The sequence below is a fragment of the Malaya genurostris genome, chromosome 2 (genome assembly GCF_030247185.1).
Source record: "Malaya genurostris strain Urasoe2022 chromosome 2, Malgen_1.1, whole genome shotgun sequence".
Taxonomy (NCBI): domain Eukaryota; kingdom Metazoa; phylum Arthropoda; class Insecta; order Diptera; family Culicidae; genus Malaya; species Malaya genurostris.
This window is the reverse complement of record NC_080571.1, coordinates 103,995,215-104,067,303: the sequence shown is the minus strand read 5'-3', so window position 1 is coordinate 104,067,303 and position 72,089 is coordinate 103,995,215. Positions and strand designations below refer to the sequence as shown.

Genomic DNA, 72,089 nt, shown 5'->3' with positions numbered 1-72,089 from the left:
AGCCACAAATAAGTGTGCTCAATATCTTGACACACAAATATAAATTCACATTCGAATCACTTGAAAAATCACGTTAAATGGTTCCAAATGTCAAATTGAAAATTATACGTGACGAAAATGAATGTTACGCGAACATCCCCTAAAATGAATAGAGTATCATCGATTCGTTTACGTGAATTGACCAAACATCAAATAATGTACGCGTATTCCCGGTGTGAAAAATTCAATTTTGAAAATGGTAAACAGTAAGTCCTTCAAGTGTAAGTAGTTTGAACATTCGTGAGAATGTGTTTTTGGTTACAATTTTTTACTACAAAGCAAAATGAATGATGATTTTGATTCAAATTAATCTGTCAAATATGCCCGTTTTGTAAGCCTCACAAACCCACACTCACGATGTTAACGGTAGCTGGTGCTTTTTTACAGTCATTGAACTTCTGTGCCACCTCCGGTGGAACCCTCAACGAGTGAATACGGTGAAAATTTGAGTATTTCGCGAGAAAAGATTCTCACTCGTACTTTTGCGACTCCACGTTGTCACGCATCGAGATTTTCACTTGTAGTCCAGTGAAAGGAAACGAAAATTAACTGGCAATATAACCCAACTTGCTGTGCCATCAATCGGTGTCACTTCAAGTGAGGTGACACCATCCAGAAATGAAGAATAAGAAGAATTTCTATGCAGATTTTCTGAAATTTTCATGTTTTTATGGTTAGAGTCCTAATGATTTATATGAAAATTTTGAAAATCTTCAATCAATATTTGAAATAACAGTTTTCTGGTATCTGAATGTGATATGAGTACTACACAACATTTTATATATGAATCAAAAAATTTTTACTGGATTGCGCATTAAACAGCTTTAAAATGGCAGTCCATTAAAAACTACGTGAAAAGTAGGGTCTGACCGCAATATCTTAGAGCTAAGGCAGTGTGTCTTATTAAATATGTTATAAAAAGTAGGGTGGAAAATATTCATATAACTTTTCACGTAAGTATGATTGATCAGTTTTTTTAAAAAAGAAAAGAAATGTTTTTTCTGGAAAAAGATGCCAGTTGTCATGTCTGGTCCTAGGCGCGAATGTCAAAACCCCTTGAATCAATTTGTTTATTTTTCGGAAGAACTGTTTTGCAATAAAAAATTCTCGTCAACGTGTAAACATATTTATGTGAAGTACAGATGGTCGGGTAATCGATCAGAAAAAAAATTTACCCGTACCCGACCCGTACCCGAGTGAGTAGTGAATTTTTTTACCCGATCCGACCCGTACCTGAGTGAGCAGTAATTTTTTTTTTACCGTCCGTACCCGTCGGGTACGGGTACGGTTCGGGTTTCGGGTAAAATACCCGAGACCCGACCATCTCTAATTTGATAGTCATTATCAGTAGACAACCAAACAAACTGATTTCGGTTATCCTGGTTCCCAGTTTCCGATTCCGGAGGACAGGAAATAGTGGTAATATTTTCAAAAACGGATCTCACTAACTTTTATCAGTGATGGTTTAACCAATTTTCACAAACTTAGGTTTTAATGGAAGGTCCTGTGGTCTTGTACGAAATTCCAGAATTTCATCCGGATCCGAAACCTGGTTCCGGAATTATAGGGTAAAGTGTTTTAAATTTTTATACCTTCACGCGGGCGAAACAGAAAACGTGAAAAAATTATAAATCGACCAAAAAACTACTCCAATTGGTAATTATTATCAGTAAACGGTAAACAGTAAACGGAATCGAAGAATTCTATTTTGAAAAATACCACAGTATTATATATGATAGTATGTTTGATATGAGGAAGGCATCATTACACCACTAGGTGGATTAAAACAGGTTCTATCTAGAAAAATCTATTTAGTGAGGACTGGTTTTGCGAGTAAAAAAATGGTCGCTTAACCTGGTTTAACCCGATAGAACCAAACACAAAAACTGAAAATCGGTTTTTATCTCTATGAGAATTGAAGTATGGGTGTTAGAGAGCATATCTGTACTCCTGTATCGAATACAAAAATCGGTATAAATACCTATAAATCGGTATAGTAGGTATATGTTCATCCGATTAAGATTAGCAGTGACGGTAAAAATCCTAATTCGGCTCATTTTGCGAGGTTATGTCATTTTTGTGCAAAATCTTATAGTAGGCTATGGGATCTCAAGGTGAATCTAATGTCGTTTTCGCTCAATGCCAAACTGTTTGTTCGAAGCTAGTTTCGAACCTAGTTTTAACGTTTTTGAACTGAAAATCGAAACTGCCTAGTTTTTATTTCAGGTTTGCTCAAACCCCCGTTGCTAAGTGCGAACCCAAAACAGTTTCGTGAAAAGTGTTTGTTTGACGAAACTCATGTACACATATTTCTCCCCGAACTGAGTCACATGGTACATAATATTCGGCCCTTAACATCTCGATTCGAACGTCGGTGTTTGCGGAGAGCAACACAGACGTTCTTTATGAGAAAGGCAAAGTTTGAGTCAAATGAGACAATACAATGAAACGATGAAAATTTACTCTTACTACAGTTTTGGGAAAATCATGATCAGAAAGAAATCATTTCACGATCACTCGTAAAAAAATCAGTTTAGATTTTCTAAAAAAAAACTGAAAAAATCACTTCCGATATTTTCATTTATGAAACAAGCATCCACAAAACTCTAAACATCCAATTTCCATCAATAAAAAAAATCTCCACTGAATAAATTCGCAACTGAGAAATAATGACTGTGGTATTTTCTATGCACGTAGGGTGATTAATATGAACAAACATGTTTTTACCATATTCCAAATAGTGATTATAGCAACGAAAAACTGTTTTAATTCCATTCGGCTGATTACATAGGATTAAACCCTATTTAGCATGAATTAAATTCACAAAAGTAACAAAAGCGCTGCATTGTCAGCAAGTCTCAAACACACAGTAGGCGCAGTGTTTGAATCAGCAGTCTGCGGTAATCTGCGCTCCTGTTACTTCTGCGTACATTATTCAAGATAAATTGGCTATTTTTTATTCAGCTGCATCACATGATTTGAGATTGTTTTTATTGATGTTTTTATTACTATTCTAACTATTAACAATCACAGCACTTGCTACTTTTATTAATGATATTACTCCCACTACCACGGTAGCGTCGAATAAACTTCAAATATATCACCACTATTGACCCACTTATCAACTACCCTACGCATACTGAACATTTTCAGAAAGGTTCAGTTTTTGTTCATCGATGAATTTATTTATCATGTATTTAGCTATAAACATTTATTTCCCAAAAACCTTTCGTTTGAGAATCATATCAAATATATTCAATGTGCGAACTTTTTCTTGAGTATCATCGAGCAGAATGTTTGCTAGCGAACTTTTCACAATTGATTTTTTTCCATGCAAAATGCAAATAAAACTTTTCCCAAACTATACCTAATTGTTACCTAATTGTTATTGAATTATTCAGACTTAGACCTGCTGCGTCATACTATTTGCAATATTGTTACTATACATAAATAAAGAAAATGTAATCTCGCTCAATTTACTGACATATCTCTTCACATGCGCATCAGACTTTACAGCATATTCGATAATGTTGTAATGAGATTGGTTGCTCGAAGGACATGCAGGGGATATTAGATAAATCGAACAAATCACCATGAGATTTGTTAGATGAAAACACACCAAAAGAAACAATAATTATCATGGCCCCTACTTCAGTCGTCCTCCTTGCCACATATTTTTTGACTGGGCAGGTGCTGCTTCCCACTACACAAATGTCAGTCTGAACCTTTTCTTTAGCATGCGGTAAATTTTCTTCGAGAAGTACTCCTTTTCGCTGATCAATCTCACCGTCTGCAAACCAACATAAATTGTTCCATGCTTACCGATCTTTCACGGATGATTTCCGACCGGAAACAGTTAGCCGCTACTGACGAAGAAATATTTCTTGTGCCATCTAATTTCGGGGAGCGCCCCTGCAGATGACGTTTTGTGCTTTCCAATGCAGTAATAACACGATCCGTAACCAACACAACGTCTAGGAACTTGGACACCTCTAGGAAGTATTTATCCCGTTCGAATGGTGCTATGCAGATGTAACCTTCGGTGGATCTAGCTTGTGGGCAGGGTTGGCCACGGTCAAGACAGAAACTTTCTTCCCCTACGTTCGTTCGTTCACTTGTTCGTCGGAACACAAAATGGCGATTGCACACAAAAAAATATATAAAATACACACAACTTCACACCGTTTTGAAGGCAAAAAGGAGTGAACATGGGTCAACTCACACTCACAATAGACCAAAGACGTGATTGCGGAACACCAGATGAGTCCTGATAATTTCTTTGTCGATTAAGCAATTTTCAATAAACGAATCGCACTGCTTGTCAACCTTTTTCTCTTGTGATGAAATTTATTATCTCATGTATCCATTCCAGACGGTCAAGCAGCAGACATAAAAATAAGAGCACTATTCTACGTATTTCGCATACCACACATACGAGCAGAGATTCGTACCATTGCAGCAGCAGGTTTGCCTCCTCCGGTGGGGCGATCAATCGCCAGACATTTTCACATTCGGTTCTTTCTTCTCGAGCCTGTACTCCACCCAACCCGGAAAGTCCGGTGAAAGATGAATTTATTCGGCCAGATACTGACCCCCACGAATAAATTCTACGTAGGTTTATAAGCGTTTTCCAGTTCAATTTTCGCACACGCACAACGAACGAACGCGACTGCAAAATTTCTAGTAGTTCTCCCGACCTCATCGAACAACACACCACTTTTGCTCACTTCTCACTGAATGTCTCAAGTCATATATTTTCTAGATTTCGTTTTCAAAAGATCCAAAGTGACAATCACTTCGAACGGAGAAAAATGAGTTTACATATTGTTAGAGAAAAAACTTAATATAATTGAAATCAATATACTTCTAATTTCACGAATCACCTATTATATCCTCTCACACGAAAAAACTCCAAATCATTGTTCATTCATTATTATATTTGCATTTCATCTAAACATTAGTTAAAACTTGACATTTTATTACACGGAGAAAAACTATGGAAAAATAATCATTTTAAGTTGGTTTAAGGACTATTCACACATATCCGGTCCGGTTCAGTGCCGGCACGACACCGTGCACGGATACTTATATTATTTCATTCGTTTTCTATGCGCGCATTCACACCCATCCGGCACAGTGCTGTTTCAGTGCAGCTCGCCGTCAGTGTCGCGTCCGTCCGGCAAACTCAAATTCGTCGTCACCGATATTTTTCATTTTCACTGAAGTCGGTATGTCATTGCATTGGCTGTGCCGGAACGGAAACAGCAGGGAAACGGAACGGAAAAAAAAAAAAAAGTTAAAAAAAAAAAAAAAAAAGTTTAAAAGTTGAAACTTACACAAACATATTTTTGATTGGCATATTGTCGCAAAACTGAAATGTAGAGGCGGTGCTTGTTTAGAAATGATACTTTCAGCAAGAGTTGTCAAATCGGTAGGAAAATTTCGAAATACTCCACCTTTTCAACGATTTCTTATGAAAACGGGCAAATTCATTTGAAAAATCGTAGTAGAAGTTGAAGAAAAAGTTTTTACTCTAAGGGGGTAATGTTGATCCTAGTTCATTGTGCGAAATCTACCGTTTATTCAGAATAGAGCATTAAACTTGGTTTGATACCATTTTTAAAATGCCTGGAAATTACAAATAATGTATCCAAAATAAATAATACTCGATCGCTATACATTCTAGTACTCGAGAAATCAACATTACACCGGTTTTTGTTTAAAAAAATGTTGATCTGAAAGAACCTAACCTTACCCAATTTCACACATTTCTGAAGATTTTCCATGTTTAATCGTAGTTTGCACTAACAAAAGGAGTAGTAATCACTTTGAAATCAATTTTCTTCTACTCTGAGTGTACTTTTATACTGATATCTATTTGTACTATTGAATAAACGATAAAAATGTTGCAAATCACTACTTTTTACTTTTTTATTTATGACTTCTGGTCAGTCAGTAATTTTTACTTTTTTCGGTATTTTAACGATATCAAACTAACTAGAGATTATAAGAGGAGAAAGAATATGAAATCATAGAGCCATAGTCAAGGGTGGCAAAAACTCGCTCATAAGATTTGATTTTTTCCATTCATCAGCTCACCACATGATTTACGATGCAATCCGAAAAATGATGGTTAAGATGAAAATCATCGCTGATTTAAACAAACACTCACCTATACAGAGCACCGCTGACATCAAATTATGATGGTATTGATGGTTCTCAGTTTCGATTTCATAGCATTTAACTCTCATTCCTAGTTTCAAAAAGTGAGTACTGAGTTTGGCATCACTGTACCGAGCTACACCGGTGCCCGCATACGCATGGCTGCCAGATGGCTGACTAAACGCTGCCAGCTGGAAAAATATGGCTGGCAGACATTCTGGTGACCGGCTGCCTCACCGCTGCCAGGAATACAACTCAAACGATACAACCGTATCCACCAGGATTTTTCCACATTGAAATCTTTGACATTTCAGCGAAGGTGAGAAGATGAAAACGCTCGGCTAACTTGGATACAGGCGACTTTGTTTTGTCAAATTGGATTTGACAACCGTAACTGAATCAACTTTGGTAGCCTTCTGGTGGCCATGGCTGCCCAGGTAGCCAAAACGCTATGCGGGTGAGTGTATTCTTAAACCACAGAGCTGCCAATACAACCCAGAATTTCGGTTGCTGGTACTCAAAACGAACACGAGCATTAATTTACGAAAACAAATGTCGAACCGTAGTGTGATGTATACCATAAACGATTGAATTTCATGTCTCGAGCTAAACACAACTGGCTACTGAAACGAATGCGTTCTCCAGCATGCGAGAACATGTCTTGAGAAATGGATTGAAATGACATCGATTCGAACATTGGCCGCCCATGGCAACTCTGGTGGGTGGGGAATACAAGCGAGACAGTTTCATAAGAATCTGATTCAATGTGTTGATGTACAAACACATCAAATCACAACTCACAAATCGTCTCTCAGTGGGTTCTAATATTTGATGAGCACTCAGCGCTCATCTGCTGATTGCTTGACACTACGATGTTGAGACGATGTTTTCTGTACACAAATGGTTACCCAGTTACTCAACTCGTTCAGCGATGCTTTTAAAACCGATTTGCAGGTGAGCTGAACTCGGTGATGATGAAGTACTGAGTTGATTATTGCCAGCCCTGGCCATAGTACTCAAGGAAGAGCAAGGATGTGAAGAATAAAGTGCGGAAAAGTGAGACGTGACAAGGGTCATTTAAGTAAGCAGAAGGCTTCTCGTATCTAAACTTTTACCTTCTACCAGAGGAGTCGAACTTAGGCATCTTAAAGATACGAGTCATCCGAGTCTCTGATATGTCAGAAAGTAAAGGCAAAGGTCGTTTGCCATTTACTGTCCGAACCGGGAAAAGTAAAGTTACGAGAAGTTGTCACATTCTGCCCACGACGGTTTCTCACACAATGTGTTTCATTGTGTTGATATTTTCTCATCTCTATACAGTTAGTTATAACACCGGAATGGAAGATTTGTCCGAAACTATTGCTTGAGTGCCTGGAGTTGTAGCGTATGGCTATGCGTCCCAGGGTGCAAGCGGCGCACGGACAGCGCTCCACTCATCGCTGTGTGTGATGGAATCCCATCAAATTTTTTTTTTTTTTTTACTTTTTACTTTTTTATTTATGACTTCTGGTCAGTCAGTAATTTTTACTTTTTTCGGTATTTTAACGATATCAAACTAACTAGAGATTATAAGAGGAGAAAGAATATGAAATCATAGAGCCATAGTACTCAAGGAAGAGCAAGGATGTGAAGAATAATAATAATAATAATAGAATCACTTTTCCGCAATTTATTCTTCACATCCTTGCTCTTCCTTGAGTACTATGGCTCTATGATTTCATATTCTTTCTCCTCTTATAATCTCTAGTTAGTTTGATATCGTTAAAATACCGAAAAAAGTAAAAATTACTGACTGACCAGAAGTCATAAATAAAAAAGTAAAAAGTAAAAAAAAAAATTTGATGGGATTCCATCACACACAGCGATGAGTGGAGCGCTGTCCGTGCGCCGCTTGCACCCTGGGACGCATAGCCATACGCTACAACTCCAGGCACTCAAGCAATAGTTTCGGACAAATCTTCCATTCCGGTGTTATAACTAACTGTATAGAGATGAGAAAATATCAACACAATGAAACACATTGTGTGAGAAACCGTCGTGGGCAGAATGTGACAACTTCTCGTAACTTTACATTTGCCGGTTCGGACAGTAAATGGCAAACGACCTTTGCCTTTACTTTCTGACATATCAGAGACTCGGATGACTCGTATCTTTAAGATGCCTAAGTTCGACTCCTCTGGTAGAAGGTAAAAGTTTAGATACGAGAAGCCTTCTGCTTACTTAAATGACCCTTGTCACGTCTCACTTTTCCGCACTTTATTCTTCACATCCTTGCTCTTCCTTGAGTACTATGGCTCTATGATTTCATATTCTTCTCCTCTTATAATCTCTAGTTATTTTGATATCGTTAAAATACCGAAAAAAGTAAAAATTACTGACTGACCAGAAGTCATAAATAAAAAAATAAAAAGTAAAAAACAAAATTTTGATGTGATTCCATCACACACAGCGATGAGTGGAGCGCTGTCCGTGCGCCGCTTGCACCCTGGGACGCATAGCCATACGCTACAACTCCAGGCACAATTCCATTCAGTAATAGCCGTTCAACCGAGAAGGTTGTGTATAGAAGCGTACAGTTTAATAACGCTGGTTGGTTTACACGCGTTAAATACGACAACGGTTGAACTACAGGTAGAGACCTGTTGGCAGCAGCCGTTAAAACGTATAGTCGTGCTGCATAAGAGAGCCCTAGTGCTGGGCCAAGCTGGTGAAGGAAACAACAAAGGGCGTTTCCCAAACTCTACCCAGGCCGCAATATACTGCCACAAGTGCTGAGCAGGAGAGTGCAAAGGCACATCGAAGAGGAAGAGTGCAAAGGCACATAGAAGCAGGAGAGTGCAAAGGCACACCGGTGCGAAGGCACTTCGGTGCAGAAGCATATCGGTGCGGAGCACAAGGAAGAAGGAGACAAGACAACTCGGTCTTTCCACTGCCATACAACACGCAGGTATACACCGGTGACCTGCGCTGGTTACAGCTGGCGAAGACGAAAGCAAATCGGAATTCGAGTGGTGCTGGATGTCAGGTAGCAGTAGCATCACATCATATTCTATCGCTACAGTGAGCTTCAGCATTGTATCAACGTCCAGATACATCCAACAAGAACATCTAGAGCAACGAGGATCTACACGGCAGTGCAACGGAGATAGACAACAATTTCAAGGTTTTACGTCGCAGAATTAGCTGCTATTCATTACACCCTCGAGATCATTGAAACCTTGCCCAAAGACCATTACTTCATTGTCACGGACAGTCTAAGCTCAATAGAAGCTCTCCGGGCAATGAAGCCAGGAAAGTATCCCCCATATTTCCTGGGGAAAATACGGGAACACTTGAGAACTTTATCTGGTCGGTCTTATTTAATATCCTTAGTCTGGGTCCCATCACATTGTTCCATTCCGGGAAATGAAAAGGCAGACTCATTGGCTAAAGTGGGCGCATTAGAAGGTGAAATTTATGAAAGACCAATTTGCTTCAACGAATTTTTCAGTGTATCTCGTCAAAGGACGCTCGAAAGTTGGCAAACTTCATGGAGTAATGGGGAACTGGGACGATGGTTACACTCCATTATCCCAAAGGTATCGACGAAACCTTGGTTCAGAGGGATGAATGTGGGTCGGGATTTCATTCGTGTGATGTCCCGGCTCATGTCTAATCATAACACCTTGGATACGCACCTCCGGCGTATCGGGCTTGTGGAGAATGGTCTCTGCACATGCGATAAGGGTTATCACGACATTGAACATGTTGTCTGGGTATGTACCGAGTATTGTGGCGCCAGATCACAGCTAATTGACTCCCTTCGGGCCCGAGGTATATCACCCATGGTCCCAGTACGAGACGTGTTGGCCCATCGAGACCTTCCCTATATGCTGCTCTTATATCAGTTCATAAAGAACATTAACTTACAAGTCTGATCTGCTGAAGGGTTCCACAACATCCTCCTTCAACCTCGTACCTAACATCCGCTCGAACCTCCCCAAATGTCGTCTGTCCACCATCTTCATCGAAAAACTAACAAGATCTTTCTGCTGTCACTAATTTTTTGCTCCCCTGTCCCCGTCTCTTCACCATCTCGATGTCAACTAATTAGATCTTATCGCTGACCTAAGTAGTTTCGCTCCCTTACCACCTTTTTCAACAACATAAACTTCTCTCTGTTTCTTTCCTTCTCTTCCACAAAATTCACCACCACGGAGAGCCGCTCAAGTCGATGATTATGCGGGCCATCAGCCGGCTCCCCGTAGTCGGGGGTGTTTTCCGCGGACCCACACGAACGAAAAGATGCGACCAACAGTGATACGTACCAACGTCGTGCCAGTTTACTCCAGCGTACAAGATCCAGCCAGCCACTGCCGACCACCCGTTGAAGACTAGATCTCCCAAAGCTCATATGATGTGAAAATAAAAAAAAAATCTAATTTAAGTAGTTAAAACATATGCCCTCGGCATCTTATAGCTTAACGCAATGTGCCTTAAAATATGTTATTAAATAAAAAAAAAAAAACAATTTCAAGGTAGAAGTTTTTTCTTTTCCTTTTAATTGAGTACTGTGTAGTGTTGGTTTCAAATTTTATTTTAAAGTTTAGTTAAAAATTTTAATGTAATGGATGAATCCATGGACGTAAATCCTAGCATGAATCCGATACCCCCACGAACGAAAAAATATCAGGAGAGCTCTTCTGGGCCTTGGATAGTCTTTTTTAGACGTATATCAAAGCCATTAAACATTTTTCAAATTAATAAAGGTTTGACATCACGATACTCTTCAATCAAAGAGATCATAAAAGTAAATAACGATAAAATTCGTGTTGTGGTAAATAATTTGAAACACGCGAATGATATTGTCTCTTCGGAACATTTCAATAAAGAGTATAAAGTTTACATACCCTCCAAAGATGTCGAAATTGACGGTGTTGTTACCGAAGCGAGTCTTTCGGTAGATGATTTACTCAAGCATGGTGTTGGTCGTTTCAAGAACTCTATGCTTGAGGGTGTGAAAATAATGGAGTGCAAACAACTGTACTCAGTAGTTCATGAAGAGGAAAAAAAAGTTTATCGCCCATCAGACTCGTTTCGAGTGACATTTGCCGGGTCTGCGTTGCCGTCCCATGTCTATGTCGATAAAATTCGCCTCCCTGTTCGGCTTTTTGTTCCAAATGTAATGAATTGTACGAACTGCAAAAAATTCGGCCACACAGCTACTTACTGTAGTAATAAACCAAAATGTATTAAGTGTGAAGGGCCTCATAAAGATAATGATTGCAACAAGGAAATTGAAAAATGTATTTATTGTGGGAATAGTCCTCATGATGATATTTCAGTATGCACTGCATTTAAAGTGCACAAAGACAAAATTAAGCTTTCTTTAAAAGCACGGTCAAAGCGCACATATGCAGAAATGCTTAAAACGGTCATTGATGTCCCCCCTTTGGAAACCGAAAACGGGTTTTCAAATCTAGAGGAACCAGAGGACTCTGACTCTGACGAAAATAGTGAAGGTAATTCGTTTATCACTACCCAAGGGTCAGTTAAGAGAAAGAAGTCTTCCTCCAAATTACCAAAAAAGACACCTAAAATTTCATCTTCAAAAAAAGATCCCCGTGTTAAACAAAAAAAGTCAAAACCAAAGACTGTGCCTCCTGGTTTGTCAAATTCACAAACCAATCCAGGATCTAGTACAGAAAAAGATAATAATCCAGTGGGCTCCATTTCACAGCCACCAACAGGATTACTGAAGTTTTCGGAAATTGTTGAATGGATTTTCTCAGCATTCAATATATCTGAACCCTTAAAGACCCTCATAATGGCATTCCTTCCAATAGCTAGAACCTTTTTGAAGCAGTTATCAGCTCAATGGCCAATTGTCTCAGGTTTTGTATCTTTTGATGGATAATTTATCACCCGTCGCAAATGATACAATCACTGTCCTGCAGTGGAATTGTCGAAGCATCATGCCAAAACTTGATTCATTTAAAATATTATTGCATAGTCAAAAATGTGATGTATTTGCTTTATGCGAAACATGGCTTACTTCAAACATAGCTTTAAATTTTAATGATTTTAACATTATACGTCTCGATAGAGACTCTCCGTATGGTGGAGTGCTTTTGGGAATTAAGAAATGCTATTCCTTTTATAGATTAAACATCCCTTCAACTTCTAGTATAGAAGTTGTTGCTTGCCAAATAAACATTAAAGGCAAAGATATTTGCATAGCTTCGGTTTATATTCCTCCAAAAGCACAAGTTGGACAGCAACAGCTTAATGAAATGGTTGAAGCCCTTCCTGCACCACGATTGATTCTGGGGGATTTAAATTCGCACGGTATTATGTGGGGTTCCGTTTACAATGATAGCAGATCATCTTTAATACAAAACATTTGTGACAATTTTAGCATGACGGTATTAAATATGGGTAGCATGACACGGATCCCAAGACCTCCGGCACGCCCAAGTGCATTAGATCTATCTCTTTGCTCAACATCAATTCGACTAGATTGCACCTGGAAAATACTGCCTGATTTACACGGTAGCGATCATTTACCAATCATCATCTCAATTAGCAGTAGCTATTGCATTGCTACTTCCGCTAGTATTCCATATGATTTGACAAAAAATATCGACTGGATTAAATACCAAAGTAGTATCTCTAGTATTTTGAATTCAATGGAAGAGCTCCCTCCACTTGAAGAATATGACTTCCTCATTTGTTCGATTCTGGAGGCAGCAGAACAATCCCAAACTAAACGCTTTCCTGGGCCAACGACTAACAGAAGGCCTCCCAACCCCTGGTGGGACAAAGAGTGCTCAGAGGCTAAACTCGCAAAACAAAATGCTTGCAAGACGTTTCTAAAACGGGGAGGAGGAACTCCTCAGAATTTTGAAAAACTTATGGTTTTAAAAACCAAGTACAAGAGCATACTTCGAGCCAAAAAATGTAGCTATTGGAGACATTTTGTCGAAGGTTTGTCAAGAGATACCTCAATGAGCACTCTTTGGAACACGGCCAGACGAATGAGGAATCGTAACGTGGGCAATGAGAGTGATGAATACTCGAACCGATGGATATTTGACTTTGCTAGGAAAGTTTGCCCAGATTCTGTTCCTACGCAGAGCATTATACGGGAATCTCCTCCAAATAATGGTTTTATTAATAACCCATTTTCAATGATGGAATTTTCTATAGCACTCTTGTCTTGTAACAATAACGCTCCAGGGTTGGACAGAATTAAATTCAACTTGGTGAAGAATCTGCCCAACCTCGCAAAAAGACGTTTGTTGGAATTGTTCAACAAGTTTCTTGAGCAAAATATTGTTCCACCTGACTGGAGACAAGTGAAAGTTATCGCCATTCAAAAACCGGGGAAACCAGCTTCCAATCACAACTCATATAGACCCATTGCGATGTTGTCCTGCATCAGAAAATTGTTCGAAAAAATTATTCTACGACGTCTCGACACTTGGGTCGAGACGAACGGTTTGTTGTCAGATACTCAGTTTGGCTTCCGTAGAAATAAAGGAACGAATGATTGCCTTGCATTACTTTCGTCTGACATCCAAATTGCCTTCGCTCAAAAGCAACAAATGGCATCTGTATTTTTAGACATTAAAGGAGCATTTGATTCAGTTTCCATTGATGTTCTTTCAGACAAGCTTCACCAAAATGGACTCCCAGCGGTTATAAATAATTATTTGCACAACCTTTTGTCAGAGAAACACATGCATTTTTCACATGGCGATTTGGCAACACTCAGAAATAGTTACATGGGTCTCCCGCAAGGCTCATGCCTCAGTCCGCTCCTCTATAATTTTTACGTAAATGACATTGACAGCTGTCTAGTAACCCCATGTACACTAAGACAATTGGCAGATGATGGCGTGGTTTCAGTTACTGGACCCAAAGCTATTGATCTGCATAAACCATTGCAAGATACCTTAGATAACTTGTCCGATTGGGCTGTTCATCTTGGTATCGAATTCTCTGCGGAGAAAACAGAGTTAGTCGTCTTTTCAAGAAAGCATGATCCCGCGCAGCTTCAGCTCCATATGATGGGAAGAATGATCCAACAGGTTTTAACTTTTAAATACCTCGGGGTGTGGTTCGATTCCAAATGCACGTGGGGAGGACACATTAGGTTTCTGATAACAAAATGCCAACAAAGAGTAAATTTTCTTCGAACAATAACAGGATCTTGGTGGGGTGCTCATCCGGAAGATCTAATAAAATTGTATCAGACAACGATACTTTCAGTGATGGAATATGGATGCGTTTGCTTTCGTTCCGCTGCAAACTCTCATATTATCAAACTGGAGCGAATTCAGTATCGTTGTTTGCGAATTGCTTTAGGGTGCATGCATTCGACACATACAATGAGTCTTGAAGTTCTGGCGGGAGTTCTTCCATTAAAAGATCGATTTTGGGAGCTTTCATCACGCCTGCTAATAAGATGTGAGGTGCTGAATCCCATGGTAATTAATAATTTCGAACGACTAGTCGAGCTTCGATCTCAAACAAAATTCATGACAGTATATTTTAACCATATGTCACAGGAAATCAACCCTTCAAGATATATTCCTATCCGTGTCAGCCTCCTAAATGTCCCTGACTCAACTTTATTTTTCGATACATCCATGCAGCGCGAAGTGCGTGGAATCCCGGATCATCTACGTTCGACGGAAATCCCAAAAATATTTTCAAGTAAGTTCAGGCATATTGACTCTGAGAAAATGTTTTACACGGACGGATCGCGAATTGAAGAAGCGACAGGGTTTGGTATGTTCAACAATAATGTTTCGGCCTCATTTAGGCTTCAAGAACCTGCATCTGTTTATATAGCAGAGCTAGCAGCAGTTCATTATAGTTTGAGTGTAATCGTCACATTAATTCCAAACCATTATTTCCTCTTCACAGATAGTCTGAGTGCAATTGAAGCCATTCGCTCAAACATGACTGGCAAGACTGAACCGTTTTTCCTGGGCAAAATAAAACAGTGCCTGAACGACATATTGAACAATAATTATCTAATCACTATAGTCTGGGTCCCGGCTCATTGCTCCATTCCTGGCAATGAAAGAGCCGATATTTTAGCCAAACGTGGTGCTATTGAGGGTGAAATTTATGAGAGACCAATTGCTTTCAACGAATTCTATAGCTCGTCTCGCCAAAGAACACTTGCCAGCTGGCAAGCTTCTTGGGATAAAGATGATCTGGGTCGGTGGATGCACTCAATTATTCCGAAAATATCGACAAAGGCATGGTTCAGGGGACTGGATGTGAGTAGAGATTTCATTCGTGTGATGTCCAGACTCATGTCCAATCACTACACGTTAGATGCACATCTCCTTCGAATTGGGCTCTCCGAGACTAATCATTGTGCTTGTGGCGAAGGTTATCGAGATATTGATCATGTCGTTTGGACATGCGTGGAGTATCGTGATGTCAGATCTCAACTAATAAATTCTTTGCGTACCCAAGGTAGACTATCCAATATACCAGTTCGAGACCTTCTTGCTTGTCGTGACCTTTCATACATGAAACTTATTTATCATTTCATAAAGAAAACTGGAGTTTCAATTTAATAAAGGCCCCTTTCAAGACTTAGTTCTGATCCCAGCTGCGTCCATGAGTTCAACCAATAGCTAAATTAGAATAAAAATAATGTAATGATACAAACAAACTCGAAACAGTTTATGAAATTATTAACAAAATGTCTGAAAATAACAGCTTATTTTATAATTTATAGAAGTTAATCGTTTGGTTCAAATAATATTTCCGAGTAGATTTCATAATTAATGACGAGTTACCTGAGATGATATTTAAGTAATAAGAGAATATGTTTTAATAAATGCAAAACGTTGTGACTATGTTAGAATTAAATTAGGATAAGAATATTATGTAAAAGTGATGCTACGGCGAAGAAAAACTTATGTAAACTGCCTTAAGAAATAAACGTATTTATGAAAAAAAAAACAACTCCAGGCACTCAAGCAATAGTTTCGGACAAATCTTCCATTCCGGTGTTATAACTATCTGTATAGAGATGAGAAAATATCAACACAATGAAACACATTGTGTGAGAAACCGTCGTGGGCAGAATGTGACAACCAGTGTTGGTGATTGCCGAAAATTTGACAGAAGCTGCTATATTGCTATCTATATTGTATACAACATTTTCAATCCGGTAGAAGATGCTACAAGAACTCGAGTCTCTCAATGAATGAACCGCGAGAGAATTTTTCTACATTCCTTCGATCCACTTCTTACTCTGAGTATTTCACGGCCCTTAAAAAAAATACAGTCTGATAATGATCGTTGCTGTGTGGAAATTCCCAAGAGAGAATCGCAAGTTGACAATTATCGTAGAAAATCGAATCGATGATTCAACTTGATGATTCTCATACTAGGCTGCAATATTTCAAAACGCTTGTATGGAGTATTCACAGACATTTTCATAGACACAACTTATACAAAGATTATATGCACATAGTTAGAATAAGCGGCAATAGTAAAATGATTCTATCGCAATTATCAACTGCCTGTATAAATTCGGATCGCGAAACGAGAATAAGCGACCATTTGTTGCATCAGAGAAGATCCCCAGAGAAGCGTGCTAACCTTTGATTCTCAGAAATGTCATCGAGAGAAATTCGCTCTCGCACTGGTGTCGATTCTATGTTAAATGAGCCATGCCGGGTTTTTGTTGTTGCGATGATTTCCAACTCTCTTTGATGGCACTGATTCAATCATTGAAGAGTTGCCAGTGGCCATTATACGTAACAATGTTATTGTCAATACCGTCAATCCAATTGACTTGGTATCAGAACTAATTGCCTCAAGTGGCACGTTCCCACCATTTCGCGGTTAATTTTAACTTTTGGTTTAAATCTGACACTTGAGTGGTTATTTTGTGTCGAGTAGTTAAATTTAACTACAACTGCGGCCCATTTCAACGTTTGACGGATGGAATTGTTGTATCGGTTTGTTTTGCACTGGAAATAATTTTAACTAAAGAATTGATATTAGAATTTTCTTTGAAAGATTTTTTTCAGTGACGGAAAATAATCATCGATCTGTCAAAAATAACCATGCTGAATTGTAGAACATTATTTTCACTAGATGATCTGTAAAATTGATTCAATTCACAGTCATCATAATAAGATATTCAGATATGTATTGTTGGGTGGGTTTCCGGCAGATGTTAGTGCGCTATTTTGATTCTATTACGCTATTACAGATCTTGTTAGTTCTGCATCGTAGATGGTGGATCCAATGGTATCGAAGATCGAAAGCTAGGAGTTGCGGAGGCGCTATAGTAAGTTCTTATCCAAATAACTATATGCATTATATCAACCTTATTTTGACATTGTTAATGTATAATTTTACCAAGAATTCTACTAATGCAACGATATCATATTAACAAGTTAAACAGCTCTCACATGTCACGAATAAATCATAAGCAACATCCTTTTTTTTACGAACATGGCGCCCTCAGACGAGCCCTTATCGAATCTTGTACATAAAAGTAGGTGAGAGAAATGTCAAATTCGTGCACGCAAAAATAACAGCACTGCGCACCCATACAATTGACATGATATGTTCAATGCGATGCCGTTCGATGACGTTGCTGAACTGAAGATTGATTACACAAGCTGACACGGTCTGACTAATGTTATCAGAAACCGAGGAAATTTGGCGCCCGGCGCAAAATAAGATTTACCGCCCCCATCGATTTATAATGCTAGTAATGTCCAACTCTGTTTAGTTCAATGTATTGATACTGCTTTGTTGTGTAATATCATATAAAAAACTAAAAATTTTACCTAAACAGGCTACTACTGAATGAAATGAATGCTTTGAAAATTTTTAATATTATGTGAGAACTCTAGTGTACGGTCTAGACCTTGGTCGTATGCTGGCAGGGAAGGGGGGCTAGCCTTCTCTTTAACATACAGAGAGCGAGCCTACCCGAGCGTCTGTTCCCCATGTTGGGGCGGCTCGAAACAGCGTCTGTTCTCCATGTTAGGAGCGGCTGAATACCGTCCTTGTGTCAGTGTGGGACTCTAAACAGTGCTGATACGATGGTCCTCCGGCGAGACAGGAGGTTGGTGTAGGCCTAACAAGCCGCCCGGAAAACACATGTTACGTACGATCAAGAAAGAAATACGACTCGGAATAATTGGCAAAGACCTACGCAACGAACAAAGGACTACGATTGCAAGCTTGGCACATGGAACTGCAAATAGCTTGGCTTTCCAGGATACGACCGAATGCTGCATGATGAGCTTCAAATCCGCGGCCTTGATGTCGTAGCACTGCAGGAACTTTGTTGGACGGGACAGAAGGTGTGGAAAAGTGGGCATCGAGCGGCTACCTCTACCAGAGCTGTGGCACAACCAACGTTCTAGGAACGGGATTTGTAGTGTTGGGCAAGATACGCCAGCGCGTGATTAGGTGGCAGCCAATCAGTGATAGAATGTGCGTATTGAAGATCAAGAGCCGTTTCTTCAATTACAGCATCATCAACGTGCACTGCCCACATAAGACGAGACCCGATGACGAGAAGGAAGCATTCAACGCGCAGCTGGAACGAACTTACGACAGCTGTCCACGGCGGGATGTAAAACTCGTCATCGGCGACATGAATGCTCAGGTAGGCCGGGAGGCAATGTACAGGCCCGTGATCGGGCTGGAGAGCCTGCACGCGGTAACAAACGACAACGGTCAACGATGCGTAAACTTTGCAGCCTTCCGAGGAATGGTAGTTCGTAGCACCTTCTTCCCCCACAAAGATATCCACAAAGCCACCTGCAGATAACCTGATCAACATACTGAAAATCAAATCGACCACGTTCTCTTCGACGAGCGATTCTTCTCCGACGTCATCAATGTCCGCACTTACCGCAGTGCCAACATTGATTCTGACCACTACCTTGTCGCGGTTTGTATGCGCTCAAAACTATCGACGGTGCACAATACTCGTCGCACAGGAACGCCGGGACTCAATCTCGAGCAGCTACGTAGCATTCGTACTGCAGAGGAATACGCGCAACAACTGGAGCTAGTGCTACCAACGGAAGAGCAGCTTGGCGCGGCCACTCTTGAAGACGGCTGGATGAACATAAGGTCCGCCGTGAGTAGCACTGCTGCAACCGTTCTAGGTACGAGGTTATCGAATCGAGGAAATGACTGGTTTGACTGCGAATGTCAGCAGTTGGTCGAAAAGAAGAATGCAGCAAGGGCAAGGATGCTACAACACCGCACTAGAGCGAACGAGGAACGATACAGACAGGCGCGGAACAGACAGAACACGGTTTTCCGGAAGACCAAGATCGCGAAGCGATGAAACAGCTGTACCGCGCAAATGACACACGGAGGTTCTATGAGAAGGTGAACCGCTCACGTAGAAGCTACACGCCACAGGACGAAATGTGCAGAGATGATAACCGTCTCACGAACGAACGTGAGGTGATAGACAGGTGGAAGCAGTACCAAATACAAATTATAATACGGAATACTTCGACAAATTTTCAAGGACACATTTTGCATCGTGCTGTATACTGTCATGATACACTGCCAGGAGTGACAATGTACTTTAACGAGTTTTCTATAAAACTAGCAACACTGAAGGGTAAGAACAAGTTCACCATAGTTACTGTTTATTATAGTGAAAAATAAATAAACAAACAGTTTTTATCTGATAATCAAGATCACAAGCGAAATGTAAGTTAAACAATAATCTAGAATGGTTAAGCCACCATGAATATACTACTATATTGATATTTGTAGATTCGTGGGTGTTTGTGTTCATTTTTTATCTTTTGTGCTAGTGCCGGTGATATTTAGACTGATTGTTGCAGTTTAATACAGCAACGATAAACATAAACAAACAAGTTTGTTTTGCACCGTAGCAACTAGCATAAAGCGTTGCCGGGAACGATCTCCTTCCACATTTTCAAACTATCGCAATGGAAGGGAGTAATTTGCTAGGCTTACTTGTTCAGGCTGTGAACCAAACATTGGCGGTTCGTTTGTATGGGACTTAGGGGTATTATTATTTGTATTTGGCAGTACCATGACGAGCATCTGAATGGCGAAGCACAAGATACAGAGAACGGTACAGTAATCAATCTGGGTGCACGTTCAGCCGACGACAGATTCCCAGCCTCTGATCTGTCGGAGATAAGTGAGGAGATCGGCAAGCTGAGGAACAACAAAGCCGCGGACAATGACCTTTTGCCAGGCGAGCTGCTCAAACATGGAGGAGAGGCACTGGCTAGAGCGCTGCACCGGATGATTTCTAGGATTTGGGAGGAGGAGATTCTACAGGACAGGAATAATAGTCTAGATGAACAACGTTGAGTCTAATAAATGGTTACCTTCTGACATCGCGAAAAAGTAAAATATATTATCAACGTAATCCAATAATTTATTGTGACGATTCATTTTCAAATATTTTGATGAAATCAGGCATCCCTGATTTCAGCTGATCGGTGTTGACAAACGAGGGGAAACCAATTAGTAAAAAAAAACTTTTAAATAACACAAAGGGTGTACAGATAGTAAATAGTTCGCGCAGTACAATATAGGTGGAACTAGTGCATCACGAAAAAATATTTTTATAAAAATTTACTCATACTGTCATGTCTGTTAGTCTGTGGTGGTATGTCCCGTCTACAAAAAGGGCGATAAGCTAGACTGTTGCAATTACCGCGCAATCACATTGCTGAACGCCGCCTACAAGGTACTCTCCCAAATCCTTTGCCGTCGTCTATCACCAATAGCTAAGGAATACCTGTTTCAATTTTATTATTTTGTAGCTTTATAGTTTTATCTTCAATATTCATATGCAAGCGAAGTTTTGTTTTTATCTTGTGCACGAAAACTATAAATCAAATCATAATAGTATATGAGTGGTACATTAAGAAGATAGTATTTATTTGAAGAACATATTACACATTCTCGTGAATGTATTCAGAAAATCTTATTGCAAAAACAACTAAATAACATTTCCAGTTCAGCGTACTAATAGCTAAGGAAACTAAATTATTCTTATAAATATGGTTACATTGTACGCAACCAAACTTATGAAATACATCAACACAATTTTCACTAATATTCCTTTTTACGCTATCTTAAACCAGTTCCGTTGTGCCAGAAGTTATGTAGTTGTTCAATCTGCATCCTGTCACCTCATTTTCTCTTCAGCTTTCATTTCCCTGTAGTTATTATTCATTGGTGAAATTATTGACGACATTTGAATTGGAATATTACTTACTTACATATTACCTCTAATGCGAATCATTGATCCCTTATTTTTATCTGCACTTATCTTGCGATTTTATTTATTAGAAGTGAACTTCAGAAAGTTCATTTTTTCTAAATACTCGTAGGAAAACTGTTTCAAAAAATATGTTTAATAATGCTACTTAGAGGACTATATAAAATGCTTACCAATTTTAGAATTTATTGATCAACATTACTTTCAAACAAAGAATTAGCCAAATTTGTAATGTAAGTCATTTTTGTGCTTTTCTTGTTGTTTTTCACGTTGCCACGTCTCTAATGCTTGAGATTTGGGATTTATAGAACTAAGAAGTCTTGCTTTTAGATTTTGATGCACTACTCTTATTATCGAGAATATGTTTGTTTTCCGTATTTTTTAAGAAACTTTCTGTTTATTTTTGCTGGGATTCCTTGGAAACTAGTTCGTAGTAACTAAAACAGTGTTGCTCACGATCATTATTTTTATGAATAACAAGGGGTCACTAAAATTGTGGTAACTGATGGTAAATCGTTAACGATCACTTTTTATTCCGATTTTTCTATGGAATGTCTGGTCGTGTCGTCGGCCGTACCAAGCGGGATTTGCTGGAGCCCGCGCCACTACGAATCACATATTCGCGATAAGACAAGTACTCCAGAAGTGTCGTGAATACAACGTGCCCACGCATCACCTATTCATTGACTTCAAAGCGGCATACGACACAATCGATCGAGAACAGCTATGGCAGATAATGCACGAATACGGTTTCCCGGATAAACTGACGCGATTGGTCAAAGCAACGATGGATAGAGTGATGTGCTACGTCCGAGTATCTGGGACGCTCTCGAGTCCCTTCGAATCTCGGGCTACGTCAAGGTGATGGACTTTCTTATATCTTGTTCGATATTGCCCTGGAAGGTGTGATTCGAAGAGCGAGGATCGACACGAGTGGCACGATCTTCCGAAAGTCCGTACAACTTTTTGGTTCCGCTGACGATATTGATATTGTGACACGTAACCTTGAGAAGATGACGGAAACCTACATCGGACTGAAAGCTGAAGCTAGGCGTATCGGACTGGCCATAAATGCGTCAAAAACAAAATACATGAGAGGAAGAGGCTCTAGAGAAGAAACACAATGCCTCCCACCACGAATATTGATAGACGGTGACGATATCGAGGTGGTCGACGAGTTCGTGTATTTGGGCTCACTGGTGACCGCCGATAATGACACCAGCAGAGAAATTCATAGACGTATTTTGGCAGGGAATCGTGCGTACTTCGGACTCAGAAAAACCCTTCGATCGAGAAAAGTACGCCAACGCATGAAATTGACCATCTACAAAACGCTCATTAGACCGGTTGTTCTCTATGGCCACGAGACCTGGACTATGTTGGCAGAGGACCAACGCGCCCTCAGTGTTTTCGAAAGAAAGGTACTGAGGACCATCTATGGCGGTGTGCAGATTGAAGACAGCTAAAATCGGACGTCTACGATGGGCTGGGCATGCCATAAGGATGTCGGACGACAGCCCAGTGAAAATGGTTCTTGAATCTAATCCGACTGGTACAAGAAGAAGAGGAGCGAAGCGAGCAAGGTGGATCGATCAAGTGGGGGGTGATCTCAGAAGCATCCGTGCCTTGAGTGGCTGGCGACGAGCAGCCTTGGACCGAGTTATGTGGAGACGTATGCTTGATACAGCAAAGGACACCCCAGGCCTATAGCTGCTAGGTAAGGTAAGGTAAGGGTACGCATGGCACTCCTCAATACGCATATTCAGTAAAAATATAATTTATCGTTGAAATTTAGTTTTTCCTTGCTGCAAAAAAGATTTCCATGACAAGGTCAGCGCTACCTTTTACAAATTTAAAATTTCAATCACATAAGTGTTCGCTCACCAGTACGCTCCAGTGGTCACTTGGGTGTATGTAGGCAAGAGCGTGTGAGAGCGGTTCATGTGAAGAGAATGTGGTTCACTCGCACCAGCTTCTTTAACCACACATTTTAGCACACATTCAAATTCTGTCTATTCGACACTGAGAAAAAGTGTGCTTTCTTTTTTATGCGTTGTTCGCCGGTTGCATCCCCAACGTAAGCATGAAACTTACAGACTGGTGTATCACTCTAGTGAAATGTCATCACTGAGAACCGGAAACAGTGGCCAAAAACTTCCAAAACGGAACGCACTCATTTTTTCTGAGATGGCTAACGGCTCTGATTTTTTCCGGAATTACAGCATGATGAATGTTTGAAATGTCAAACCATCGTATAGAGCGACGATGTAAAAGTGGTAAAAATTCTTCTAAATTGGACTCAAAATCAATGTTGCTTGAAAATCAAAATATGCAACGAACGCCAATGATCATCGTTCGCTTTCCTTCGGCTTTGTTCGATAACCGCTCTGATACTCGGACTTGTCCGCATATTCGGGTGCGAACGAAGCCGAATTTCATGATGAAATTTATGCTATTCTCATAAATAGCAGAACATACATGTACATGTCTTTCTGGTTACAATTCTAAGATACAGTTTTATTTATTAACGTAACGCGACTACTAAGGTAACGGTCCCCCATTCATATCAGCTCCTGTAGTCATCTCATATACGAAACGGAAAGTAATTCTCTAGCCGCTATGACAATAGTATAGCACAATTGTCGGTATTGCTTCTTGGCGCCGAAGCAAATATATTGTGTCCGATTTTATCACAATTGGTTGATTTAATGTCGAGTAATCAGCAAAATAACATGGCGACTCTACTAATGAGATGACTATTGGTTCAATAGCCCTATTGGATACATAAAGATTTTGAATAGGAATTGGGTAATGTATAGTGCGAATACTACGTTTCTCCATCATAGAGACAGAATACGAAATAATGAGTGACATAACGTGTTAACTCCAATGGATTCATCGGTAAAATTTTTAAATGACTGTGGATCAACGGGATCAATATACTAAATGTGCAATCGAGGACACGTTTAGGGTTACCGCCATGTTAACTTCTCTTATCCCAACTAGACTGCAAGCAAAACCCATTTAAACGTGAGCGATGGGTTGGGGTAAACTGAAACTGATCATACGCCAATAAAACTGTTTCGACGATTAGAAACGTGAATTATGGTTTTATTGTTACTTCAAATCGGTATACCAATTTAAAATCTTAATATCAATACATTATGTTTATTTTATATCACTCGAGTCTCTTCTAATTTCCATTCATTTTCCAAGTGTACTTTCCATTACTTTTTTGGGCTAGGCCCGGCAACTAGCTCTAGCCCCGACACTGCCTGGGCGAGGCCCGGGCAGGTGGTCACTCTAGACATGTTAGACTGATGCTGTTTAGCATGAGTATATATATTTATAATTGATGAGCTTTGACAATCGAAATATGGGTTCTCGAGCAAGATGCACGGAGAACGGTCCTAGCCGTATATGGTGACACCACAAAAACGAAAAAATATATGAGCTCTTGAGCACGCTGTTACTCAATATATGAACTGATTTCTGCTCACGTGAAACTGCTTTGCTAATAGTTAAATAAAAACATATCTTCTTTAAGATTTAATCAGTATATTTCATACTATGGTAAAATGTCGCCTTTAAGGCCACGATGGTTTTTCACCCTCCTTCAGTATTCTGCCATACAATGCGCTTTTATCACGGAACATCGTCATACGCTCAGTTTCTTTGCAGTCTAAAAACCATCCGAATCCAAATCCGGCCAAAGGAATAAAGACCAAAACGTACTGTTTTGTGATTCCAAAAACCATTTTACTGATGTTGCTGCTGCTGTTGGCTCAGTTTCCACTTACGAGTGTGCGTATAATCTGCAGCAATAGAGCTAATAGTCAATGCTGGAAAAATTATAACAACACGATAGCGTCGCCAAAGGCTTAATAAGGACATGAATCTGAAAATATATTCCGATAATATTAGTATAACATTAACAATGCTGTTTGAAAATGAAAATATTCATACTCAACGAATTACGCAAACAATGTTATGGCACAGTCTATACCAGTGGTGCCAGGTAAAAATTTTACACCAACATTTGGAAAAAATTTTTCTCACTCAATACTGCAATGAAAGTGAATGATTTAATTTGTTGAGCGAATAAAAAAGCATGGCTTCAAAAATTTCAAGTTCTACAATCTCAAAAACCACGAATATCTGCAAAAAGTATTCGAATACCCGCAACATTCAAATATATTAAAACGTATAACTGCTAACTGGCATCTCTGACCTTCATACAAAGTGCATCTAAAAGTAATTGATAGAGATGCGAAATTATATACTCTCAATAAAAAGTAATTACATTCGGATTGAATGAAATCGTGGATAGGAGAATACAGCACTTTTCAACATGAGGGCGAAATTCGCAAAAAATTTTCAAAAATTTTCTCATGTTGCTGCCCGCATAAATAAAAAAGGCAACTAGTATAGTTCAAATTATATAAAAATCTTTTGTGTTGTGGTAACCTCATTTGTTTGGTAAGTGTTTGATTCAACTACAAGGTATTGTGCACAGATGATATGATTTTTTGTTGTAATATAGTATGTGGTTATTTTATATGCTGTAATAACAAAAAAAGCAGGAGATTTAAATAATTATAAGATCTTCTGTTGAACCATCTGACATGAATTCACTATGGCTTTTATCGTTGTAGTATAGTTTTTTATGCCTTTATTTAATAATGCTTCAACTATCTACTGCATTAAATGAGCGAATTGCAAATTTTTTTTCACGTCAGCTCACTGAATTATTCTAATCCACATTTGGAGTAGCTCTATCTGCTATGGAACATTTATTTATTTCTAAATATAGCAGCAATACATTGTGACCCATCATACACATTTTTATATGTAATTTTACACTCATTGCTACAAGTGTATTTTGAATTTATGAGCAATTCGAAATCTTGGATTACAGAACACGTTGAATTTAATAATTGATTATTACGTCGTCGAATTGATAAAATATATTCTTTGGCCTAACTCTACATCACACACGAGGATATTTTTTCACTTGTTACAAACCGGTACAATAAATTACTGAGATTTATAATGCCTGAAAAGAGGCACAAATATGATGATGTATGATTACTGTATGACCATCTGTATCGTCCAGTATTAGTCAAAACTTGTTTTCGTTCGGCACGTCAGGAAAGACTTAGCACTTCGGTGCTTATTACAAGTGTGTTGCAAATAACAATAACTTTACGTCTGCTTAGCGGTTCAAATTTAACTGTTTAAGTTCGCAGTAAGCAGTTCAATAAAAAAAAATGGAACGGAACAACAATTTATTCTCGAAATACCATTCCTGTTAATGTAAAGATATGGTTCCGATTTATTCGGGCTATCATAAAGCCTTAAGCGGCCCTTACACGAGCATTATCAATGTCATTTTCTATGATCACTAAGCAATAAAATTCCTAATTTGCATGGAACTCGTCATTACTGCACTTTACAAGCGGATATTACAGGAATACTATAATTGTCATTTTTAATTATTACTAAAGTAATGCCATTCCAAATTTGTATGAGAAATTCATCATTACTGCCCATACACGTTCATCAAAAATGACATTACTTTTTAGTAATGACACTTTTAATGATCGTGTAAGCACAAACTAACAGACATGACAGTATGAGTAAATTCTTATTAAAATAATTTATCGTGATGCTCTAGTTCCACCTATATTGTACTGCGCTAACTATTTACTATCTGTACAACCCTTGTGTTATGTACAAGTTTTTTACTAGTTGGTTTCCCCTCGTTTGTCAACACCGATCAGCTGCTTGCAGGAATGCCTGATTTCATCAAAATATTTGAAAATGAATCGTCACAATAAATTATTGGATTACGTTGATAATATATTTAACTTTTTCGCGATGTTGGAAGGTAACCATTTATTTGACTCAACGTTGTTCATCTAGACTATTTTTTATTGTGTTGGTAGTTTTAACCCGAAATTAAGTGACAGCAGACCAGAAGCAAGTAAATATTGTAACAAAACGGGTTCAATTTTGTATTGCGTTGGAGGATTAGAAGTAGGCACAATTATGTATATAGTTTTGGCAATATGTGTTAAAACTGTATCCTGCATGAAATTCGCATGGACGTATACGAATCAATACATTACAGGTAATTCTGTATAAATGGCAACTCTGTTGGTAAATAAAAAAATAAACACAGTCTAGATGACAGACAGGATGTTTTCGATAGGGTAACGTGGTGCCATCATGACACATGTGAGTACTGTCCCAACTAAAGGAATATTCGAAATGACCGTTAAAATGATTGAAGAATCTTATTTGAGTGTCCTGTCTGTTAGTCTGTGGTGTAAGGGCCGCTACACGTTCATTAAAATTACATTATTTTTTTGTGTTGACACTTAATGATCGTGTAAGGTCCGCTTTATAGCGGATGAGATGTCCACCCCGATTCTGCAATCCGACGGTTTGTGATACGAACGAATCTACACTTTCGTTCGAGTTCAAATTTTGCATTCTTTATTCCGTTCGACTTGTATGATTCGATCAACCCGTGGACAACTTGACAGCTCCTATACATCGATAATATAAGAAAAAGTTTTGGTTCTCTGGTTCCACAATGGCGTCGTAAATGGAATAACATTTGGAAATAACGTATCTGTTTTTCGAAAATCTGCGGTTTAAATTTTTGTATTCAAATAAGTAAAATAAATCTTGCTAGCATTTCTTGACAATAATAAAATAATTATGATGATAAGTTACTATGGTTTAGTATAAGTATAATTTTTCTTTTTTCATCAATAGAAGGCTTAAAAGTAGTTCAGTATCACATTTCAATGAACAATGAACGTGAAGTAATTTTTTCTGCTGAATCTTGTAGAACAATACTACTAATTTGCAAACCAAAATTAAATCTATGGTTCCCTTATTTTTATCCGAGTCGTTAGAAGATCATCCAATGATAACAAATACTCCTACAAATGGCTAATAATTCCTTGCGTTTTCATTGATACGACTAAATACGTTAGGTACTCTATGGTCGCACACCACATTTCAAAAAACACTTCATTTCTAATTCTATCAATTAATATAAATAGTTATCTTTTCAGAACTTAAAGAAGACGTTGGGCAGAGTGAATTAAAAGATAGAAATATTACAAAATACACATGTTTGGAGATTTATGACGTTGTTATTGATGAATTTATTGCTATGCAGCGCTGTTAGAAAAAATCTTAATATTTTCATTTCATTCAGGAGTTCTTGCGTGAGTCACAATATGAAAGTTACGCTCCTTTTAAATATATTGCTAGACGCATACACAGTGACCGCAAATAACGTAATGAAGTACAGGTTTCTCTTGTAATCTTTTTGTTTCGTAATTCATTGCAACCGTATTGCTTAGGTACACTAGCGCCGTCCTGAATTCAGTGGAACATATATGAAACAGGCTCATTTCTGATAGGTTGTGTATGGGTTGGATTCAGCCATCTGACACCGGTATATGAGCACCAGCCATTTGAAAGTATACCGATTACGTTGAGCCCCTCGCGTTTCGAGCCCCGAACACTGCGATGTTTTGATACTCATCGCGACTCTCAAATTGTGAAAATTATCTCCACTTAATATCCCAAAACACTGTCTGCTATATTTTAGGTAAACCAACAAGTTATTGTGAGAGAGTCGACACAAAATTCACTAATTTTCGTGCACTAAGCAAGGTAAACGCATTAAACAAATGCATTACTGTTTGTTTGTTTACGTTTCAATCAGCTGATTTTGAAGTTCCGATTTTGATCTCATCAAGATGGCGTCGTGACTGGGGGCCGGTTGGATTCGATCGACTCTCGTTCGGGAACACTTGAAATTTCGAACACTAACCATCAAAGCTGTCAACACTTACACGTTCTATATTATTTATATCAAATACAAATTATAATACGGAGTACTCCGGCAAATTTTCGAGGACACGTTTTGCGTTATGCGGTACACTATAAGAGTACACTGTCAAAGTGACAAAGAACTTTAGTGAATTTTCTGTATAACTGGCAATGCTGAACGTTTTTTTTTTTTTTTTTTTTTTCAAATAAAATTTTTATTAGGCTCATTTGCTTTAGCTTAACGTGGCCGATTGTCTTGTTGTTAGGGAGAGAGAAAGGGATGCCGTATTACGGGGCGGCATACTCCCCAGTTAGTAAGGGGACATAGGGAGGGTGGGACCTACACAGTATTGAATTGAAATTTGAATACATCATTGGTTTGTGGCATACATCTTTTAGACACATTTTGCGTTCGATGAATCTTCATGTTTTTCAGCTTGTAGCAATGAAGAGATTATTCTGGATTGGGATGCTTCGTTGGTGTGTTCTGACGTTGATGTGACGTTTTTGGGTAGCTTCCAGCAACTCAGTCAGTTCAAGGCAGGTGCATGCTCCGAAGCATCGTTTACACAGGCCATACTTCCAGCAACGTAAAGAAGAGTGCGGTAGAGCTGTAGACGAGAAAGAGATAGGGAGAGCACTAAATTTGAGCATTGATAGTTTTCAAGAAGTTATAGATGAGAGTCATATAAGGAAGATTTCGAGTTGTCAAGACGTCGCGGACTGGTACGAAGGGTGGTATACCTCGGGCCCGAAGGGAACCTATGAGTTGGGACCTGGCATCACAATACTCGACACATGTCCAAACAACATGTTCGATGTCATGATAACCCTCACCGCAAACGCAGACACCACTCTCAGCGAGCCCCACACGACGGAGATGCGCACTGAACATATAATGATTAGACATGAGCCTTGACATTACACGAATAAAGTCTCGGCTCACGTCCAACCCCCGGAACCAAGCTTTCGTCGATACCTGTGGGATTATTGAGTGTAACCATCGTCCCAGAGTTCCACTATTCCATGTATTCTGCCAGCTAGCTAGAGTTTTCTGACGACAGCAACTGAAAAATTCATTGAAGCAGATTGGTCTTTCATAGATATCACCTTCTAGTGCGCCCACCTTGGCTAACGAGTCCGCCCTCTCATTGCCCCGTATGGAACAATGTGAGGGGACCCAAACCAAGGTAATCTGGTATGATTTTGCAGATAAAGCACTCAATTGTTCCCGTATTTTCCCCAGGAAATACGGTGAGTGCTTTCCAGGCTTCACTGAACGGAGAGCCTCAATGGAACTGATACTGTCCGATACAATGAAGTAGTGATCTGTGGGCAGAGTGTCAATGATCTCAAGGGTATACTGAATTGCAGCTAGTTCTGCGACGTAAACTGAAGCTGGATCACTGAGTTTATAGGAAGCGGTGAAATTTACATTGAATATACCGAAGCCAGTGGACCCGTCTAGATATGATCCGTCAGTGTAAAACATTTTATTACAGTCGACTTCTTTAAATTTATTATTAAAAATTTTTGGGATCTCTTGAGGGCGTACAGGATCCGGGATTCCACGAATTTCTTCTTTCATGGATGTGTCGAAAAACACAGTAGAATTAGAAGTATCCACAAAATGAACACGATTGGGAACAAACGAAGAAGGATTTATATTCTGAGCCATGTAGTCAAAATACAAGGACATAAAACGGGTTTGTGAATTAAGCTCGACGAGCTTTTCAAAGTTTTCTATCACCATCGGATTCAAAATGTCGCATCGGATTAGCAGTCGATATGAGAGATCCCAGAACCTGTTTTTCAACGGTAAGACGCCCGCCAGCACTTCAAGACTCATCGTATGGGTTGATTGCATGCAACCCAAGGCAATACGTAAACAACGATACTGAATTCTTTCCAGTTTAATGAAATGAATATTCGTAGCGGAGCGGAAACAGAAACATCCATATTCCATTACTGACAATATCGTCGTTTTGTACAACCTGATCAGGTCTCCTGGGTGAGAGCCCCACCAAGTTCCGGTTATTGTACGAAGGAAATTGATTCTCTGTAGGCATTTTCGTTTCAAATACCTAATGTGACATCCCCAGGTACCTTTGGAATCGAACCAGACCCCGAGATATTTAAATGTGAAAACCTGAGCTATGGTTTCACCCCCTAGTTGAAGCTGTAATTGCGCAGGTTCTCGCTTCCTTGAAAATACAACCAGCTCAGTTTTCTCCGTAGAGAACTCGATACCGATTTGAAAAGCCCATGTCGACAAGTTGTCGAGGGTATCTTGCAATGGTCCTTGGAGATCGACAGCTTTGGGTCCTATAATAGACACAACACTGTCGTCGGCAAGTTGTCTTAGCGTGCAAGATGTGTTGATACATTCATCAATGTTATTTACGTAAAAGTTGTATAAAAGGGGGCTTAAGCATGAGCCCTGAGGAAGACCCATGTAACTGAATCGCTTTGTCGTCAAATCACCATGCTCAAAATGCATGTGTTTCTCGGACAATAGATTATATAAAAAGTTGTTCAAAACTGGTGAAAGACCATGCTGATGCAACTTCTCAGATAGAACGTTAATGGAAACTGAATCGAATGCCCCCTTGATGTCGAGGAAAACTGATGCCATTTGTTCTTTACGAGCAAATGCCATTTGAATTTCTGTTGAGAGCAACGCTAGACAATCGTTCGTTCCTTTGCCCCTGCGGAACCCAAATTGTGTACCTGAAAGCAATCCATTTGTTTCGACCCAATTGTCTAGACGGAAGAGAATCATTTTCTCCAACAATTTCCGAATACAGGAAAGCATAGCAATCGGCCGATACGAATTGTGATCGGAGGCTGGTTTTCCAGGTTTTTGAATAGTAATAACTCTCACTTCTCTCCATTCGTGTGGGACAATATTACCCTCGAGGAACTTGTTGAATAAATTCAACAAGCGCCTTTTGGCAGAGTCGGGCAGATTTTTCAACAAGTTGAATTTAATTCTGTCTAACCCCGGGGCTCTATTGTTACACGACAAGAGCGCAAGTGAGAACTCTACCATCGAAAACGGTGTTTCGTTTGTATTCAATGTCGCGACGCGGGATATCTTCTGTTCCGGAACAGAATCAGGACATACTTTCTTAGCGAAATCAAATATCCAGCGGTTAGAATATTCCTCGCTTTCGTTCGCGTGATTTCGATTGCGCATGCGACGGGCCGTATTCCAAAGAGTGCTCATTGCTGTTTCTCTCGTTAATCCGTCAACAAACCTTCGCCAGTAACCGCGTTTCTTAGCTTTAATCAGACTTTTCATTTGAAATTCTAACGCCGCGTATTTCCGATAATTATCTGGAGTTCCGTTCCTTCTAAACGAGATGAAGGCTGAAGCTTTTTTCGTTTTCAGCTCTGAGCACTCTTTGTCCCACCATGGGTTGGGAGAACGCATACTAGTTTGCGCGCTAGGTACTCGTTTCGTCTGAGCTTGAATTGCGGTGTCAAGAATCAAGCCAGCCAAAAATGTATACTCTTCCTCCGGAGGAAGCTCCTGTGATGTTTCCAGTTTCTCAGACATCGAGCTCGCGTAACGTTTCCAATCAATGTTTCGTGTGAAATCGTACGAAACATTGATTGTTTCCGATGGTCTTCCACGGTTGGTGATAGAAACTATGATCGGCAAGTGATCGCTACCGTGAGGATCACAGATTACCTTCCACTTGCAATCTAACTGTAGCGAAGTCGAGCAAAGGGATAAATCCAGCGCACTTGGTTGTGCTGGTGGTCTAGGGTTCCGTGTCATTTCTCCCGTGTTTAGAATTGTCAAATTGAAGTTGTCACACAGATCTTGAATTAACGAAGAACGATTATCATCATATAAGCAGCCCCATCCTGTACCATGCGAGTTAAAGTCCCCTAAAACCAGCCGCGGTGAAGGAAGAAGTTCTATGATGTCTGCAAGCCGACGATGCCCTATCGAGACTCTGGGAGGAATGTAGATAGAAGCTATACATAGATCTTTGCCTTTAATATTAATTTGGCAAGCAACAACTTCAATTCCCGGTGTCGAGGGGAGGTTAATACGATAAAATGAATAGCACTTTTTAATCCCTAAAAGTACCCCTCCATAAGAGTCTTCTCGGTCCAGGCGGATTATGTTAAAATTATGGAAGTCGAGGTTGATGTTAGAAGTAAGCCAAGTTTCACTCAAGGAGAATACATCGCAATTATGAGTATGTATTAAGTGTTTGAAAGAATCAAGTTTTGGGATGATACTTCTGCAATTCCACTGAAGCACAATGATCATATCTTCGATTCTCAGTGGTAAATTATCCATCAAAAGATACGATCGCTGCAAGGAGGGGCCATTGTTCAGTCAACTGTTTTAAAAATGTCCTTACTGTTGGCAGTAGAGCAGTTAGGAAGCTTTTCAGAGGATCAGTAATATTGAAGGCTGTTAATATCCAGTCCACGATATCAGAAAATTTCAATAATCCAGCGTTTGTTGGATTTTCTGGTTGTGCTTTGGGGTCATTCGGGTTTTTTGATGCCCCAGGAAGTGCTGGGTACTCCTTATCATCCCTAAGTTTTTTGAACCCAGGAGGTGTTTGCTTCGGTTTTGAGTCAGCACTTTTTGTTTCCGTTTGGTTCTTTTGTGACGAAGAGGACAGTCTGAGGCCTTTACGAGGAAGCTTGGGAGAAGCCAGATTTTGTCTTTTCCTGCTTCCTTCAACCTGTGTGTAGGAAGGTCCTTCGCCTGGGTCGTCAGAGGTATCCTCTTCAACTGGCAAGATTGCAAACGGGTTCTCAGGGGTCGATGGAGTGGTTCTTTTTAAGATTTCCGCATAAGAACGTTTGGAACGTTCTTTCACGGATCGCTTCAATTTCTCCGCACGCTGTATGTACGTAGGGCACACCGAAAGATCATGAGGATTCTCCCCGCAGTAGCAACACTTTTCCACTGCTCTTCTGCAGAGATCGTCCTCATGGGCCTCTCCGCATTTGCCGCATCGCAGTTTGTTGCAACAATAGGTTGCCGTATGACCTAGCTGTTTGCAGCTTGTACAATGCATTACCCGCGGTACATACAGCCGAACAGGTAGACGAACTCCACTCACTACCAAATAATTTGGAAGTGCAGATCCGGCAAAAGTCACGCGAAATGAGTCCGATTGGTAAAATTTACCATCTATCGATTTGGAGTGCAATTGCTTGCACTCCAAAATTTTCACTGGTTGAAGGTCGGGGTTTTTGAAACGGCCTACCCCGTCCTTCATCAGATCTTCGATTGTCAGACTTTCGTCACGGACCACACCGTCGATCTCCACCACATGAGACGGGACGTACACGCGGTACTCCTTCGTGAACAACTCGTTGGTAGCAATCCCGTTTGCTTGCTTCAGGTCGGACACAACAACGCGTAACTTGTTTTGCGAAACCTTATCTATTGTTTTTATTGCCGAGTAATGTTTTTCCAGGTCCCGAGCAATATTTAAAACTCTGAGAGACTTTAATTTGGGCCGGAAGTATACCACCCACGGACCCCCCGAGCCATCGTCTTGGTAAACTTTTTGGCGAGCAGGCAATATCTTAAAGGGAGATGGAGGCATCGGAGAGGGAAATGGCATCGGAGAGGGAGATGGTATCGGAGGGGGAGATGGTATCGGAGGGGGAGATGGTATAGGAGGGGTAGATGGCATCTCGGAAGCAAACTCAGCCTCTAAATGTTCTTCGTTCATTCGTTCAGCTTCGCCCTCCTCCGAGACACCCCCACTGTCATCAATATTCATATTTAAAGTGCGGGAGTAAAGAAGTCTCCCGCACTTGAAATGAAAAAGAAAGAAATAAAATGAAAAGAAAATATATGAATAGTAAAAGTTGAAAGAAAAAGTTTGAGAAAATACTTAACAGTATGTCACGGTAAGCTGTTAGGTGAGTTGCTCCTTCACTCCTTCGTTGTGCTTCAGCGTGACCTTGACTCAGGATTTGGCTGCTGTGATGCGGGTAGCAAACAATAGAAATAACTGCTGCCCGAGGATAGCACAATAGCGTCTACTGTCGATACTGATACAAAACCGGTGCACAGACAGAACTCACTTGCGGGGATGCTACTTTTTATCACTTTTATTTAATGCCTATACTACAGCCTCTGCTGTGATAGGCACCTTCGTCTTACCGATGTCGATTGTTAAAAAACGCGTGTGCTCACTTCGAACATTCGGTTACGAATGAATGCTGAACGTTGAAAATCAGTTCGCCATAGTAACTGTTTATTATTATTATAAATAAAAAGGAAAATGTTCAATTCAAATCGAAGAGGATAAATTCTATTGTGATTTGATTTCTAGTTCAATTGAATCTAACAATAATTCGCTAAATTTTCATTGCTTAACTAACCAATATCATAATTATTTTTTGATTATGTATTTTTGCAGGAAATTCACAGCTAAAATGCGGTTTAAGATCAAACTTTTTCTATAGAAACATCCTCGGTGGATTTTAAATAGTTTATGCTAAAAATTACAGAATTATGCTATAAATATATTGATATTATGTAAACATTGCGGACAAAATATATGGAAACTGAAACTGAAGCCCACAATAGAGACAATGGAACAAAGAATACAGCTGAATTATGACACGGTAGATGTTGGTGCAAAATAAATAAAATTAACATTAGATGTGTGCAAAAGATACAATAGTTTCGATTCTTCTGAAGATTTTAATATCCTACAATTTTGATGATGGAATTTTAGTCCGCTTAACGAAAATACCATTCCATTTCTTAGATCTAATGAAAATATTTAGTACCGCATAGTCCATTGATCTATTGTTCGTGTCAAACAACATTCTTATTAATTTTGATCAATTAGTTGGTTAAGCACTGCTTCGTATGACGAATACAAAATTGATCACATTTTACCTGATATCACTATAGCTTTTCAATTCAAGTCAACAGTTTTGATAAATAATGTTTAAGGCCTATTCAAACCTTTCCGGACTGGTTCAGTGCCAGCACAGTTCCGTGCATGAAAGGTAATATTCTCCCAAACGTTTAAATGCGTGTATTCACACTTGTCCGGTACCGTTTTGTGTCGGTACTGAGCCGGATAATTGTGAATACACGTAGTGAAACGTGTGAACAAATATTTCCGTCCATAAACGGAACTGTGCCAGCACTGAACCGGATCAGAAAGGTTTGGATAGACCTTTAGTTAGACCTTCCAGGAGTGATACTCCACATTATCTTGTATGGCCGATGAAAGACTCTTCAAACGAGACGGAAGCGAGGCTCAGACGAATATTCAATGTTAATTAAGACAAGTGTTTAGTTATTTTGGTGAGTTTATAATTCAAACAATAATTTTAAATGTGGTATCATCGCTTATAGTGTGTTGAATCGCATGTTTGCTAACGTAAGATTCAGATAATCGTCAGTAAATTCATATGAATGTAAGATTATTCGCAGATCTCTACACCAATTACAACTATCTTCCATTTCTCTCATGTGTTAGCTCATGGCAAACATCGTATTGTGACAAAATCAAGTCACTAGTCGGAAACAATTCTAATAAAAATAAATTCTCTGGCCACTAGAAACTTCATGCAATCGTTCGTGGTTTGTCCACAAACGAATTTCCAGACATGACAGTCACGATCTTTTTTTGGCACACATCTACGGTCCTCCGTGAAACTGGCACCAATGGTGATAAATTGGTTGCACTACTGAGTTCCCATCATCGCACTCATAATGCAAATGTCAAATCGTGAGAACCCTTTCGATACGTCAGCTCATTTGTACACGCAGAGAAATGGAGCATGTTTGAAAAAACAAAACAGTTAGCAGAATTTTTAATATGATTTATGTTCATGTCAAGCTAGAATATGATTGTTTTGACCCAATTTCTCCCTTAAATATAAAAAATGTTCACTGCTTGATTTGAATCTAAACTTTGGTTTAACCAAACGAAAAATTTATTTGCTCCCAATGAATTTTGTTGTTGAAATAAATTAACTATTTATTACATGTCAACCAAATTTGAATTGACGTTATCGAAATATCCTCATTGACTCAATCCTGCTGTATCTTTATTTCAAGAAAAAATAGGTTTAATTTATCTATGATCTTATTTGTGTACTGATATAACTAAGTTTATTGTTCAAATGAACCGTGATAGTTTTATTTCCAATTGAACAATCCAATCAGCGTGGTCACCACCAGATAGCGTTATGGTGATTGTTTTGACATATCCCATGTATTTAGAAAAATTTTGGACGATTTTTTCAATTTACTTGAGTTTGAAAGAATGCAGATTGCAAATACTTACAAATATGGGTAAGAAAAACGATTATTCACGTGTTGTCATCAAACATATGATTTCAAAATGTCCTATACTCTTGACAATCTAGGATGAAATTTGAAATTTTCAGTTCACATACATATTTGATTTAGATGATACAACATGAATAAATAGACTAGTCATAAAACTTTTGATCATAATTTATCAATTAATCTCAAAATCCAACCCAAAAAACAAAGAATATCCCCGATATGAAAACAGTACCCAACCTCACTTCTTCGAATTTGGTATTTCATGTTACGATTTCTCCATAAATATCAATCAAACATACCACGGAAAGTTACTGAATCATTAATGATCAATTTTTTTACCAAATTTTCACACGTTTTTGTATGTTTGTATTCGATTTATAAGAAAAAATAATAAAAACCCTGCATTTTGTTCGAATCTTCAAGCAAAATCTGAAAATTGTCACCATCGCTTAGTTCAAAGCTCGCCACTCGGGCAGCGCAGCGATCGCAAAAGAGTTGGTTAGATTCTTCAATAGACAAGAGCATTTTTCCCGTGAAAATATTCCAGGGCATTTTTTATCTCCCGCGGATAAAGTTTTTTACAAGTTTTATAAAAAAACGTTTATCTGCTTCTTTAATTAACTAAGGGATTTTCAATAATTCAAGCGTATGTATCGATAATTGGAAAGATTTTGAAAATTGCATAGCATTACATAACACATTTTCTTTGCAAAAAATATTTCATGCAGGATCTCTATTTTGACTGATGAATCGTTGGATGCTATAAATATTGAAAAATCAGGGCTTGATAGTGGGGTATGTAAATAATTCGATAGTCTAGCGACAAAACGGCTCACAGTCTTGAAAAAATGCTAAATTTAAAAAAATTGTATATTAGGAAATTGAAAACAAATAAAGGTAGTATCAAAAATTACTTCGTTAAATTAGTATGAAAGAAATTATTTTATTCCTGAAATCAAACAAAAATGTATGGTTTCAACAATCAAAAGCGTTAGTTGAAATAACTAAATTCAAGGAAAATTATTTCAACTAAAAGGTTTTGTGAATTTAAAGCGTTACAATTATTGACTTTAACTAGAGTTCGTTTCATTTAAAACTATATTTTAAGTTGAATTTACTGTGAAATTGTTTGTCAAAAGGTTGACAGGAACGCGCAAGTAAAATATTTGTTTTTTTTTTATCAAACTGTTTATTGAAACAAACTAATCCACCGAGAAATATAAACGATCATGTTTTGTAGTTTCAATTAGCAATATTTACAATATCAAACCAGATTTTCTTTTATCACTATTTCAATAAAAATATTCGTTGGGGGGAACCCAAATTTGGTTATTTTTACAATTTTTTTCTCTGCGTGTATATATTGAGATTTCATGGCACACTTTGGTCGAAATGATAACAATGCAATTAATCTCGCGCTCCATCAAGCGGTGAGTGCGGTCATTAAAGAAGGTACCGGGAACGGACCAGATTTTTTTTAAATATTTGTAAGCACATACATGTCTTTATTATTTATCTTTGGTTTGTCCGCGCTACGAGTAATAGTAGTAGATGCCTTCCTTTATGCGTTTTTAGGACCGATGAACATAAAGTACATATATGTTGACCTTCTATATTAGCTTTCGCTCAATCCGAGGGGATTCTGTAGATATCACTAGCTCTTAATGATTCTAAGATGATGGCATTGTTTCATAAGATGATGGCATTGTTCAAAACTAAACTAAAAAATGTAGTTCATACCAGCTGAAGAGGTGCTGTAGAATGACACTTAATACTTAAATGTTCATTTTTTTAGATTATACGGAAAGCAGAATCGGCCTCACGTTCACAGTACAGTAAGAAAAACAAACAAACTAATCTTGTTTCGTAGCAACTTCGATGGTGCGTTGCCAGATAATTCCGTTTTGAACATTTTCAAACTATAGTGTCAAAACAGAAGAATGCACACTTAAAACCATTTCTTGAGCTCGGCATAATAAAATGCCGAAACTGATCAGCAACACCTAAATTTGCTGATTGCTCAGTAATCAATACGCATGTTTCTGAACTTCGTTAAATGCATTCACTGATATTTCGGTAAAATGCTTCACTTTGCCGAAATTTGGCATAGTTGCTTGCTGAATTTATCAGTAAACAACAGATATATCGACATCCGCAGAGACGTTTGCCGAGATTTCGGAATATGCGCTAGCTGTTGCCGAGATTCAGCACGACAGCTGTCATTTATTGGCGTGTTACATTTTCGCTTCGCATTGCGCGATTATTTCCTGATGAAATTCTCGAGTGAAAAAATGGATAATCTTCGAAGAAACGTGGAACCACTTGCAAGTAAAAATATTGAATAAGTTTATTTTTTTAACAATACCGTATATGCATCATTAAATATTAAAATTTTTTGTATATTTATTTTTATTTTCATATTTCCAGCTCGACTCAAGGTGGCCGCATCCGGAAACGCCGCTTTTTATTATACTACATGTTTTAAGGTAGAGGCTTTAAGCACTACTGGCAACAAATTTGTAAGCCTCTTTTAAGTGTTAATAAAATGAATATTTGATCCTGAATGGTGTGTTTATAATGTTTAGAAATTACAAACAAAATTAATTGACTAGATTTTTAATTACTGATGATTCGGTAATTTTTGTCGTGAATACGACTTACTTTACTATGGGGTGCCTTTTCAAAATTTACCCTCTGAGAGAGTGATAAGTTTTTGATCGTGAATATCTATTGTTGTATCTAATGAATCAACATAATTCTTGCGACATGCCATCGGAAATATGATCACAATTTTATGATAAAATTTTCAGTTTTGTGACATAGTCTCAAATAATTCAAAATTAAACTTTTCTGAAATGTTTGGTATAAACGAGTATCAAAGAGGATAATTCATAAGGCGCGTTTGCCTTTCTCGTATTTTTAAAGCTCATAGCTCAGTGATCTGTGAAAGGATTTATATAATCTAACTACCAATAGAATCGAAATTTTTCAATTTAAACGTGTATAGCAAAAGCATTGAAGTATTTCAATAGTACAATATTGAAAAACCTGTCTCATTTGATCCATGTCAACACCAGCCAATCAGAACGCGTTCTAAGGAAGAGAACAAAATATCTGCTGCTGTACAACAAATCGTCCGGGAAAAATGTTCCGAAAAGTGGTGAATATCGCAGTGAGTTCCTCAATTTGGTCCTTGTGAATGCTAGAAACGAATCCCTACAACATATTGATAGTTTCTTTCAATGAATTATGCAAATCCGAAATGAAATAATCGACATTAAAGTTCTGTATGCGGCTATTTTTATAGCCGTTAGGACCGCCCATTAGTGAAAAAGCTACAAACGAAATCACATAAAAGGAAATCTCTTAACAAAAATTCAATCAGTTTGGATTCTATCGCCACTGCGAGCAGATGTGTTTTATGTCGTCTGCACAGCTAGTTTCGCTTTCGACAAGAGCGATTACGTCACAGCTGCCAGTCATTAGCATTGGGAAAAAAACAACGGTGGAGAGCATTGCACAAAATCAGCCGTTCTAATGGCTCTAAAAGTTTTCTAAAGAACTATTAGGATTTGTTGTTCGCAAATCGTAGGGAAATATCCTCAGTTTACTGCAAATCAAGAACAGTTTGCTTAGATTTGTGCACTTTTCGCTGTGTGAAATTCACAGTAATCGAGATCAAGTGTAGCCTTTTTTCGCGAAAAATGTTCTAGAGTTTAATGTCGTAGAGAATTACGCAATTTGACTCTTCTGAATGCTGGAAACGAATCCCTACAGCATATTGATAGTTTCTTTCAATAAATTGTGTAAATCCGAAATGATATAATCGACATTAAAATTCTGTATGCGGCTATTTTTATAGCCGTTAGGACCGCCCATTAGTGAAAAGCAGCGATGCCAGCCCTACGGATTTATCCGTAGATCTACGGATTTTTGTCTTTTCTACGGATCTACGGATGGACCTTCAAAAATCTACGGATTTTTAATTATATTAAAAAAATGCATTTTTTTCCAAGATATGTACGGAAAATGCTTGAATATTGTCGCATCATTTATCCAGATTTTTTTTTGTATGTCCAATTATAAAAACTATCAAACATCTACCGGCACTGAGTACTCATTTTAAGGAAGCCTGTCTTTATCGCTTGGCATTCCAAGCTGATGATTTTATGTAGTTTTTTTTATTTGTTGATTTACTTGTGTTTGATACCTACTAATTTTCATTCTAAACATTTTTTTAGAAACATTAAGTGAGGTTTCCCCATATAAGTTCACGGCAAGCTCGTCTCAAAGGAGCATGTAAGAGTATAATTAGACTTGGAGTCAAATCTACGGATTTGACCTCAGGAAAAAGTGGCATCACTGGTGAAAAGGCTGCAAACGAATACTGGTAGAAACAAGCCTCTCAACAAAACTTGAATTAGTTTGGATTGTATCGCCACTGCGAGCAGATGTGTTTTGTGTCGTCTGCACAATTAGTTTCGCTTTCGACAAGAGCGATTACGTCACAGCTGCCAGTCATTAGCATTGGTGAAAAAACAACGGTGGAGAGCATTGCACAAAATCAGCCGTTCTAATGGCTCTGAAAGTTTTCTAAAGAACTATTAGGTTTTGTTGTTCGCAAATCGTAGGGAAATATCCTCAGTTTACTGCAAATCTAGAACAGTTTGGTTAGATTTGTGCACATTTCGCTGTGTGAAACTTACAGTAAACGAGATCAAGTGAAGCCTTCTTTGTTTTTGCGAAAAATGTTCCAGAGTTTAATGTCGTAGAGAATTACGCAATTTGACCTTTCTGAATGCTAGAAACGAGTCCCTTCAGCATATTGATAGTTTGTTTCAATAAATTATGCAAATCTGAAATGAAATAATCAACATTAAAATTCTGAATGCGGCTATTTTTATAGCCGTTAGGACCGCCCATTAGTGCAAAAGCTACAAACGAAATCAGGTAGAAACAAGCCTCTCATCAAAAAGTGAAGCCTTCTTTGTTTTTGCGAAAAATATGCAAAGGGGAATGCTTGCATAATTCATACAATTGATCAACTAATTGATATTCGGAAGTGTTAAGGAACATGTCAGTTGTTTTCGTATTCACGACATCCAGTTATGTCTCTGACATTACCCACCCGCCTTTTTTTTCATTTTTTCGTTTTATTGGATTGCCGAATATTCAGCGAACGTTTCACTGAGCAAACAGTAAATCTTATGCTGGCGATTTCGGCAATATTTGACGTTTGTCAAATTTGAGGGTGCCGAGACGCTCAGTTGTTTTATTTTTGCCGAGATGATTGCTGATTACTCGGCTGTGCGAATCTCGGCATTTTTTTGCCGAGACTCAGCTAAAAAATTTAAGTGTGTGGACTAGGCCAACTAGTTTATTTGGTGAACCAAGAAAAAGTGATCCTTTTATATGCGACATAGGGGTATTATTATTTGTATTTGATTTATATTATTCATTTCTTAGTAAACAAAGCCGTCACACTTGTATAAACAAATTAGAACCATTCTAAACCGAACAGAAGCAATACGCACGCAAGTCGATCGAGTAATATTCGAAAATTGAACATCTCGAACGAATGATATTCAGTGACGGTTGTCAAATCCAATTTGACAAAACAAAGTCGCCTGTATCTAAGTTAGCCGAGCGTTTTCTTCTTCTCACCTTCGCTGAAAATGTTAAAGATTTCAATGTGGAAAAATCCTGGTGGATACGGTTGTATCGACGACACGACCAGGCACTCCGAAGAAAAATCAGCATTAAAACTGTTCGCTAACGATTTACCGCCAGTTACCACAAATCTAGCGACCCCTTGTAAATGATACAAATAATCTTCCCGAGCAACACTGTTTAAGTTGCTATGGACTAGTTACCAAGGAACCCCAAAACAAATAAACATGTTTTGAAAGCGGTGGAATAGTTTTATTAGTGTTAAACTTTTTCCAAATTAAGCAAAAAAGCATTTAAATTAACTCGATTTTCGGAATTTAATCGAAACTATGGATGAAACATCATAAATATGTATTTATTGGTTAAACTATATGTATAAATACTCAGAATCCGAAGTCATCGGATAGGGAGATACAGAATTGTTGTCGTGATGTTAGGATTCATAACAAATGGTCACTAAATTGCCTGCACCCAATATCATCTGTAGATCTTCCGTAGTTTTATCATACTGTCATTTTCGAGAGCCGCGAAAGAAAGAGCCGAAAAAAATCACTATTTGATCTTACCTTTCCTCCAGTAACGGAAAACTTGCTAAGATGCAGTTTTTCTCACTCTTGTGGCCGGTATATGTATGTTTTTAAACAATTATCATTACAGTAGTATCGGTGTAATATGCCTTTATCAAAATTGTTTTGTGTCGGTTGATTGCGCAGCAGTGGAAACAGTATTTCACCTTGTTGGCCACTATTCAAGGATTACTAGTGGAACTCCACAAAGAAATCATTCTACCGTACGTTATGTAGGTACCGCAGAGCACTAGCCTCGCTCGGCTCGTTGTCGGTCATTTCCATGTCTTCTTCGTTGGTTTGCGCTGAGCTGTTATCACAGACTAACAGACAGGACACTCAAATTAGATTCTTCAATCATTTTAACTGTCATTTCGAATATTCCTTTATTTGGGACAGTACTCACATGTGTCATGATGGCGCCACGTTACCCTATCAAAAATATCCTGTCTGTCATCTAGACTGTGTTTATTTTTTTCATTTACCAACAGAGTTGCCATTTATACAGAATTACCTGTAATGTATTGATATGTATTTGCATTTGTATGCGAATTTCATGCAGGATACAGATTTAATACATATTGCCAAAACTATATACAAAATTGTGCCTACCTCTCATCCTTCAACGCAATACAAAATCGAACCCGTTTAGTGGCAATATTTACTTGCTTCTGATCTGCCGCCACTTAATTTCGGGTGAAAATTACCAACACAATAAAAAATAGATGAACAATGTTGAGAAAAATAAATGGTTACCTTCCAACATCGCTAAAAAGTTTAATATATTATTAACGTAATATAATAATTTACTGTGACGATTCATTTCCAAATATTATGATGAAATCAGGCATCCCTGCAAGCAGCTGATCGGTGTTGACAAACGAGGGGGAACCAACTAGTAAATTAACTTTTACATAACACAAGGGGTGTACCGATAGTAAATAGTTCGCGCAGTACAATATAGGTGGAACTAGTGCATCACGAAAAATTATTTTTATAAGAATTTACTCATACTGTCATGTCTGTTAGTCTGTGCTGTTATCACACAACGGTTTCAAGTCAGCAGTGAGTTATTCATCCCAATGTCCCTAAGACTGAATTTTGAACTTGGCATTATAAAAGACATAACTCATACTCCTCAATTTTTACATTCCGCTCGAGGTAGGTAAATCCATTAAAATGTTCCGTAATATAATAACCGATCTGAAACTTATTTTGTTTACATTCATCTTGCCTTCGATATGCAGTAACCAAGGTTATGGTGACTGTTATTCAAAATCAATAAATATATAAACTTGTGCTGCCAGTTTAAAAAAATTCACTAGCGTTTTCGATTTGACATTTCCAGTTACTGAGGGGTAGTTAAATTTACGATACAGTTTTGATAGACGAGTGGCAGGTCGTGTCGTCGGTTGTATCGTTTGAGTTGTATATCTGGCAGCGCACAGTGGTTTGAATCGACAAAAACGTGAACTTAATTCTCTAGCTGCTAAACCGTTGAACCGATATACATAGTTTCTTTGGAGAACTTATTCACAAAAATATACCTCGTGATTTGATCACAATAAAATATGTGCAAAGCCTACTAAGATAAAAGTTCATTTCAACAACTTTATTCCCCTAAGAGATAGAAAAATGATGTCTTCTACAAAGTTTTAGAATTTCTAACGAGAAAAAACTTTGCCGAAGAAGCTAAAGGTCTAACGCATATAGTTTCGGATATATGAAGCATTTTCTTTCGAAACCACTTAAAATCAATTTTTTGTACATAACTTTTTTCGCAATAACTTTCAGTGTCTACTATATTCTGGACAATTGCTAAAAACGTAAAATTACACATTTTTGTTGAAGACTGTGTACGGTTTGGCTTTTTCCTTAAAAAGTTATTTAACATTTAAACTTTTATATACACTAACTTCAACTACTAATAGGAAGCAGGGTCGCAGACCAAATGGCACATACATATACTTTTTGGAAAGTTTAAATCAAGTACTATAAAGTTACGAAGTGTGTAGCGTGGCCTTTTCAAAATGAGTGAATGAGAGAACAAAATATAGAGTGCTTTTTTGACCATTTTTCTTAGGAAAAACGTACATTAATAAAATTGTTTATCTTCATATAACGCGTTTTTTGTGATATCGACCGAGTTACCTTTAGGCAAAAACTTTTGCAAGAAATTGTAGTCCAGGTATAAAAAACAGAGCATTCGTTTTAATACTTTTTCTTACTAAAACGACTCTTTTTGGTTCATTAAAAAGAGCTTTGCAGGAAATGTTAAAACATTGGAATCGGTCGTTAGTGTAGCTTTGGTGCAATGGTGTAATGATTGAATATAATTTCATGATGCATTCTTGTATGCAATTGATCAAACTAAAGAAGCCTGTTAACGTGCTCATTAAATTTCGACAAGTTTCACTTAAGTTATTTTAATAGAATATTCCTTATCCGTTCATTTAATTCCAATCCAATTCATTTAAAGCATGATATCTTACACCACTACCAGTACGCCAAAAAACATCGTTTAAATTCAAGTTTTCTGAGATTAATTTTTATGTGTGTAAGTGTAGCTTGAAAGGCTGAATCCTTTTTGTAAAATCATGTAGTTCTACGAAATACGTTCTAATGAATTAAGCCATACACTGAAAAAAATAATGAAATTCACACGATTTCTAAATAAATAGTACTATGAAATGGACATCAGTTGAATAAAAATGTCGATTCAAAACCATCCTCGATGTAAAACTAAATTGGAATACTTTAATTTCAATGAATATGACCGTTTATTTATATTGACGCTTAGTTTTACTTTTAATGTATATTGAAAAATGAAGCACAGTGAAGTAGCTTTATATTAAATTTCTGCTCCAAATATGCGCTGTTGGTGTTGGTGGTGAGAGTAGCGCTGCATATTATTTTTAAGAACACAAAAGAGTTGGTTGATAATAAAAATGCTGGAGCATTTGGTCGATGATAATATTACAATAAAATGCGTGAGTGGTTCAACGTTACATACGTTACATTCCAATGTTTTAACATTTCCGGCAAAGCTCTTTTTAATGAACCAAAAAGAGTCGTTTTAGTAAGAAAAAGTATTAAAACGAATGCTCTACTTTTTATACCTGGACTACAATTTCTTGCAAAAGTTTTTGCCTGAAGGTAACTCGGTCGATATCCCAAAAAACGCGTTATATGAAGATAAACAATTTTAATAATGTACGTTTTTCCTAAGAAAAATGGTCAAAAAAGCACTCTATATTTTGTTCTCTCATTCACTCATTTTGAAAAGGCCACGCTACACACTTCGTAACTTTATAGTACTTGATTTAAACTTTCCAAAAAGTATATGTATGTGCTATTTGGTCTGCGACCCTGCTTCCTATTAGTAGTTAAAGTTAGTGTATATAAAAGTTTAAATGTTAAATAACTTTTTAAGGAAAAAGCCAAACCGTACACAGTCTTCAACAAAAATGTGTAATTTTACGTTTTTAGCAATTGTCTAGAATATAGTAGACACTGAAAGTTATTGCGAAAAAAGTTATGTACAAAAAATTGATTTTATGTGGTTTCGAAAGAAAATGCTTCATATATCCGAAACTATATGCGTTAGACCTTTAGCTTCTTCGGCAAAGTTTTTTCTCGTTAGAAATTCTAAAACTTTGTAGAAGACATCATTTTTCTATCTCTTAGGGGAATAAAGTTGTTGAAATGAACTTTTATCTTAGTAGGCTTTGCACATATTTTATTGTGATCAAATCACGAGGTATATTTTTGTGAATAAGTTCTCCAAAGAAACTATGTATATCGGTTCAACGGTTTAGCAGCTAGAGAATTATACCATGTTCACATTAGCGCTTATATCACTTGATATACCGAGATGATACGCATATCACGTGGAAGTGTTCACATATGATCGAAATGATATCGTTTGACAATCAAGTTGTCATATTGAATGTTCCCATTAGGAGTAAGATCAATAATATTGCTTTTCTCTCCTACAATTCAATCAATAATTGGAGTCTTGCATTTAATGGTCTCCGAACGCCAGTATTCGTTGATAAAATCAAAATTATAATGACGCCATCTTGATGAGATCGAAATCGGAACTTCAAAATCAGCTGATGGCAACATAAACAAACAAACAGTAATACATTTGTTTTACGCGTTTACCTTGTTTAGTGCACGAAAATTAGTGAATTTTGGGTCGACTCTCTCACAATAACTTGTCGGTTTACCTAAAATACAGCAGACAGTGTTTTGGGACATCAAGTGGAGATAATTTTCACAATTTGAGAGTCGCGATGAGTATCAAAACATCGCAATGTTTGGGGCTCGAAACGCGAGGGGTTCAACGTAATCGGTATACTTTCAAATGGCTGGTGCTCACATACCGGTGTCAGATGGGTGGTGTTGCTAGTTGCGATTTTTGACAACTCGACATGATATCGTACATGATATCCCGGATATCATGCCAAAATGATGATACGCGTTGACATCAAATTGTATGGTATATCAAGTGATATCGCACATGATATCATCGGATATCAAGTATATCCGTATATCACTTGATATCAGCGCTAATGTGAACATACTATTAAGTTCACGTTTTTGTCGATTCAAACCACTGTGCAGCGGTGAGGCAGTCACTCGTCACTCTTCCTACATCTACTCTGCTTATAGCTAATGACGCTGGCTACACTGGCGTAATGTCAAAATCATCCCAGCTGCTCACTGTTTTCATTTTAATCGGCTCCTTCATTCGTCATTACTATCCTTACTATCAGTGACCTGCGTTTTAGAACAGTTATTTATACGCGAGAATCAGATTGCAATTGTCGCGTTTATTTATTACTTGCTTCGTATCCGCCTCCGAACTATCCTATCGTTTCGATAGCTGTCTTATCAGTATACGTAATTATTTCTGGTAAAGCATCAGAGCAGTATCCGCAATGACCTCTGTTTCGTTACGTTTCTGCAAAACGCTACAGCAGCCAGTTAGGTAATATTTTTTTACTTTATAGATGAAATGCGTAGTTGAAAAATAATAATAAAAAAAACCTTAAATGTTTCATTGCCTATGTGTTAAAATTTCTATATCAATTTTTAATTATTCCTCGATTCCTTAGAACACTTGCGACGAGTTCTGTGTTGGCACGGGATGGTTCTTCGGAATCTTGGCTTAGTAAGCTACTGGTGCGAAAGATCGAGCCGACTAAGGAGAGTCACAGCAGGATGCTGAGTGATAAGGAGATAATTTATGAATTGCACACGCACAACATTCGGCCAGATTCGGTTAAACAATATTTGGATAACTAGTGAGTGCTAACACCCTTTATTTTTTATATATTTACTGCCAACGTCCTTATAAAGGAAATAATTTTGATTGTGTACTTGGGCTCACTAAAAAATCCCTATCTTATCAGTTTTGTTGCTTATATTGGCAGTTGGTATCAGTTTGAATAAATAGCTTCGATGATTGATTTTCCATGATGTACGATTAAATACGTAATAATCCAAATCTTACTATACGCATCTTCACAACATCAAAACTATGTGAATCGTAAAAGAGAATTATCGTTCCATTTTAACAATAATTCATAGCAGAGCGCCGAATGGTGTGTACTAGTAATAATGGGCATTCAATTTTCTTGTTCGTATCTTAGCAAGAAATCATTGGAAATTGTGTCGTCCAAAAAGCATCTAACCATTGAACTGATTGGCTCGTGGAATGTTGATGTTGGTGATTTGGATCAATGCTTGCATTTGTGGCGCTATACGGGTGGCTTCGAAATGGTTGATCAAGGCAAAAAAACGCTTTACAACGATCCGGTAAGTTCGGATCAATATCACTGCCAGTACCTATAACCATTGTCTGTTTCATTTTAGGACTATGTTAAGTTAACTCAGGAAAGAGGCACATTTTTACGATCACGCCATCTTCAGTATCTTCTAGCATTCAGCTACTGGCCACAACTAGCACTGCGAAAGGATAAGAATATTTATGAAATTCGTTCGTACCGTTTGAAGCCAGGCACTATGATCGAGTGGGGAAACAATTGGGCTCGGGCCATCAATTACCGTCAGAACAACGATGAAGCGTTTGCAGGTTTCTTTTCACAGATTGGACGCTTGTATAACGTACATCATATCTGGTGTAAGTACTTCCCACTCACCTACTTAATTAGTCGGATTTTTAAAGATTAATTACATCTTGTTATTTCCTATTACATTGCAGGTTACAAGGATCTCTTGTCACGAAAAGAGACGCGAGAATCTGCTTGGAGATCCCCCGGATGGGATGAGTGTGTTGCCTACACTGTGCCACTGATTCGTGAAATGCACTGCCGCATATTGACTCCAACGGAGTTCTCTCCTACACAATAAGTGAAACTGAGTGTGTGAAATCATGTTCATCGGGTACAGATTAATGTTACACTAGAGATAGGAGAAAGTTAACTTTTCTTTACTTGGAATAGGATTGTTGGCAGTTGCATTTGTAACAATTATTTTTTTAAGCATTTATGTTTTATGTCCACCGCGCAAGGGGACTAGAAATTGCATTTGGAAGATAGTGAAAATGTAAGAACCATATATCTGAAACATTAGTTGTTATGCAGGGAAAGCTATCGTTTATTCGCTTTTTGTTTCAATACTAATAAAAATATAAACATGTGTAAACAAAAATAATTTTATCCTTGTTTTTTCCCGAAAATCACAAAAATTTGCTCCGATACTTTCATTTTTTCATCAGACGTTTACGAGCTGATGTTTTTTCTGGCAAAATAAGTTCAGTGTACAGTTTAAGACAAAATGGAAATTTCTTTGTTAAAGAAAAGCGTTACAAAAAAAACTTTTCAGCGTTGTTTTTCTAGAACAATTGGTACTAAGAAACACCCAGAGCGCGTTTTAACCGCCTCCGGATAATACCCTTCACGTTTGCATCCACATTCGACAGTGGACTGTCGGTTCTTGCTGCATGCTCTATCCGCTGTACTGCACCTATTTCTGCTTGACTGGAGACCAAATTCGTTACTAAACAATCGCCCCGGCTTCCAATGCGTCCGATTCTACCGACGCGGTGTATGTAGTCGGCGGCATACAGAGGAAAATCAAAGTTAATTACGTGAGCTGCCCGGGTCGTATCCAAACCGCGACTTGCCACGTCCGTCGTGGAGATTACGTTAACTTCTCCTTGTTGAAACTTTTCAAACTGTCCTAATCGGAGTTTGAGTAGCATATCACCGTTGAGATTGACGCAGGGCATTTTTGCTTCGTTAAGGAATATGGAAATGAAATCACTAGTAGGTGTTTTATTGCTGAATATGATAACGGGTCGCCGTTGCTTCATATCTTTTTCAACTAGATTTAGCAGTATGTTCGGTCGATTGGATTTTTTTACGCGAAGAAAACGTTGGGCAACGTGAGACATAATTCGGTGCAAGTTAGGACTGACAACTTCTTCCACTGTTTCCATACTAACTAGTTGACCAATTTGTTCCGCCATATTAGAAGGCATTGTAGCTGCAGTTAGAATCAATTGTGTCCCTCGAATATTATCACCAAGATCTTGTAAATGGTTTTTATGGAACGGAAATCGTTTCATAAAATGAAGCAATTTACTATTGAAACTATCATCCAACAGTGTATCTGCTTCATCTAACACTACCCAACGGGTGTCATTGGTCTTGTAAATGCCGCTGGAAACAAGTTTACTAATTGCCCCAAAACTTGATACAAGAATATCGATGTCTTCGAAATGCGGATTCAACATGTGTTGTTTGGTTCGTCCGCCCAGTAAAACTCTCGAAATAATTCCCGTTCCTTCTGTTAAGCTCTCAAGCACCCGACCAATTTGTTGAGCCAATTCTCTTCCAGGAGTTAAAATAAATACCAACGGAGAATTCATATGTTCTTGTCTTCCGTGCAGGTTTCTTTGAAGAATCTGCTCGAGTATTGGAATCAAATAAGTGTAAGTTTTGCCGCATCCTGTTTCTGCAGCTAAGAGAACATGTTCCCCATTGAGAACAGTGGGGATGCCTTCTGCTTGATATATTGTAGGATATAAAGCATGTTTCTTTTTCAAATTTTCCGCTAATTCTGTTCGAATTCCTAATTGTTGAAAGTGCACGTCGCTCAAGGCATGAGCCTCAAATGAACGCTGAATTGGATGTACAATGAAGGAATCGCCTGTTGATTTATGATGACGCCATCCACTTGAGGCCAACTCCAACTTTCCGAATTTATTATTTCCATCTTTGCCAGCAGGATAGTCCTTTGCAAATAAGTTATATTCCGTTCGCTTACAGGTGATTACCGGAATTTGTTTACTAGCTTCTGTTTTCAATGCTGTGGAAAAGTATACACGTTGTTTGAGTACGTTTCTCGCGACGCTTAACATTTTAACCTTATCGTGACAAACTGACAACTTTGTGTATAAATAGCAAACTAACAGCTGTATGCAGATATTAAACGGATATTATGTACCGATACTACCGATAGCTACTTGGTATCAAAGTCGCAGCTGTTTTGTCGATTTTGAATATACTGCTCTTCGTCTAACACCACGATGTAAAATACCCTGGTGATCATGTGTTAGTGCGGTTGTCATTTTATTTTGGAATAACAGAGACGTGAAGAAGAAAAAACCGGCTCCCTGTCACGACGCCATCTTGATGAGATCAAAATCGGAACTTCAAAATCAGCTGATTGCAACGTAAACAAACAAACAGTAATACATTTGTTTTACGCGTTTACCTTGTTTAGTGCACGAAAATTAGTGAATTTTGGGTCGACTCTCTCACAATAACTTGACTTGTACCAAAGACATCATATTAACAAGATATCCAGCTCTCACATTTCCCGAACAAATCATTGGCAACATCCTTTTTTGCTAGCATGTCGCCCTCAGGTGAGTCCGCATCGAATCTCATACATAGAAGTAGGGGAGAGAAATGTTAAATTCATGCGCGCCCAAATAGCAGGGCTGCGCACCCATACAATTGACATGATATGTTGAATATGATGCCGTGCGATGGCGTTGTTGAACTGAAGATTGATTTCGCTCCAAGCTGACAGGGTCTGCTTGTACCTAAAATACAGCAGACAGTGTTTTGGGACATCAAGTGCAGATAATTTTCACAATTTTAGAGTCGCGATGAGTATCAAAACATCGCAGTGTTTGGGGCTCGAAACGCGAGGGGCTCAACGTAATCGGTATACTTTCAAATGGCTGGTGCTCACATACCGGTGTCAGATGGGTGGAAAAAACATAAACAAATGACGTTCCGGGAGTTGCTTTTATGAAAATATTTAGAGTTAGTTCTGTTTGCGAAAATATTGACAGTGAAATGCGGTGTTTTGTTCCGGGATGTTTCAATCGTTTTCATCACCTGCATTTTAAATGCCACCCACAGCACAATCACTCCATTATCCATAATAACTGTAATAGATACCACAGTACGATCCGCCAAATCCTTCCTCCAACGAAATGAACAGAATAGGATGTGTGTAAAATTTTCTATATTTCGACATTACCTTACAAGCCCTTGAAGAAAAAATGTCCAGATTTTCTATTAGTGCCAAAGATTCGCCAGGCTGCGCGACAACTGGAGTAACTTAGAAGTGAAATCCCGATCTGAAATGGTCGTTTGTTTATGTTTACATGCTTGAATCCCGGCGCGCCATACTTAATTTCGTGAGAAAATTACCAACACAACCAAAACTGTCTTATCACGCCACCAGTGTATTTTACGTCGTGGTCTAACACAATGTATTCGTTCTATTTGTTTTGCTCATATTTTCGTCTTTCGGTAACGCTTGAGTGACATTCACTTTACATTCTAAAACTAAACTGATCTTACAAAGAAAAAACTATACACATTACCTGAAAATAAAATCGCATGGCATCTCATTCAACCATATCGACCGACCCACGACAAAAGGGCCTAACTGCAAATGACAGTTTCTCTTTGTTTACTTTTTCTTTCACGATTTACCGAACTGATTTTATATTTGACGCTTTACTCTTCGCAAATCTTTCAAGTTAAAACTAAAACTAAAACTAAAACTAAAAACTAAAACTACAATCTTTCGATTTATAATGAAAACTTTAGAGAATTTGCAATAATGGCTCCGTAATAATCAAAAGAGAAAGTAAACAAAGAGAGCCTCTCATTTTCGGTTAGGCCCTTTTGTCGTGGGACTATCGAAATCAGTGTTCAGGTTTGAGTGTTCAATACATGTCATTTATGTTTCTATTTATAAACGAAATCACTGGTATATTTTTTGTTGCAGAGTAAATTCGATGCCCTTTTTCTTGGGGAAAAAGTCGTGTCATTTGGTTCGCCGTCATTCGCAACATCGACCACCGTCTCCGTTGCTTCATTGACACAGTAGTTGTTGTCGTTTGCAGCAATGTTATAAGGATCCCCTGTCTCCTTTTCATTTTGTTGTATATTGGTAGCGGTTGATAGTTCAGTTGATGAGAAGTTTGATTTTCTTTGTTCGAAGTATTGGGGTTACTTGTAATTTGAGTGAAAGAAGACTCATTAGATATAGATGTATTTCTCAAAGATAAACTCAAGATTACAATGTCCCATACAGCCCATCAAAACATGTTGGATCAGTAACCGTGAACCAATGAACTTGGTAATAATGCAATTTTGTTGACCCTTCGTTTATAAGCGTCGATAAATATTGGAAAACGACGTAAAATTCCATAGCAACAACACAAGCTTGGAAAGTTGTAAACATACCGCACACATTATTTTGTTACTTCCATTCACTTTAATGCCTCGTACGATAAAAATATAACAAATCAAATAGATTCTTAGTAATAGTGTTACTTTCCTGTTTCAGAAATCACACAACATCCACTCGATATGCAGAAAAATACCGCGATTTCCTTCATATTGCAATTTAAGATTAATTCTACATAAACACACATTGTCATAGTTACGACGCATGTAACGATTCGACGATTGTTGTTTTTTTTTTGTATGTTTAACTGTGAATTAAGACCATGGTTGGTCCATCTCGCCCTTCTTGTGTTTTGATTTTGTCTTGTTATTCGGTTTGTTAATTTTTGTTTTGTTCTAGATTTTCCTCTTTTTGATATGTGTCGCAGGAGGTGTCTGTTATCCATCCCCAGCTGCCTTGTCTATCTTTTGTCATGCAGTGTATTGCTCTGATTTTGTTTTATCTTTGTAATTTCGTTCTTCAATTACTCTTTTTGCTGCTATGTCATTGGTCTTTTGAGGTTATGTTGGGGGAAAGCCTTTTTTATACCAGCTACCAAATATAGTCCGCAGCAATATTTTACGACTATTCGTCTGCCCCTACAACCTACGCCCTCAACCACTCTACCACCGGTAATTCTAATATAAATTCTAACGACTTTTTGATGTAATTCAATGGTTTCAACAAGTTTGTAAAAAAATTTTCACACGAAACGAAGCCAGACACGTCTACACTCCGAAGAAAATTTTTGACAATGTCATATTTGTTTTAATGTGGAACACATTTTTGTTTTCTATATAGGGGTGCAAACTAGAAACTCGAGAAAAATACACGTAGAAATGTGGTCAGGTTTTGAACAATTACAGCTCAATCAATTTTGTATCAATTATTAATATCATGTCACCATTTGATTGGAAATATTTCTACGTATTGATTTGAATATTCATAGCCATGTATTTTTAATTGTATATCATTGAAATGTTGATTATTAGCTAGCAGTGTCCTATTTTGTCTACAAAAAATCTCCGCCATAACGGATTTCTCTGCCATAGTCGACGGTTTTGAAGAAGTAAGCGATATATCAAAGGGAAAGCAGCCCTCTGATTGGTCAATTGATGCAAAAGCGAAGCTGTTGGAAGCACGCGAAGCTTTAAATATAAGCAAAATTATAGCTAACGTTTCAGTCCTACACGTAGCTTGCTAGAGGTAGGTTGTTGCTAGACAGCAAGCCAAAAAGTGCCATAAAACGATTTGAAGCTTTAATTGCTATGCTCTGATCTTGTGTCAGGAAAGATTGGATGAAATTCCATGTTATGTCGTTTCGTCTGAGAAATTGACAACTACCCCGGGGTAAATTTTGAGTGCATAAGATTAATTTCTTATTTATATAAGATGAACTCGATTGATAATGAGAAAAAGTTTATCGCTTCAACCGAATTCACAGAGTGGTAGTAATGGTAGAGAAACGCTAAAAAAATAACTACTTGCATACAATACTTGAACACAAGTTTGGAGAAAAGAAGCTTAAATATCGATATCTGTATCGCAAGCTTGTATAAACATATAATTGCATACATTTGGGCTATTGATGTAATTTCGTCGGCTACAAAACAAATACAAAGCACGAGAAATAGATTCTATATTCTGGGTTCGCGTGTTCGGTGTTGGTTTATAATAAAGACTAATCAGACTCTCGTGCATTTGCGGATTCAAAAGTGTGACGATTAATTGAAAATGTTGATCATTAGAAATTTTGGTTGCTTTGTTCCACATTAATGGCTCGAACAACCCCATGGGGCTGATCCTTGTAGTTTTTTGTAATGATTTTCTAAAGTAAAACTATTTCAATTGTTCGCCAAATTATTGTATATTCGTCACTTCTGCTGTCCCGTAGATTTGTGCTCCATATTCAAGTTTGGATCTGACCATAGCGTTCCCAATTTTTATCAACGTTTCGGTGTTGGAGGGGCTATCAGTATTAGCATGTTTATGCTATTTTCTGCGTTAGTTTTGATCCTTTCAATGTGTCTTCTGTGGGATAGATTTTTGTCGATTGTGTATCCTAGGTGTATATATTCTGTAGTTCAATTTTTCCCCTTTTATTTTCAGCTCTATTCTTTCATCCGGGAGACGGCTAAAGTTTATCGCGGTACATTTTGCTGGATTGATATGAAGGCTTTTGTTGTTCATTTTGTTAGTCAGTTTTTCCAGGAATCGGTTCGCTCTTCCTATTACCTCGAATCCTTCTCCGGTTACCAACACCGTGAAATCATCGGCGTATTGCATAAGTATCACTCTCGCTTTTATTTGGTGTAGGTCTGCCTCGAACAAATTGAAAAGGAGTGGCGATAGCGGGCATCCTTGAGGAATTCCTTTGTTTGTGACTACTTAAACGGGTGTTTCTGATACCGTTATCACTATTTTCCTTTATTTTAAGTACTCGAATATCCACCTTCTCGTGTCTTCTACCTCGTCGAATGCTTTATGTCCAGGAAAATGGCTACGCACGGTTGCTTGTTCGCTTTAGCTTGCTTTACAGTATTTACAATATAGTGGACTTTTTGCAAGTAATTCAATGGTTTCAACAAGTTTGTAAAATAATTTTCACACGAAACGAAGCCAGACACGTATGCACTCCGAAGAAAATGTTTGACAATGTCATATTTGTTTTTTGTAATGATTTTCTAAAGTAAAACTGTTTCAATTGTTCGCCAAATTATTGTATATTCGTCACTTCTGAATTAGTTTCAAATTGTTCAACCCTCGACCCAAACTTGAAGGAATTTACATTCATTCTCCAAATTCATGATTTGGCCCAGTACTGTTGAACCTGGCCTTGGTGCAGGACAATTCTGTAGTTCGGAATAAATAAAAATGTTTAATACGATCGAGAAGGTCACTTTCAAACTACTTACAGTGTCATAAACCTCAAAACTCTTCTGAAAACGATAGATTAAATAATAATATATTACTATCCTTTCAAATACACGAGACAGTCCGTTATGGAGATGCTCATTGATTAGAATTTTTCGCAAAAAAATAAACCAACTTGTATAATTTATTCTAATTCCTCGGATCTAGCGTATCGCCTAGCGTTGCAAACATGGGCATCTGTTTGTAAGGTTGTTGAACGAAGGCCGGACCGACGACACGACCAGGCACTTCGAAGAAAAATCAGCATTAAACCTGTTCGCTAACGATTCACCGCCAGTTACCACAAATCAAGCGACCCCTTGTAAATGATAAAAATAATCTTGATTTATGATGTCGCTTACCCTACGTTGTGATTATCTTCTTTTATCACCAGAATTTCTCCGAACGGACACAAGCAGCAATAGGTACATTACCCTATTCGCCGTTCCACAGGTATGCTCACGGTGCACCGAAAAGCAGCAGCCAGCAGCAGAAAATCGCTTGGTAAGATGTACGAGCAGTGGATTCACACACAATCAGGCAAGTAATTTTACCTTTCAGGTCAACAGAGAACTTCCAGCGATTCATCCGTACACTTCAACTGCTAGCTTTTCTGGGTAGTAGGATTCGGTGTAATATACCGGTGTCAAAATTGTTTTGTGTCGGTTGATTGCGCAGAAGTGGAAACAGTATTTCACCTTGTTGGCCACTATTCGAGGATAGCCACTAGTGGAATTCCACAAAGAAATCATTTTACCGTACGTTATACAGGTACCGCAGAGCACTAGCATCGCTCAGCTCGTTGTCGGTCATTTCCATGTCTTCCTTCTCACACAACGGTTTCAAGTCAAGACCTGAATTTTGAACTTGGCTTTATAAAAGACATAACTCATACTCCTCATTTTTTACATTCCGCTCGAGTCAGGTAAATCCATTAAAATGTTCCGTAATAATAATAACCGATCTGAAATTTATTTTGTTTACATTCATCTTGCCTTCGATATGCAGTAACCCAGGTTATGGTGACTATTATTCAAAATCAATAAATATATCAACTTGTGCTGCCAGTTAAAAAAAATTCACTAGCGTTTTCGATTTGACATTTCCAGTTACTGAGGGGTAGTTAAATTTACGATACAGTTTTGATAGACGAGTGGCAGGTCGTGTCGTCGGCCGGACTGTTATACTAGTAGGTTGTACGAGTTTCAAAATCATTATCTTTAGACGACTAACATTACCAAGCGTCTTCGAAAATCATACAGTCCGAATCATTTAAAATTAGTTATAGCTCGAACCGAATTTGCATAGGCAACAAATTCTTGATCTCATTCTCAATCAATTGCAGTCTTAAGAGCCATTTTTTGTCCACCGGGTACAAGGTGTTTGAGGGTAGGGTTCTTGCAAAAAGGCTCACGAGATCTCGGAGATCCATTGAGTTTATTTCATCTATAATTTGCATTATGTCATGTAAAACTGTCACAATACATATTGCCTTCTTGAAGCGTCCCTCGCAGAGTAATTCAACAAGATCTAGATGGCACTCAAGATAATTTCGAAGATAATATTTAATCAATACAATGAATTCTAAGAAAACACTTCAAAACCAATAATATATTCTGTCCTGCAGAGGTTTTGAAATCACTAGGGAAAATAGTTACGGTTTTATTCGACATTACGGTTTATTTATTTATCATGGGGCTCCTTGGTTACTCGTTTGTAGCAACTTGAACAGTGTTGCGCAGTTGTTATTTTTATCATTTTCAAGAGGTCACTAGATTTGTGGTGACTAGTGGTTAATCGTTCACGAACACTTTTTATCCCGACTTTTCTTCAGAGTAATAATATTTTAAAAAGGTAAAAAACAAGTTTTCTCTTTCGTCTGACGTTAAATACTACACATTGTTCACAATGGTTATCCAGCAGGTTGGCCGTTTCAATGCGACATTTGTTGGAGTTTGCACTGGGGCTACTTGTGGTGCAATCAGCTGTTTTTCAAAGAACGGCGAATCTAACATTGACAGCAAATGGAGGAAAACGTCGATGAATGTTTCGACTTCGCATACGTGTTTTGTTTATTTCCCTCCTTTTTCTTTTTTCTTTTTTTTTTCATTCGACTTCATTTGATATTCGTCAATATGTACGTACAAAAAATGATTCTTGAGACGAGGTAAATGAGATTGAAATATGGGTATGTTTGGTAGGTAGTGAGAAAGCAATGTTATTGGCAATAACATTTTTCATGATTAGTATATATGAAGGGCAATAATTTATTGTCTTTCATATGTATCTATTATGGAAAAAATAAAACCAAGACGCTTAAAATGTAGAACCGATACAAAACGGTTCTGCCAATTTTGTATGGCAAGAATCCGACAGAAAAGAACCGTTTATAACCGCTAGGCGAAATTCTCTGTCGGAAACGGTTGTTGCATTGTTGCCAGACTTTTGCCGGAAATCTGGCAGAATTCCTGCAAAAATGGCTGACAGACATAGCCAGCCGTCTGGGGAGAAATCTGCCCGCCGTGTACAAGTGGGTCACAGCCTGTGTATCTGTTATCTGTGCTTTCCCGCTTGTGAGGAATTCTGGCAACCGTCAGAAGGCTGGCTGGATTCCGACAGCTGTCAAAATTGCCCAGGCGAAATTGCGTCATTATCTCGCCGTACGTCTCTTGTTTATTTCCCTCCTCTTTCTTTTTTCTTTTTTTTTATTCGCCTTCATTTGATATTCCTCAATCCCGCATGTACGTACAAAAAACTAATCTTGAGACGAGGTAAATGAGATTGAAATATGGGTACACTGAGCAAAAAACCATAGTAACCGTAGTCTGTTTTCCATTGTCATTTCAACTATACGCTTAAATAGTAGCAACAATCATGATACATGACTATTCACCATCTGTATTGTATAAATTACTAGACAACAAAGACTACGACTTGACTAAACTATTTGTATTTTGACTTTTCTGGCATGGTCATCCTGACAATGGTAGTCATCTCAAATATAAGAACAAATAGTTAAAATCACAATTTCTAGTAAGGTGAAATTGCTCTCGAGCCTTGATATATATGAGGAGCTAAATAGTTACTGCTACCATGTAAATAAATCCACAGTATAATAATGTTACCATAAATAGATACATGGTTTAAAAGAAATTATGAAGTTTGAAAACACTATTCATGTAGTCCACATCAACAGAATGTACAGGGTCCGGCACTCGAAGTGTAACCAATTAAAAAGGCCATAAATTCAGTTTGGAAAATTACTTTTACTTAATTCAAAGTACAAAATGTGTAAAAATAATACAAAATTCAGAATCAATTCACTTTTGCTCGATATGACCACCTTTTGCCTTGACTTGATGACTTGAGAGAGCGAAGGAGTTGCTTCGTTTGGCCGAATGTGACTTGCAGGTATTTTGGCCCACTCGCGGACAATAACTTTTGTCGTGAATACGACTTACTTTACTATGGGGCGCCTTTTCAAAATTAGCCATATGGAAGAATGGGCAGAACTTAATCGCGAATATCTCGACTTGTATTAATGGTAGCAACATAATTCTTTCACCATTTCATCAAAAATATGATCAGGAATTCAGGATAATATTTTGAACAGTGTGCGATAACCACAAACAACTCAAAAATTAAGTTTTCTTAAAATTTGAAAACAACGCGGAAAACTTTTTACTTTCGCTTGGGTTTTTCGCGCAAGGACGACGATTTTGAGATAGTCAGGCACATATCTTCAACTGAATGCGTATAAAAGGGGAACCGTGGTCGAAAATCGATCGATTCGTCATCTAACACTCGATGTGGATAGACGAATAACCTACTACGACTAATTTCGATTTTGTTTTATTTTTTATTCGCAGTTGTCTACCTACCCAAGCTATGGGTAAAAACCGCCATAGATCCGAGAAGGATCCAAAGGATGCTAAGCGTCTGAAGCCAAGTGATGTACAGGTAAACGACCGTTTGCTGAGTAAAAACCAATATGCTTATCTGCCAGTAGATGTCGAAGAGGAACTGCAGAAGAAGGAAAAAATGCCGCCTTTCTACCTGAAGGGCTTCCCACCAACTCTACGCTCGGATTTCAACACACTGATCAGCAAAGGACTACAGGCAACAATCCGTTTATGTACTGAAGGCTACAAAATAACTGTTCCGGCTTTGAACCACTACAAAGGAGTGGAATGCTATCTGAAGCAGACAAAAGTGGAATACTTCACACACGATATTGCCGCCAACAAACCTATGAAGGTTGTACTTCGAGGACTACCCGACATGATGGAAGCCGAACTAAAGCAGGCATTGTCGGAGGCTGGACTAAAGCCTTTGATGGTATTTAAAATGAAGCGACATAATACGGACAAAAAGTTCAGAGATCAACTGTACCTGATTCATCTGGAGAAGGGCTCCATCACCATGAGTCAACTGAAAACGATTAAATCGTTATTTCACATAATCATCGAATGGCAAAAGTATAAACCGGTACATCGGGATGTCACACAGTGCACGAACTGTTTGAACTACGGCCATGGAGCGAGGAATTGCCACATGAAAAGTCGGTGCGGGAAATGTGCCGAACCACACAATACCAACGATTGCCTACTAGATGACATCGCTGTAAAATGTGTGAACTGTGATGGCGACCATCCATCTACTAGCAAATCGTGTCCCAAACGTGCTGAGTTCACAAAAATTCGACAACAGGCGTCCCGTAAACAATCAACGCGCAAGAATGTTCCACAGAAGGATGAAGTTAATTTCCCACGGCTCCCACCGAAGAGGGATATTCCGAATTTGCCGCCACTTCCTCGCAGCAATCCAAAGACTTCAGCCGCTGGATCTCAAAAAGAATCTTCCTCAAGAATCCCTCCTGGATGGGGCAATAATCAACCACAAGTAAAGGATGACTCTTATGATTTATTCTCTGCTGAACAACTGATCGTCATTTTTGAAACAATGACAACAAAACTACGAAACTGCAGAACGCGGTTAGATCAAATCAACGCCTTAGGCAAATTCATCATCGAATATGCAATATAATGAGTTGGTTATAGTAAATTGGAATGCTTGCTCACTCAGGAGCAAAACTGCTGAATTGTCCGACTTTCTTCAAGAGAAGAATGCCGATATTGCTATTTTAACTGAAACTCATCTTAAACCTGAAATTTCTATTTTTATTTCCAATTACAGGATTCACAGGCTCGACAGGACAACTACCAGAGGAGGGGGAGTTGCCATTGCCGTTAAACGATCCATTCAGCACAGGCTTATGTCAGCCTTTAAATTGCAACTCATAGAAGCCATCGGAATTGAGATTACAACGACGATGGGACCCATCATCATCATTGCAGCGTACTGCCCCAAACAAACAAATCTTCGAGATGGTACGTGTGCATCATTGAAGCGAGATCTGGCTATGCTCACTCGACGACAGAACAAATTCATCATTGCTGGGGACCTGAACGCACGGCATGAGCTGTGGGGAAACAGAAGACAGAATCGAAACGGATTCGTACTTGCCGAAGATTACGAAGCTGGACAATACAACATCTTCGCTCCGGATCAACCAACGCGACTTTCCAGATCGGGAGTTCATTCCATTTTGGATATATTCATCAGCAACATCGCCATAGACAGCTCTCCGGTTGTTTTCAACGAGCTCTCTTCCGACCACTTTCCAGTAATATTGACGTTGGGATCTTCACCAGAAACAGTGCCTATTCAACCTCGGAGGAACTATTATCGCACCGATTGGGTCCAATTTCAACATATCGCCGACCAACTTATTAATATCGATTTGCCACTTGATTCCCCGATGGAAATCGATGCAGCCCTATCTTCCTTCCAGCATTCAATCACAGTCGCTCGTGATAGGACGGTTCCAGTACAACATATGCCGAGTTCCTCTCTTCAAATCGACAGTGTCACCAAGAAACTCATCCGACTTCGGAATATCTACCGGAGGCAGTATCAACGAACTGGCATTCTAGATAGGAAGACTACTTATAACAACTTAACTAGGATAATCCAGGAAAGGATATCTGAGCTTCGCAACAGGAACTTCCAGCAAAAGCTTCGAGAAATTCTCCCACATTCAAAGCCCTTCTGGTCCTTAACGAAGGTGCTTAAGAAAAAACCGAAGCCTATTCCTCCTCTGATGTCACCCCAGGACGCAGCTGAAGGAATACCTTTAATCACACCAGTAGAGAAGGCAAATGCGCTAGGCCAGCAGTTTGTGTGTTCTCACAATTTAGGACTTAACATTGTTAGTCCATATGAAAGAGCCGTTGCTGATAGCGTAGCTGAGGTTGACCAATCAGACAGCTTGGTTCCTGAGGAAAGTAGAGTCACTGCGAATGAGCTGATGGCTTTTGTGAAAAAATCCAAAAATATGAAGGCCCCCGGTTTCGACAACACATTCAACATTGAGCTGAAACATTTGAGTATTTGCTCATTTGTCTTCTTAGCTAAAATTTTTAACAGGTGCTGGGAGCTTGGTTACTTCCCTTCAAAGTGGAAGTTAGCTAAAGTTATCCCAGTTTTGAAACCGGGGAAAGATCCTTCCTTTTCCACGAGCTATCGGCCCATCAGCTTACTCTCTGCCCTATCCAAGCTGTTTGAAAAGTCAATACAAAGGCGAATTCTTGCTTTCGCAGATGAACAGGATATATTTCTGGAAGAACAGTTTGGGTTCCGGAAAGGAAGATCCACCATCCACCAACTCACAAGGGTTAACAACGTCATCCAGCAAAACAAATCAGTGTCCAAAACGACTGCCATGGCAATATTGGATATTGAAAAGGCATTCGATAATGTGTGGCACGATGGTCTGGTGTTTAAACTGCATCGGTATAATTTTCCCATGTATCTTATTAAAATTATCAAAAATTATCTTGCAGATAGAGCATTCCAGGTTTCTCTGAATAATGCACTTTCAGAAAGATTTACTATTCCTGCTGGTGTACCCCAGGGAAGTATCCTAGGTCCCATTCTATACAACATTTTTACATCAGACATCCCACCTCTTCCAGGTGGTGGTGTTCTGTCACAATTTGCTGATGATACTGCCATTCTTTACAAAGGTCGTGTCATTAATGCTCTGAAGAATATACTACAGACAGGTCTGGACGCTTTAACGGAATATTTTACAAGCTGGAAAATTGTGATCAATGCAGCAAAAACTCAGGTCATCTTGTTTCCACATTCAAGATCTCCAAAACTTGTTCCATCAGACGAATGCAGAATACGATTCGGTGATGAGGTCATTCAATGGTCCGATGAAGTTATCTATCTAGGACTCACCTTTGACAGACATCTGATATTCAGGTCACATGTTGACAAAATCGTTCAAAAATGCAGCATACTCATTAGGTCTCTGTATCCGCTGATTTGTAGAACATCTAAACTATGCCTGAAGAATCAGATGGCTGTCTATAAACAAATCATCTACCCCGCAATTGAATACGCAGTCCCCGTTTGGCGGGGCTGTGCACGAACACACAAACTTAGGCTTCAGCGCATTCAAAGTAAGATCTTAAAGATGATTCTAAATCTACCCCCTTGGACAAGAACTAGTGAAGTACATGAGATGGCCTCCCTGGATATACTAGAACAAAAATTCGAACAATACTGCACGAAATTTGAAGAGAGGTGCTCAATCTCTGAAATACAAATAATTCAAAATTTGTACGTATTAGGTTAAGGATAGTTATAAGTAGGTAGACATTTTATAAATAATTAAAATTAATATTATGATTAAACATTAGTATGTAAAACAAGAGTAACTAAAACACCTAATATTAATAACGAATCGTATGAACAACAAAGATGAAAGGCCAAAGGGTCAAAACACTTGTACTGTAAAATGTTGATGTAATACACAAAAATAAGATTAATAAACAGATATTTATGCAAAAAAAAAAAAATGCGAAAATCGATCATTTCTTCTTGTTCGTTCGATGGAAGCAGACGTCGTGGGAGTGGAATCATCAACCAGCAGCGAGAGAGAATGCACCTTCTGCGTGGTTAATAAAAAGCTCAAACGCTCAGGTCGCATCTCTCATTCGCTTGCTGGCCATCGAGGCGCGAGGACCAGCCAGCAGCAGCAGCGGGAGTTAAACTTTCCACCAGCAGCGAGAGAGAATGCACCTTCTGCGTGGTTAATAAAAACCTCAAACGCTCAGGTCGCATCTCTCATTCGCTTGCTGGCCATCGAGGCGCGAGGACCAGCCAGCAGCAGCAGCGAGAGTTAACCAGCAGCGAGAGAGAATGCACCTTCTGTGTGGTTAAAATCCTCAAACGCTCAGGTCGCATCTCTCATTCGCTTGCTGGCCATCGAGGCGAGAGGACCTTAACCAGCAGCAGCAGCGAGAGTTAACCAGCAGCGAGAGAGAATGCACCTTCTGCGTGGTTAATAAAAACCTCAAACGCTCAGGTCGCATCTCTCATTTGCTTGCTGGCCATCGAGGCGCGAGGACCAGCCAGCAGCAGCAGCGAGAGTTAACCAGCAGCGACGGAGAATGCACCTTCTGCGTGGTTAATAAAAACCTCAAACGCTCAGGTCGCATCTCTCATTCGCTTGGTGGCCATCGAGGCGCGAGGACCAGCCAGCAGCAGCAGCGAGAGTTAACCAGCAGCGAGGGTTAACCAGCAGCGAGAGAGAATGCACCTTCTGCGTGGTTAAAATCCTCAAACGCTCAGGTCGCATCTCTCATTCGCTTGCTGGCCATCGAGGCGCGAGGACCAGCCAGCAGCAGCAGCGGAGTTAAACTTTCCACCAGCAGCGAGAGAGAATGCACCTTCTGCGTGGTTAATAAAAACCTCAAACGCTCAGGTCGCATCTCTCATTCGCTTGCTGGCCATCGAGGCGCGAGGACCAGCCAGCAGCAGCAGCGAGAGTTAACCAGCAGCGAGAGAGAATGCACCTTCTGCGTGGTTAAAATCCTCAAACGCTCAGGTCGCATCTCTCATTCGCTTGCTGGCCATCGAGGCGCGAGGACCAGCCAGCAGCAGCAGCGGGAGTTAAACTTTCCACCAGCAGCGAGAGAGAATGCACCTTCTGCGTGGTTAATAAAAACCTCAAACGCTCAGGTCGCATCTCTCATTCGCTTGCTGGCCATCGAGGCGCGAGGACCAGCCAGCAGCAGCAGCGAGAGTTAACCAGCAGCGAGAGAGAATGCACCTTCTGCGTGGTTAAAATCCTCAAACGCTCAGGTCGCATCTCTCATTCGCTTGCTGGCCATCGAGGCGCGAGGACCAGCCAGCAGCAGCAGCGGAGTTAAACTTTCCACCAGCAGCGAGAGAGAATGCACCTTCTGCGTGGTTAATAAAAACCTCAAACGCTCAGGTCGCATCTCTCATTCGCTTGCTGGCCATCGAACCGCGAGGACCAGCCAGCAGCAGCAGCGAGAGTTAACCAGCAGCGAGAGAGAATGCACCTTCTGCGTGGTTAAAATCCTCAAACGCTCAGGTCGCATCTCTCATTCGCTTGCTGGCCATCGAGGCGCGAGGACCAGCCAGCAGCAGCAGCGGGAGTTAAACTTTCCACCAGCAGCGAGAGAGAATGCATCCTTCTGCGTGGTTAATAAAAACCTCAAACGCTCAGGTCGCATCTCTCATTCGCTTGCTGGCCATCGAGGCGCGAGGACCAGCCAGCAGCAGCAGCGAGAGTTAACCAGCAGCGAGAGAGAATGCACCTTCTGCGTGGTTAATAAAAACCTCAAACGCTCAGGTCGCATCTCTCATTCGTTTGCTGGCCATCGAGGCGCGAGGACCAGCCAGCAGCAGCAGCGAGTGTTAACCAGCAGCGAGAGAGAATGCACCTTCTGTGTGGTTAAAATCCTCAAACGCTCAGGTCGCATCTCTCATTCGCTTGCTGGCCATCGAGGCGAGAGGACCTTAACCAGCAGCAGCAGCGAGAGTTAACCAGCAGCGAGAGAGAATGCACCTTCTGCGTGGTTAATAAAAACCTCAAACGCTCAGGTCGCATCTCATTCGCTTGCTGGCCATCGAGGCGCGAGGACCAGCCAGCAGCAGCAGCGAGAGTTAACCAGCAGCGAGAGAGAATGCACCTTCTGTGTGGTTAAAATCCTCAAACGCTCAGGTCGCATCTCTCATTCGCTTGCTGGCCATCGAGGCGAGAGGACCTTAACCAGCAGCAGCAGCGAGAGTTAACCAGCAGCGAGAGAGAATGCACCTTCTGTGTGGTTAAAATCCTCAAACGCTCAGGTCGCATCTCTCATTCGCTTTCTGGCCATCGAGGCGAGAGGACCTTAACCAGCAGCGAGAGAGAATGCACCTTCTGCGTGGTTAAAAACCTCAAACGCTCAGGTCGCATCTCTCATTCGCTTGCTGCTGGCCACCAAGGCGAGAACCAGCAGCGACTGAAACTGGATTCTGAGTGTTATTGGATCTAAATTTAGGTCTTGAACTCAGGGTCCAGTTCTCTATTCCAGACTTCTATTCGGTTGTTCTTAAAACCATAATAATACTCCTAAAGAATTATGCGGAATTTACTTTACTGTACCTCTATACAACCCATTTTTTGTCGTGAATACGACTTACTTTACTATGGGGTACCTTTTCAAAATTAGCCATATGGAAGAATGGGCAGAACTTAATCGTGAATATCTCGACTTGTATTCAAGGCAGCAACATAATTCTTTCACCATTTCATCAAAAATATGATCAGGAATTTAGGATAATATTTTGAATAGTGTGAGATAACCACAAACAACTCAAATATTAAGTTTTCTCAAATTTTGAAAACAACACGGAAAACTCTTTACTTTTGCTTGGCTTTTTCGCGCAAGGACGACGATTTTGAGGTAGTCAAGCACATATTTTCAACTGACTGTGTATAAAAGGGAAACCGTGGTCGAAATTCGATCATTTCTTCTTGAGCGTTGGATGCAAGCAGACGTTGTGGGACCAGCAGCTTCGGAGAGTGCACCTTCTGCGTGGTTAAAAACCTCAAACGCTCAGGTCGCATCTTTCATTTGGACTTCAGTCGTCAGGTGGAGCAGTCGGCAATGAAAGCAGAACTTCTGTTCTTGGTTCGAAATTTAGTTCTTGAACTCAGGTCCAGTTCCTTATTCTAGAATTATATTCGGTTCTTTTTAGAACCATAATAATACTCTCAAAGAATTATGCGAAATTTTGCTTTACTGTACTTTATACAACCCATTTTGATGGTCGAGGCGAAAAACCGTCTTCAAGTTTGAGAGCTTAGCTCCGGGTTTAGAATTCAGAGCCTGTGTGCTGAACTGGATTCTGGAAAAAGATTTCGGAACTGATTTCAGTTTCGAAATTGTAGTTCTAGAACTAAAATCAAACTGAATTCTGAGTCTGTTCTAAGTTCTGAATTTAGTTCTTGAGCTCAGGTCCAGTTCCTAATTCCAGAATTCTTCAAATCGGTTCTTTTTAGAACCATAATAATACTCCTAAAGAATTATGCGAAATTTTACTTTACGGCCCATTTTTATTATAAAGAACTATCTAGTTATTTCATTACATTTAATTGCGTTTCAGAATGTTTAATGTAACTAATCTGTAATTTAGTCAGGGCGCATCGCTTAAAATTCTAGTAGTGAAAAAAGGGAAAGTAGCACAATTTACACAATCGATCAACTACCAGTTCGAATTCGGAAGTATAAAGAAAGTGTGTCAGTTTTATTCGTATTCACGACATCCAGTTATGTCTCTGACATTACACACCCGTATTTTTTTCAGCGTCTCGAGACTGGTGTATCTTTTAGTTCGGACTTTGCTCTCCAAAATGGCCCAAAGAGAATAATTCATTGGATTCGCATCTGGTGAATTCGAGAGCCATTGTGTGGACGTGATGAAGTTCGGAACGTTGTTTTTCAACCATTCTTGGTTCACTCGAGCTTTGTGAGACGGTGCCGAGTCCTACTGAAACGTCCATGGTCTGCCACCGAAATGTTTGTCTGCCCACGGCTTCAAAGCAACCTCCAGAATACTTTCCCGATAATATGTCGCATTTACCTTGACGCCAGGCTCAATGAAAACGATTGGAGAGCGCCCATCTGCGGTTACAGCGGCCCAAACCATTATCTGTTGCGGGTGCTGCCTCCTGGTGGCCAATCGATGACTCAAATTCTCGTATGAATGGTCGGTCAAGTAAATCCTATCGTTTTGAGAGTTTACGAATTGCTCAATTGGAAAAATTTTCTCGTCAGAAAATACAATGTTCGGAAATTGACCGCTTTCGGCCAAACGAAGCAACTCCTTCGCTCTCTCAAGTCATCAAGTCAAGGCAAAAGGTGGTCATATCGAGCAAAAGTGAATTGATTCTGAATTTTGTATTATTTTTACACATTCTGTACTTTGAATTAAGTAAAAGTAATTTTCCAAACTGAATTTATGGCCTTTTTAATTGGTTACACTTCGAGTGCCGGACCCTGTATGTAGTAAGCACATTATCGTATAGTGTTTTTTAACCGACTATGTTTTTCATTTGTGCTGACTATACCAATTGTCAAAAAACGGGTCGTCAAATGGTGAGATAACTAAGTCCTCACAAGTCCCTGTCTCATGCCTCCCCGAGCGTCTATGATGACATTTGGTCAATGCGAAATGGCTTGTAGGTTGAAGCCCATCCCAAAGGGCAGTGTTTATCATAGTATATTACAACATTAAATTGTGTTGTTTATTACATCATGTATTATTATTATTATTATTATTATTATTATTATTATTATTATTATTATTATTATTATTATTATTATTATTATTATTATTATTATTATTATTATTATTATTATTATTATTATTATTATTATTATTATTATTATTATTATTATTATTATTATTATTATTATTATTATTATTATTATTATTATTATTATTATTATTATTATTATTATTATTATTATTATTATTATTATTATTATTATTATTATTATTATTATTATTATTATTATTATTATTATTATTATTATTATTATTATTATTATTATTATTATTATTATTATTATTATTATTATTATTATTATTATTATTATTATTATTATTATTATTATTATTATTATTATTATTATTATTATTATTATTATTATTATTATTATTATTATTATTATTATTATTATTATTATTATTATTATTATTATTATTATTATTATTATTATTATTATTATTATTATTATTATTATTATTATTATTATTATTATTATTATTATTATTATTATTATTATTATTATTATTATTATTATTATTATTATTATTATTATTATTATTATTATTATTATTATTATTATTATTATTATTATTATTATTATTATTATTATTATTATTATTATTATTATTATTATTATTATTATTATTATTATTATTATTATTATTATTATTATTATTATTATTATTATTATTATTATTATTATTATTATTATTATTATTATTATTATTATTATTATTATTATTATTATTATTATTATTATTATTATTATTATTATTATTATTATTATTATTATTATTATTATTATTATTATTATTATTATTATTATTATTATTATTATTATTATTATTATTATTATTATTATTATTATTATTATTATTATTATTATTATTATTATTATTATTATTATTATTATTATTATTATTATTATTATTATTATTATTATTATTATTATTATTATTATTATTATTATTATTATTATTATTATTATTATTATTATTATTATTATTATTATTATTATTATTATTATTATTATTATTATTATTATTATTATTATTATTATTATTATTATTATTATTATTATTATTATTATTATTATTATTATTATTATTATTATTATTATTATTATTATTATTATTATTATTATTATTATTATTATTATTATTATTATTATTATTATTATTATTATTATTATTATTATTATTATTATTATTATTATTATTATTATTATTATTATTATTATTATTATTATTATTATTATTATTATTATTATTATTATTATTATTATTATTATTATTATTATTATTATTATTATTATTATTATTATTATTATTATTATTATTATTATTATTATTATTATTATTATTATTATTATTATTATTATTATTATTATTATTATTATTATTATTATTATTATTATTATTATTATTATTATTATTATTATTATTATTATTATTATTATTATTATTATTATTATTATTATTATTATTATTATTATTATTATTATTATTATTATTATTATTATTATTATTATTATTATTATTATTATTATTATTATTATTATTATTATTATTATTATTATTATTATTATTATTATTATTATTATTATTATTATTATTATTATTATTATTATTATTATTATTATTATTATTATTATTATTATTATTATTATTATTATTATTATTATTATTATTATTATTATTATTATTATTATTATTATTATTATTATTATTATTATTATTATTATTATTATTATTATTATTATTATTATTATTATTATTATTATTATTATTATTATTATTATTATTATTATTATTATTATTATTATTATTATTATTATTATTATTA

At 37.9% G+C, this 72,089-nt stretch overlaps 5 protein-coding genes across 7 annotated transcripts in view; 1 reads left to right on the top strand and 4 right to left on the bottom strand.

The window, feature by feature from the left end:
• The window catches only part of LOC131433111 (serine/threonine-protein kinase Tao), a 31,109-nt gene extending 26,379 nt beyond the window's left edge, over positions 1 to 4,730 (bottom strand). The window contains exon 1 of one of the 2 annotated variants that reach the window (XM_058599929.1): positions 3,862 to 4,730. The gene's annotated coding sequence lies outside the window, so the exon portion shown is untranslated. The remainder of the gene's footprint in view (positions 1 to 3,861) is intronic. The other variant, XM_058599930.1, reaches the window with a different exon arrangement.
• Positions 4,731 to 25,019: 20,289 nt separating this feature from the next.
• Positions 25,020 to 25,239, bottom strand: LOC131433121 (NADH dehydrogenase [ubiquinone] 1 beta subcomplex subunit 1). The gene has a single exon (XM_058599941.1). The coding sequence runs from the start codon at positions 25,237 to 25,239 to the stop codon at positions 25,069 to 25,071; it is 171 nt and encodes a 56-aa protein (XP_058455924.1). The 3' UTR covers positions 25,020 to 25,068.
• On the bottom strand, positions 25,020 to 25,594 carry LOC131433122 (uncharacterized). 2 transcript variants are annotated; one of them, XM_058599944.1, is made up of 2 exons: positions 25,453 to 25,594; positions 25,020 to 25,379 (listed from the first exon to the last, which is right to left on the bottom strand). In XM_058599944.1, exon 2 carries the CDS (start codon positions 25,373 to 25,375, stop codon positions 25,241 to 25,243), a length of 135 nt encoding a protein of 44 aa, XP_058455927.1. In that variant the 5' UTR covers positions 25,376 to 25,379; positions 25,453 to 25,594; the 3' UTR covers positions 25,020 to 25,240. The 2 variants fall into 2 exon arrangements, with proteins under 2 accessions (XP_058455927.1, XP_058455925.1); XM_058599942.1 differs by having other exon boundaries at positions 25,448 to 25,552.
• A 23,025-nt stretch (positions 25,595 to 48,619) lies between these two features.
• LOC131433115 (protein NipSnap) lies at positions 48,620 to 50,578 on the top strand. Its single transcript, XM_058599934.1, has 5 exons — positions 48,620 to 48,890; positions 49,018 to 49,206; positions 49,555 to 49,720; positions 49,778 to 50,045; positions 50,127 to 50,578. The coding sequence occupies exons 1-5, from the start codon at positions 48,841 to 48,843 to the stop codon at positions 50,273 to 50,275; spliced, it is 822 nt and encodes a 273-aa protein (XP_058455917.1). The 5' UTR covers positions 48,620 to 48,840; the 3' UTR covers positions 50,276 to 50,578.
• Positions 50,579 to 50,739: 161 nt separating this feature from the next.
• Positions 50,740 to 52,967, bottom strand: LOC131433113 (probable ATP-dependent RNA helicase DDX28). Its single transcript, XM_058599932.1, has one exon. The coding sequence runs from the start codon at positions 52,287 to 52,289 to the stop codon at positions 50,775 to 50,777; it is 1,515 nt and encodes a 504-aa protein (XP_058455915.1). The 5' UTR covers positions 52,290 to 52,967; the 3' UTR covers positions 50,740 to 50,774.
• Between the last annotated feature and the right edge of the window lie 19,122 nt (positions 52,968 to 72,089).

Coding starts and splice junctions, on each gene's coding strand:
- LOC131433121 (XM_058599941.1), bottom strand. CDS start 25,239: ATGGTTTTTGGAATCACAAAACAGTACGTTTTGGTCTTTATTCCTTTG.
- LOC131433122 (XM_058599944.1), bottom strand. CDS start 25,375: ATGTCCTTATTAAGCCTTTGGCGACGCTATCGTGTTGTTATAATTTTT.
- LOC131433115 (XM_058599934.1), top strand. CDS start 48,841: ATGACCTCTGTTTCGTTACGTTTCTGCAAAACGCTACAGCAGCCAGTT. Junction 49,721..49,777: donor AAACGCTTTACAACGATCCG/GTAAGTTCGGAT, acceptor GTTTCATTTTAG/GACTATGTTAAGTTAACTCA. Junction 50,046..50,126: donor TAACGTACATCATATCTGGT/GTAAGTACTTCC, acceptor ATTACATTGCAG/GTTACAAGGATCTCTTGTCA.
- LOC131433113 (XM_058599932.1), bottom strand. CDS start 52,289: ATGTTAAGCGTCGCGAGAAACGTACTCAAACAACGTGTATACTTTTCC.